The sequence below is a fragment of the Bos taurus genome, chromosome 1 (assembly GCF_002263795.3).
Source record: "Bos taurus isolate L1 Dominette 01449 registration number 42190680 breed Hereford chromosome 1, ARS-UCD2.0, whole genome shotgun sequence".
In the NCBI taxonomy this organism is placed as follows: domain Eukaryota; kingdom Metazoa; phylum Chordata; class Mammalia; order Artiodactyla; family Bovidae; genus Bos; species Bos taurus.
Window position 1 is genome coordinate 154,906,228 of NC_037328.1, and position 72,089 is coordinate 154,978,316.

The window sequence follows — 72,089 nt, forward strand, 5'->3', positions numbered from 1 at the left end:
AAAATCTTGACTAAGGGAGAATGAAAAAATTTCCCCAATTCAGTTTTATCCATTTTCTATTTGCAAGGCTAGTTCGAAGTCCAAGCACTGAGACAAAACACTGAGCTTTGTCAAAGGCAGTTGGAAGCTGGCACAGACGGTGGAGGGCTCAGCCCAGAGATCCTGGTGGCAGTCTCCTACCTGGAGAAGCAGGGAGGCAGACCAGCCCTCACCAAGCATGTGAGCCCACCTCCTCTCCTCCAGGGTCCTTCAGTCAGGATGACTTTGCTGATGCGAGCTTGGGGTTCAAAGGTGCATGACAAAGGTTTATGCGTTGGAGGCTGAAACACACTCTCCTTGTCAGAGTTGGCACAGCCAATTCTGTTCCAGAGATAGTTAAAAATAATGCCAGGTGCGGCATAAATAAAAGTTTCTAACAGACACTGTGCCGTTAGACTTGCTTTTGTAAATGAAAGTCTTTCTTTGTTCCCTACATCTTGCTGAAACCACTTTTATGTTGGCCGATGAAAGGAGAAAGCGCCCCGGCTCAAACCTCCCGAAAGAACACGTTGTGTGAATGCGGAGTCTGGTATCCAGGGCCCAGTGCTTTATATCCCTTCTTTCCGCTTGAAATGCAGTTTGCGTTCTTGTTGTTTTTCAAAGATGGATGGATGTTGTAGAAACTCTTTTTCTTACCAGATGATGCCAAATTACATGATGGTTTTGATTCCACCCCAATGTGGTAGGTTCATAAAAACCATTAGGCACAGTCACTGCATTTATTTAGTCTGCTTGAGTGATCTGAAAAAAGTAATCAAAAGCATGTTAAAGATATGATTTCAGAAGTCACAAATTAAAATTTGGGCGAAGTGCTTCAGCACAATTTGTAAGGATTGACTCAGATACTGAAATTCCTCTTCATACCTTCTGGATAAATGTCAATTCTTTTCCAACGTCAAAATGAGCAAAACATGCCTTTAAAATCTCTCATTATCTCCTCCTTAAACTGCCAAAGACCTCCAGAAATGCTATACAAGGGAATAGTAAGTACTGTTATTTCTTTAGCAAGATTCTTTTTTGACCCTTGACTTTATTTGTCCAGGATATCCAAGTGGAAACAACTGTTTTGTTGATGGGTTTGTTGGGCAAGACCTGGCTCCTACCTCTAGAATATCTGGTTTGTAGAACGTGGCCAGTTAGCTGCCTTAGAAAAGAACATGAAGATAGATTGAGAAGCTACTAGGAGGGAAGCAAAGGGTTAAGTGTACATGTTGTTTCCATCCACGCGCACCTGGGCCCTTCTCCCACGGATGTGCTCAGGCCTGGCATTTGTCTGTTTTCTGGATTTCTTTGGATCTACATGATGATAAATAGCTGGAAAGAAAGTAGAGAATTTGGCCAGCCATCCAGGTGTTTTGACTGGATGTTCCAGAATTTCAACAAATGTTTATGGAGTGGCTCTTACAAATAAGGCTGCATGCTAAAGGCACTGGGAGACACCAAGGTGAGCAAGATAATTTTTTTATTCTTAAGAAATCCAGAACAGAGTCAGGTTTTGTGCAGAATCCAATAGAGCTCAGCTCATCCCAGGAATGTTTAGTGAATCTGATGGGTGCGAGTGGAGGAAAGTTATGGTTTGATAGGCGATATGCCTATAGGTCATGCCCATGAATCAGACAGGGTAGCTTGTTTAGCCAATTTCTTTAAAGAACAGGACCTTTGCACAGGGAAAGAGGATGATAAATTCCAGCACGTGTCTGTAACTTTGCAGACTGCCCCATTTCTAGTGCTGGGCAGGACTGGAGTTTGTTCTAATGGAGCAGCGTTTGGAGTGTGTATCATAGATTGTATTATGTTTGGGGACCTATGTAATTAATCATCCCTTGCCAGGGCTAGGGGAAACTATTCTTTTGGGGAAACTGTTAATGATTATGTTGGGATAACAGGAGTAAACTGGGATGTCCTGAGCAAATGAGCTGTGTGATCACTCTAGTTACGGCTGAGATAACCGTAGAGCGAAGCTTTCTCAGGATACCCGGGAGGAGTGGGGAAGCATTCCTGATGTCACGAGCATGCCATCTCCAGACCCACGGTCACCGCACTGAAACGATGCTGAGGTGGGCCTTCAGGGGTCGTGTCCGCAGCGTTTGCTGCTGTGCTTTGTTTGGAACGTGACCCTCCTTAAGTACCTTTCCAGTAACTCTAATGGCCAATTTGCTCAAAAGCACACACCCAAGCCTTCCCAGGTGGCGCTAGTGGTAAAAACTCGCCTGCCAATGCAGGAGGCATAAGAGATGTGGGTTTCAACCCTGGGTTGGGAAGATCCCCTGGAGTAGGAAATGGCAACCTACTCCAGTATTTTGTCTGGAAAATTCCATGGACAGGGGAGCCTGGTGGGCTGCAGTCCATGGGGTCACACAGAGTTGGACACAACTGAACACAAATAACCACAGCAAGATACCCAGCTGAAGATTAAGTCTGACAGTGATTTGAATCATCTACTGTTAATTCAGAGTTATTAGACTAATGTACCTTCAAAGTTAAATGCAATGGATCATATATTCTGTTTACTACAAAAGGACCCCTGGGATAAAGTTTTGAAATATTTCAAGTTGTAACATAAAAAGACAGCTAAGGTAGTACCTCTTTCATTGTTTTTTTTTTTTTTAAAGTCAGATTTAAGCTATTTTATTAACAATATAATAGCATAGCCATTTTACTTGGTTTGCAAATTTTGCAATGAAAGTGTTTTAGGAATCAGAGTGATTTCTTTCTTCAGCTTTTTATTTCTCTCATGAATTATATTGAACTTAGCAAAACATGCTGTTTGGCACATAGTAAGAACCCAGTAACTTAATAAACAAATAAATGAATTTGTTAAAAGAAAGTAAAAATCAGTCATCTCATTTACTTTCCAACTTATTTATGGACTTCTACAATTCTGTAAGAAATTGTCCCCTAGCAGAAATTTCAATTTTGTGTTTGAGTCATTTTTAAGTCATTGACATATATTGCTATGTTGGTGTGCATTCATGTGTGTGAGAGAGAGACCGTGTATATGAGTGTGTGTGTATAATTAACTCTTTGCTGAAGCCTAAAGCATTGATATTACCAGAGAACAGTGTTTAAAATTCAACACTTTTTATCTTCTCATAGGAATTCTATTTGTGGCTCATAGCTCCAAATCTGTGGGTGAATCTGTCTTACTGTCATCTCTCTGCCTTTCATGGGCAGCGGTTATAACTATATCAATGGTTCTACCTGTAGAGCCTAGCACAGTTCAGACAGAAGTCAACAGCACAGTGATTATTGTTAAATAACAGTGACAATGAAGAAGGACACTCTTCATCTGGGTGTATTTTATAAACAGAAGCTTAAGAAAGGGGGCCTAGAATTTTGGAGTGTATTTTCATCTAAAACATTGAAAGCAATGTAAAAGGCAGATTGCTTAGTCCATGAAAAATTTTATGCTAACTTGATATTTTCTAGGAACTCTCATTTAATAAATCCATCTATCTTTTGCTTTGAATTTAAGATAAAAACAGAGATGCTATACAAAATCTCAGTCAAGTGAGAAAAAAAAAATTCATAGACTGTGTTTGGAAGAAATCGTGAAGAGTAACTGGCAGACTGTGGATAGTGTACGCTGCTAACATTTTATGCTTTAACCCAAACTAAATTAATAGTTCACTTGGGTTTTGGAAAGATTGCTCCTGGACCAGCAGTGTATTTCTGAATGACATAAATATAAGAAAATTAGAAATTAACTTTAAATGGATTTAGGCATCTTACATAAATGAGAGCCACCCTTACACAAATTACTAAATCTATTCAGAGTAATTTATCAAGCAGTTATATGTTGTTTTGCTGTGTTGAAATTTCAGAAAATTTAATAACAACATACTTTCTGGAAATTGCATTAGCATAGACCATTAATAAGCTAGACCTATGGTGTTCTTGTGGGAGTATAACATTGTCATTAGCAATGTATAGTGAAGTGGGAGCTGGTTATCACGTAAGCATATCTATGGTGGTGCAGAAAGACAAAGTTTTCTGAGAGCTCTCAGGATCGTCTGAAATAAGCACTTAGAAAACTGTTCTATGGTATTTGTTCTGTGGTACTTAGCAGTTAACACAAGCCAACAGTGGTGAGATAAGTGGTCCTAAATGAAAAGGATATATAGGGAGCCAATTGTCGAATTTTACATCCAGAAGAGCTCTTATCATTTAACTAGGCCAAACTCCAGAGATACAGGTTCAGAGAGGTCAAGTGATTTGCTCAAAGTCACACAGCTCGTTGGTGGCAGAGCCAGGATGAAAACCCAGGGTCTCCAGACTCTCAGCCAGAATGCTCTGCTCCCTGTATCACATAGAAATTGTAAAAGGCTGGGTTAACACTGCTCATAAACAAGCAGGGGTCTGGCAGCCGATGGATAAATTTGGCTGGTGCAAACAATGAAGCAGAATAGCTAGAAAACTGCAAAAAGTGTGAAAAATGTATTTTATTTTGATTTGGGTTTTTGGAAAAGAGACTTTTAGATGGTCAAATTCAAATTGCTGCTTTGCAAAAGGTTGCTCTACTTTTAGAGAACCATGAAACAATGATTCAGAGAGTGAACTGTGCTCAGAACCTATTGTCAGTGTCCAACCGGTGGCAGAAGTGTTTGCTGCAGCCCTCCTCTTCCGGGCCCCTCAGGATAATTAGGAATCGTATTACTTAAAGTGCAAGGAGAGAGGTCGCTTGGGCCAAAACCCAAGCCATTTTTATTTTACTTGTGGATTTTCCAATTGTTTTAGAAGCATCAAACTTGGAAAACAAAAACAGCTTATCATTAAAAATTCAACCCAGGTGCACTCGGAAGCCACCTCTTCTTGGCCAAGGGAAGGCAGTGTGCGTGGAGATTTCCAGCTGCCTTCCCAGTTAATGAGGGCTTTTCACCCTCTTTGCCCTTTGACCTTGGTGGTGCCTTTGCTGGTCTCTTTTGTGATGCTGTTTTAGAAATACAGTCCTCCTTTCTCCGTGGTGCTCCTGTATTTGCAATTACAGTGGTCTGGCAGAGCATTAAGGAGGCTCGGTCATCAGCTAGCCACCAGCTTAAGGCCTCAACTGCAGCTGTTAACAGTTTTTTTGGAAGCCCAGGGATCCTTTCAAGGGTAGGAGGGCCTCCAACATGGCAGCCATAGCCGCAAGAAATTCAAAAAGATAAGTAACTCGGTTTGGAGTGTTCTCCAAGGGCAGGTGTGAAAATAGACGCCTTCTTTTCTTCCCACAGCTCCCGTGTCGCTTTCCACACTTCTTCCTTTGTTATTATTACTGCATGGATTTCAGCATTACTCTATCTGCCACATTTCGTGACACTGCAGAAACACGGTTCAGAAAAGCTGAACTTCTAATTGTGGCGAGAAAGAAGTTAGCTTAATTATGCTCGGGGAGCAGAAAAGATGGGCTTTGTTTCCCTCCCTAAGTCCTTCCTTCCTAATCACAATTTAGCACCCTCTCCCCAGCATTGCTATGTATGAACTTCATGCTGCTAGACAAATAAATTCTTTGGAAAAACGCACATTTTTATTTGGAAATAATGCCATCTCTTTGTTAGATTTGCAGCAATCCTATTTTGCCTCTACTGTTTTTAAGTCGAAAATGAAAAATTATATAGAAGATGTTTGTGCGTCATATTGTGCTGAATGGTATGTAGGTCAGCATGCTGCAGCGCCACAGATAAGGGACCGGGAACAAGTGTTCTATGTACTTACAAGCAAATATCAGTCATAATAGAGGAAGACAGATCTACAAGAGCGTTTTGGCTTCGGAAATGTTTCTTGTCATTAGCATTTAAAAAAAGCTATGAGATTCAGGCCTATCAGTGCCGATTCACAGCAAACCCTGGCTCTTCCAGGTTGTTATCTGTCCCGCACAGAGGTACAGCTGGTTAGCAAATGGATTTGCAGATTTTTTTTTTTTTTTTGCAGGGATGAGTAAAAAGGCAAAGAATCAGGTACTTACAACCCATTCAGAATGTAACAATTTTGTTTGTGTTATAAACCAAACCTTCTGTTTTTTGCAAACTGCATTATTTTTAGAAACAGAACCAAGAAAAAAAAAACCTAGCTGATTTAAAAAAAAATCTTTATTCATATTCCAATATCCCTAAGGGTTCTAATATCCATGAAGCAATACCAGCAAAGAGAGCAATAAGAACAGCAGACTCCGATGATTCGGTTTACAATGTGGCTTTATTGTGTTAGCAGTCACGTCGAAAGGCAATATCTAATATTTTTTAATTTTTTATTTCTTTCTCTCTACCCTGGATGTAAAGGGGGAGAAGATGCTGGGTAAAGGTGTGTGTGTGTGAAGGAGAGAGAGAGAGAGAGATACAGAGAGAGGGTGACTATTAATATTATTGAGTCCTCATTTGGAAGGATAAGGATAATGCATTTTAACATTTATGTAAACTGATATCAATGATCAGAAAGGACATCATAATGCAAAAAATAACAGTACTTTTTTCTGAAAAGATGTTTTATGGAAGATACAGTTGATGTATTTCTGTCTCCTGGGTCTGGTGATATTCAAGTCCTTGGTTTTTATTGAATGGGTGCTTGGGGAGTTTCTCAATGAAGATTTGGTTCAAGGACCACATTTCAGGGCATGTATGCATCTAGATGTCTGCTGAGTATTTTCTGTAAAGATGCTGAGTTGTGATGGGTGTTGGATTTGGCATGCCAAAAAGCGTCACGCCCAGATCAAGCCCAGTGGGTGAATGGCCACGAAAGATGAGGTGTGCAATCAGGAAATGTATGAGGCTACTGATGTCCGAGGTACCGCTCAGGCAGAGACTGCTTCCGTTAGATCCCTTTGGTGCTCTCTCCTATAATGGGGAGTGCTGGAATCCTGAGCAGTGAGTCAGGATAAGCCAAATCCTTTGTCATCATCTGAGACTTAGATCGAAGATTGGAATAAAGCAGGGGTGGGTGGCAGAGATGATGAACAAGTAAACAGAAATTAAGAAATGGATTGGATGTTCTGGAAACATTTGACAAATGAAGCGCTGTTGAAGTACAACACGAAGTACTTTTGATTACAGTGCTTTATTAGGAAATAGACAATCAGCCACTTCACTTTTAAATCAAGTTTTCTTGAGTTGGTTTATTCCTCTGTCGGGCAAGGCAGATATCCAATACGTTTGTCTTCAGTTAAGTCACTGTACCCTCTCTGGTTGTTCCCTTTGGTGGAGTAGGACTGGTCTGCTTTCCCCATTTTATTTTATTATCCTGGGTGCTCCTTTCAGGGAGGTCCAGGCATAGAAATGTGTTTCTGTGTAATTCATTTCTTTGCAACCATGTGTATTTTTATTTTATGCGTTTTAAACACATTATCTGAGAAGAGGTCCATGGGCTTTCTTAGGAGTCTGTGGCCCAAGACAGGTTAAAGAAACAGACTTGAAACAGAGTTCCGTTCCGTCCGTTCAGTTGCTCAGTCATGTCCAACTCTTTGCGACCCCATGAATCACAGCATGCCAGGCTTCCCTGTCCATCACCAACTCCCGGTGATCACCCAGACTCACATGCATTGAGTCGGTGATGCCATCCAGCCATCTCATCCTCTGTCATCCCCTTCTCCTCCTGCCCCCAGTCCCTCCCAGCATCAGGGTTTTTTTTCCAATGAGTCACCTCTTCACATGAGGTGGCCAAAGTATTGGAGTTTCAGCCTCAGCATCAGTCCTTCCAGTGAACACCCAGGACTGGTCTCCTTTGGGATGGACTGGTTGGATCTCCTTGCAGTCCAAGGGACTCTCAAGAGTCTTCTCCAACATCACAGTTCAAAAGCATCAATTCTTCCGCACTCAGCCTTCTTCACAGTCCAACTTTCACATCCATACATGACCACTGGAAAAACCATAACCTTGACTAGACAGACCTTTGCTGGCAAGGTAATGTCTCTGCTTTTTAATATGCTATCTAGGTTGATCATAACTTTCCTTCCAAGGAGTAAGCGTCTTTCAATTTCATGGCTGCAATCACCATCTGCAGTGATTTTGGAGCCCCCCCCAAAATAAAGTCTGACACTGTTTCCACTGTTTCCCCATCTATTTCCCATGAAGTGATGGGACCAGATGCCATGATCTTAGTTTTCTGAATGTTGAGCTTTAAGCCAACTTTTTCACTCTCCTCTTTCACTTTCATCAATGGGCTTTTGAAACAGAGTAGACCACTGAAAAAAAACACCCAAATCAGAAACATGTGACAGGTACTTATACAGAGTAAGTACCTGAATCAAGTGTCAGGTGCTAATTTCTTGATGCTTTTCTCACGTCCTCTGAAGATCAGGAAGATCTCAAAAGCTGAGGGACTGCATGGAGGCAAGTGTATCAGCAGGGATGTACTTTGGAAATAAAGAAGTGAAATGCTTACCCTTCGCGTCCATGCATCACCTTTCAGAAAGACTTCCTTCTCTCCCTCTCTTCCTCCCCTCTTTTCTTCCCTTCCTCTGTTCTTTCCTTTGAACAATCCTGACTTCCATTAAAATTCCCATAGACTTCAAGAGAACGAAGACTCTTTTGTGGTCTTCACAGAATGTGACACTGGGTAGGAGGGAAATACACATTTGGTGGATGAAAGAGTGAATGAATGAACCTATTTGTATGAAAGGAAATGATCCTTTTTGCTGGAGATGACCTGGGTGGCCAGGCAAAGGCTTAAAAGAGACAATGAGGTGTCAATCAAAGCTGGAGATGAAATGTTAGAGAAAAACATTCAGCCTACAAGATAACACAGATATGAGAGCTTTCTATCAGAGACTGATCTGATGCATGAACAGCATCCCTACATAGAAGGCTCAGGCAGGAAGAACAGTCTCCCTGGACATTCCCCAGGCCCACGATCTGGGTCATAATGGGGACTCTCTGTGGTGGGTCAGTCAGTACCCTTATAGCCACTAATCTCCTCTTTAAAAACATTAAAAAATATTCCATGCAGAAAAAAATAATGGTAAGATAAACATCCACTGCCAGGAGTGGGACATTGTAAATGCCATTTCACCTGTTCTAAGTCCACACTTTGCCTTCCCCATCGGAAGCAATGCAATCACTGTTCTAATTCTGGTTTATCATTCCTTTGCCTTCTTGCAATAGCTCTGTTACAACGATGTTTATCAAGGATATAGTCTTTAGATTTTTTTAAGAAAAGGTCTCATGTTACCTATTTTATGTATTTTTTATGTGATTTGATTTTTCTACTAAACTATGTACTGAAATTCACCCATGTTGATATGTGGAGCAGTAGTTGACCACATTTTCAGTGTTGTATAGTAATCTATTTGAGTTACCTCAGTTTATTCACATAGGTGCCTGTTGATAGCACCTTGATATGTTTCTGTCTCTTGGTATCACAATTCACGGTGCCATAAGCACTCTTGGGGCCAAACATTAGGAAAATAAAGAAATACATTTGATTTATTAAGATACTATATATATATATAAGATAGATATATATATATCTATATATATATGTTTGAGATTCTTTTTTTTAATTTATTTATTTCTTCATTTATTTTTGCTTAATCTTTTATTATAGAAAATTTCAAACACGCACAGGAGTAGAAAAGGATGGACAAAGCAGTATAATGAGCCTCTACATATCATGCAACACCAACAGCTATTCTTCACAGGCCTGCTCTGTGCTCCTTCTCTCTTAATCTGTTTTTAAATCAAGCTGTGTAGGTAGATAGGTATCAGGCTCTGTAGATGGCTAGATAACCATATGTTGAGATATACTATTGGCCCTTCCACAGCTTTCGCCATATGACCACTAGGCATGATTGTAACTCAGGGACACCTTGATGAATACTTAAAATGACCTCCAGAAAAAAATTGCTTTTATACGTCTTACAAATTCTTGTTGAGAAAGTAACCCACACCTTATCACTCCACCCCTCCCCAAAGCTCAATACTAGGACAATCTGCACTTTTTAAAAACTACTTCTTTGGGATTATTTTATCAATACTAAAAAAGCACAATTATTTTATCAATACTATGAACAATACTAAGTTCTTTGGTGGATACTTTAAATATTGGTTGCAATTGTAAGTGATGCTTCCTTTTTATTAGTTTAAAATTCACTTCAATTTATTTATTTTTTAATTGAAGGATAATTGCTTTACAGAACTTTGTTGTTTTCTGTCAAACTTCAACATGAATCAGCCATAGGTATACATATGTCCCCTCTCTCTTGAACCTCCCTCCCATCTCCCTCCCCACCCACCCCTCTAGCTTGATACAGAGCCCCTGTTTGAGTTTCCTGAGACCTACAGCAAATTCCTATTGACTATCTACTTTACATATGGTAATGTAAATTTCCATGTTACTCTTACCATACGTCTCACCCTCTCCTCCCCTCTCTCCATGTCCGTAAGTCTATTTCTCAAATTGTTGCCCTGTAAATAAATTCTTCAGTACCATTTTTCTAGATTCCATTCATCTGCATTAGAATACGGTATTTATCTTTCTCTTTCTGACTTACTTCACTATAGGTTCACATAGGTTCTAGCTTCATCCACTTCATTAGAACTGATTCAAATGTATTCTCTTTATGGCTGAGTAATATGTACCACAACTTCCCTATCCATTCATCTATCAATGGGCATCTAGGTTGCTTTCATGTTCTAGCTACTATAAATAGTGCTGCAATGAACAGTGGGATACGTGCGTCATTTTCAATTTTGGTTTCCTCAGGGTATATGCCTACGAGTGGGATTGCTGGGTCAATATGGTGGTTTTATTCCTCGTTTTTTTAGCATGAGTGTGGCAGCTGCGATGGCGCACGAGCGTGGCCAAGAGGAGCTATCCCACATCCAAGGTAAAGAGTGGTGGCTGTGCTTTGCTGAAGCGGCCATGAAGAGATACCCGACGTCCAAGGTAAGAGAAACCCAAGTAAGACGGTAGGCACTGAGAGAGGGGATGAGAGGGCAGACAGACTGAAACCACAATCACAGACAGTAGCCAGTCTGATCACATGGACCACAGTCTTGTCTAAGTCAATGAAGCTAAGCCATGCCATGTGGGGCCACCCAAGATGGACGGGTCATGGTGGAGAGGTCTGACAGAATGTCGTCCACTGGAGAAGGGAATGGCAAACCACTTCAGTATTCTTGCCTCGAGAACCCCATGAACAGTATGAAAAGGTGAAAGACAGGACATTTAAAGATGAACTCCCCAGGTCAGTAGGTGCCCAAAATGCTACTGGAGATCAGTGGAGAAATAACTCCAGAAAGAATGAAGGGATGGAGCCAAAGCAAAAACAACATCCAGTTGTGGATGGGACTGGTGATAGAAGCAAGATTCGATGCTGTAAAGAGCAATATTGCATAGGAACCTGGAATGTTAGGTCCATGAATCAAGGCAAATTGGAAGTTGTCAAACAGGAGTTGACAAGAGTGAACATTGACATTCTAGGAATCAGCGAACTAAGATGGACTGGAATGGGTGAGTTTAACTCAGATGACCATTATATCTACTACTGTGGGCAGGAATCCCTTAGAAGAAATGGAGTAGCCATCACAGTCAACAAAAGAGTCCGAAATGCAGTACTTGGATGCAATCTCAAAAACAACAGAAAGATCTCTGTTTGTTTCCAAGGCAAACCATTCAATATCATGGTGAGTGAGTGAGTCAGTGAGTGAGTGAAGTCGCTCAGTCGTGTCCGACTCTTTGTGACCCCATGGACTGTAGCCTACCAGGCTCCTTGGTCCATGGAATTCTCCATGCAAGAATACTGAAGTGGGTTGCGATTTCCTTCTCCAGGGGATCTTCCTGACCCAGGGATCGAACCCAGGTCTCCTGCATTGTAGGCAGATGCTTTACCATCTGAGCTACCAGGGAAGCCCCAATATCACGGTAATCCAAGTCCATGCCCTGATCAGTAAAGCTGAAGAAGCTTAACAGTTCTATGAAGACCTACAAGACCTTCTAGAACTAACACCCCCAAAAGATGTCCTTTTCATTATAGGGGACTGGAATGCAAAAGTAGGAAGTCAAGAAACACCTGGAATAACAAGCAAATTTGGCCTTGGAGTACAGAATGAAGCAGGGCAAAGGCTAACAGAGTTCTGCCAAGAGTATGCACTGGTCATAGCAAACACCCTCTTCCAACAACACAGCAAGACTCTACACATGGACATCACCAGATGGTTAACACTGAAATCAGATTGATTATATCCTTTGCAGCCAAAGATGGAGAAGCTCTATACAGTCAGCAAAAACAAGACCGGGAGCTGACTGTGGCTCAGACCATGAACTCCTTATTGCCAAATTCAGACTTAAATTGAAGAAAGACAGGAAAATCACTAGACCATTCAGGTATGACCTAAATCAAATCCCTTATGACTATACAGTGGAAGTGAGAAATAGATTTAAGGGACTAGATCTGATAGACAGAGTGCCTGATGAACTATGGACAGAGGTTTGTGACATTGTACAGGAGACAGGGATCAAGACCATCCCCAAGAAAAGGAATCTCCATACCATCTTCCATAGTGGTTGTATCAATTTACATTCCCACCAAGAGTGTAAGAGCGTTCCCTTTCCTCCACACCCTCTCCAGCACTTATTATTTGTAGACGTTTTGATGATAGCCATGCTAACCAGTGTGAGGTGATATCTCATTGTGGTTCTGATTTGCGTTTCTCAAATAATGAGGATGTTGAGCATCTTTGCATGTGTTTGTTAGTCATCTGTATGTCTTCTTTGGAGAAATGTCTGTTTAGGTCTTTTTCCAAGTTTTTGGTTGGGTTGTTTGTTTTTCTGGTATTGAGTTGTATGAGCTGTTTGTATATTTTGGAAATTAATCCTTTGTCAGTTGTTTCATTTGCTATTATTTTCTCCCATTCTGAGGGTTGCCTTTTCACCTTCCTTATAGTCTCCTTTGCTGTGCAAAAGCTTTTAAGGTTAATCAGGTCCCACTTGTTTACTTTTGTTTTTATTTCCATTACTCTAGGAGTGGATCACACAAGATCTTGCTTTGATTTACATCATCAAGTGTTCTGCCTATGTTTTCCTCTAAGAGTTTTATAGTTTCTAGTCTTACATTTAGGTCTTTAATCCGTTTTGAGTTTATCTCTGTGTATGGTGTTAGTAAAAGGAGTATGTCAAGTCTGTATATTGTCACCCTGCTTATTTAACTTCTATGCAGAGTACATCATGAGAAACGCTGGGCTGGAAGAAGCACAAACTGGAATCAAGATTGACGGGAGAAATATCAATAACCTCAGATATGCAGATGACACCACCCTTATGGCGGAAAGTGAAGAGGAACTAAAAAGCCTCTTGATGAAAGTGAAAGAGGAGAGTGAAAAAGTTGGCTTAAAGCTCAACATTCAGAAAACGAAGATCATGGCATCCGGTCCCATCACTTCATGGGAAATAGATGGGGAAACAGTGGAAACAGTGTCAGACTTTATTTTTCTGGGCTCCAAAATCACTGCAGATGGTAATTGCAGCCATGAAATTAAAAGATGCTTACTCCTTGGAAGAAAAGTTATGACCAACCTAGATAGCATATTGAAAAGCAGAGACATTAATTTGCCAACAAAGGTATGTCTAGTCAAGGCCATAATTTTTCCAGTGGTCATGTATGGATGTGAGAGTTGGACTGTGAAGAAAGCTGAGCGCAAAGACTTGATGCTTTTGAACTGTGGTGTTGGAGAAGACTCTTGAGAATCCCTTCGACTGCAAGAAGATCCAACCAGTCCATTCTGAAGGAGATCAGCCCTGGGATTTCTTTGGAAGGAATAATGCTAAAGCTGAAACTCCATTACTTTGGCCACCTCATGTGAAGAGTTGACTCACTAGAAAAGACTCTGATGCTGGGAGTGATTGGGGGCAGGAGGAGAAGGAGACTCCAGAGGATGAGATGGCTGGATGGCATCACTGACTCGATGGACGTGAGTCTGAGTGAACTCCGGGTGTTGGTGATGGACAGGGAGGCCTGGTATGCTGCAATTCATGGGGTCGCAAAGAGTCGGACATGACTGAGCAACTGAACTGAACTGAACTAATGGTGTTAGGAAGTGTTCTAATTTCGTTCTTTTACATGTAGTGGTTCAGTTTTCCCAGTACCATTTATTCGAGAGGCTGTCTTTCCCCCATTGTATGTTCTTGCCTCCTTTGTCAAAAATAAGGACACATGGGTCTATATTTCCTCTTTTGAGACAGTACCATACTTTCTTGATGACTGTAGCATAATCTAAATTCAGGAAGGTTGATTCCTCCAGCTCCATTTTTCTTTCTCAAGATTGCTTTGGCTATTCCGGGTCTTTTGTGTTTCCATATGAATGTGAAATTTTTTGTTCTAGTTCTGTGAAAGGAGAAGGAAATGGCAACCTACTCCAGTATTCTTGCCTGGAAAATTCCATGGATGGAGAAGCCTGGTAGGCTACAGTCCATGGGGTCATGAAGAGTCAGACACGACTGAGTGGCTTCACTTTCACGCATTGGAGAAGGAATGGCAACCCATTCCAGTATTATTGCCTGGAGAATCCCAGGGACAGAGAGCCTAGTGGGCTGCCATCTATGGGGCTGCACAGAGGCGGACACACATAGAATCAGACACAGCAGCAGTTTTGTGAATAATGCCATTGGTAATCTGTTAGGTATCGCACTGAATCTGTAGATTGCATTTGGTAGTATAGTCATTTTCACAATATTGATTCTTCCTACCCAGGAACATGGAATATCTCTTTATCTGTTTACGTCATTTTTGATTTCTTTCATCAGTGTCTTATAATTTTCTGTGTACAGTTCTTTTGTTTCCTTAGGTAAGTTTATTCCTAGATGTTTAATTCTTTTTGTTTCAATGGTGAATGGGATTGATTCTTTAATTTCTCTTTCTGAGATTTCATTGTTAGTATATAGACATGCAAGTTATTTCTGTGTATTGATATTGTACCCTGTGACTTTGTTAAATTCACTGATTAGCTCTAGTAATTTTCTGATACCATCTTTAGGGTTTTCTATGTACAGTATCCAGAGAAGGCAATGGCACCCCACTCCAGTACTCTTGCCTGGAAAATCCCATGGACGGAGGAGCCTGGTGGGCTGCAGTCCATGGGGTCGCTAAGAGTCGGACACGACTGAGCAACTTCAGTTTACTTTTCACTTTCATGCATTGGAGAAGGAAATGGCAACCCACTCCAGTGTTCTTGCCTGGAGAATCCCAGGGACAGGGGAGCCTGGAGGGCTTCTGTCTATGGGGTCGCACAGAGTCAGACACGACTGAAGCGACTTAGCAGCAGCAGCAGCAGCAGCAGCATGTACAGTATCATGTCATCTGCAAACAGTGAGAGATTTACTTCTTCTTTTCCTATCTGGATTTCTTTTATTTCCTTTTCTTCTCTGATAGCTGTAGCTAGGACTTCCAGAACTATGTTGAATAATAGTGCTGAAAGTGGACACCCTTGTCTTGTTCCTGATCTTAAGGGGATGCTTTCAGTTTTTCACCATTGAGAATAATGCTTGCTATAGGCTTATCATATATGGCCTTTACTATGTTGAGGTAGGTTCCTTCTATGCTCATTTTTTTGAAGAGTTTTAACCATAAATGGGTGCTGAATTTTGTCAAAGGCTTTTTCTGCATCTACTGAATTTATCATATGGTTTTATCTTTCAATTTGTTGATATGGTGTATGACATTGATTGATTTGTGTATATTGAAGAATCCTTGCATCCTTGGAATAAATCCAGCTTGATCATGGTGTATGAGTCTTTTGATGTGTTGCTGAATTCTGTTTACTAAGATTTTGTTGAGGATTTTTGCATCTATTTTCATCAGTGATATTGGCCTGAAGTTTTCTTTCTTTGTGTATTCCTTGTCAGGTTTGGATCAGGTGATGGTGGCCTCGTAGAATGAGTTTGGAAGTGTTCCTTCCTCTGCAATTTTATGAAAGAGTTTTAGAAGGATAGGGATTAGCTCCTCTCTAAATGTTTGATAGAATTCTCCTGTGAAGCCATCTTGTCCTGGGCTTTTGTTTTTTCTGGAGATTTTTAAAGACGGAGAAGCTCTATACTGTCTATACTGTCAGACCACGAGCTGACTGTGGCTCAGATTATGAACTCTTTATTGCAAAAATCAGACTTAAATTGAAGAAAGTAGGGAAAGCCACTAGAGCATTCAGGTATGACCTAAATCAAATCCTTTACAATTATACAGTGGAAGTGAGAAATAGATTTAAGGGACTAGATCTGATAGAGCGCCTGATGAAATATGGATTGAAGTTTGTGACTTTGTACAGGAGACAGGGATCAAGACCATCCCCAAGAAAAAGAAATGCAAAAACTCAAAACGGCTGTCTGAGCAGGCCTTAAAAATAGCTGTGGAAAGAAGAGAAGAAAAGCAAAGGAGAAAAGGAAAGATATACCCATCTGAATGCAGAGTTCCAAAGAATAGCAAGGAGAGATAAGAAAGCCTTCCTCAGTGATCAGTGCAAAGAAATAGAGGAAAACAATAGAATGGGAAAGACTAGGGGTCCTCAAAAAAATTAGAGATACCAAGGGAACATTTCGTGCAGAGATGAAGTCAATAAAGGACAGAAGTGGTATGGACCTAACAGAAGCAGAAGATAATAAGAAGAGGTGGCAAGAATACACAGAACTGTAAAAAAAAAAAGATCTTCACAACCCAGATAATCATGATGGTATGATCACTCACCTAGAGCCAGACATCCTGGAATGTGAAGTCAAGTGGGCCTTAGGAAGCATCAGTACGAACAAAGCTAATGGAGGTGATGGAATTCCAGTTGAACTATTTCAAATCCTGAAAGATGATGCTGTGAAAGTGTTGGACTCCATCTGCCAGCAAATATGGAAAACTCAGCAGTGGCCACAGGACTGGAAAAGGTCAGTTTTCATTCTAATCCCAAAGAAAAGCAATGCCAAAGAATGTTCAAACTACTGCACAATTGCACTCATCTCACACGCTAGTAAAGTAATGCTCAAAATTCTCCAAGTCAGGCTTCAACAATACTCGAACCGTGAACTTCCAGATGTTCAAGCTGGTTTTAGAAAAGGCAGAGGAACCAGAGATCAAATTGCCAACATCTGTTGGATCATCAAAAAAAGGAAGAGAGTTCCAGAAAAACATCTATTTCTGCTTTATTGAGGATGCCAAAGCCTTTGATTGTGTGGATCACAATAAACTGTGGAAAATTCTGAAAGAGATGGGAATATCAGACCACTTGATCTGCCTCTTCAGAAATCTATATGCAGGTCAGAAAGCAAAAGTTAGAACTGGACATGGAACAACAGAATGGTTCCAAATTGGTAAAGGACTACATCAGGACTGTATATTGTCACCCTGCTTATTTAACTTATATGCAGAGTTCAGTTCAATTCAGTCAGTCAGTCATGTAGGACTCTTTGCGATCCCATGAATTGCAGCACGCCAGGCCTCCCTTTCCATCACCAACTCCCAGAGTCCACCCAAACCCATGTCCATTGAGTCAGTGATGCCATCCAACCATCTCATCCTCTGTCATCCCCTTCTCCTCCTGCCCTCAATCTTTCCTGGCATCAGGGTCTTTTCAAATGAGTCAGCTCTTTGCATCAGGTGGCCCAATTATTGGGTTTCAGGTTCAGCATCAGTCCTTCCAATGAACACCCAGAACTTATCTCCTTTAGGATGGACTGGTTGGATCTCCTTGCAGAGTACATCATGAGAAATGCTGGAATGGATGAAGCACATGCTTGAATCAAGAGAAATATCAATAACCTCAGATATGCAGATGACACCACTCTTGTGGCAGAAAGTAAAGAGGAACTAAAAAGCCTCTTGATGAAAGTGAAAGAGGAGAGTGAAAAAGTTGGCTTAAAGCTCAACATTCAGTAAACTAAGATCATGGCATCCAGTCCCCTCACTTCATGGCAAGTAAATGTGGAAACAGTGGAAACAGTGGCTGAGTTTATTTTTCTGGGCTCCAAAATCACTGCAGATGGTGATTGCAGCCATGAAATTAAAAGTTGCTTACTCCTTGGAAGAAATGTTATGACCAACCTAGATAGCATATTAAAAAGCAGAGACAATACTTTGCCAAGAAATGTCCATCTAGTCAAAACTATGGTTTTTCCAGTAGTCATGTATGGATTCGAGAGTTGGAACTATAAAAAAAGCTGAGCATCAAAGAATTGATGCTTTTGAACTGTGGTGTTGGAGAAGATTCTTGAGAGTCCCTTGGACTGAAAGCAGATCCAACCAGTCCATCCTAAAGGAGATAAGTCCTGAATGTTTATTGGAAAGACTGATATTGATGCTGAAACTCCAATACTTTGGCCACCTGATGCAAAGAGCTGACTCATTTGAAAAGACCCTGATTCTGGGAAAGATTGAAGCGGGAGTAGAAGGGGACGACAAGGGGGTGAGATGGTTGGATGGCATCACCACCTCAATGGACATGAGTTTGGGTAAACTCCAGGAGTTGGTGATGGACAGGGAGGCCTGGCATGGGGTCACAAAGAGTTGGACACAACTGAATGAACTGAACTGAACTGAACTGACTGATGTTCCTATTGCCATTTTCTTAATTGTTTGGGGTTGATTTTGTAAATCTTTTTCTCCTTTTCTATTTCTTGACTATATAATTCCCTTTAACATTTTTTGTAAAGATGGTTTGGTGATACTGAATTCTCTTAACTTTTGTTTGTCTGAAAAGTGTTTTATTTCAACTTTAATTTTAAATGAGATCCTTGTCAGGTAGAGTAATCTTCATCGTAGATTTTCCCCTTTCAATACTTTATATATATCCTGCCATTCCCTTCTGGCCTACAGAGTTTATACTGAAAGATCAGCTGGTAAATGTATGGAGTTTCCCATGTATGTTCTTTGTTGTTTTTCCCTTGCTGCTTTTAATATTCTTTTTTTTTGTTTGTTTGTTTAGTCTTTGTTAGTTTGATTAGTATGTGTCTTGGTCTGATTCTCCTTGGATTTGTCCTGTATGGGACTCTTTGTACCTCTTGGACTTGATTGACTATTTCCTTTTCCATGTTGGGGAAATTTTCAATTATAATCTCTTCAAAAATTTTCTCATAACCCTTTCTTTTTTCTTCTTCTTCTGGGACTCCTATAGCTCAAATGTTGGTGTGTTTGACATTGTCCCAGAGGTCTCTGAGACTATCTTCAGTTCTTTTCATTCTTTTTACTTTATTCTGCTCTTTAGAAGTTATTTCCACCATTTTATCTTCCAGCTTACTGATTTGTTCTTCTGCTTCAGATATTCTGCTGTTGATTCCTTCTAGAGTATTTTTAATTCCAGTAATTGTGTTGCTTGTCTCTGTATGTTTATTCTTTAATTCTTCTAAGTCTTTGTTAATTGATTCTTACATTTTCTCCATTCTGTTTTCAAGGTTTTTGATCATCTTTACTATCATTATTCTGAATTCTTCTTCAGGTAGTTTGCCTATTTCCTCTTCATTTATTGGACTTCTGTGTTTCTAGTTGGTTCCTTCATTTGTGTAGTATTTCTCTGCCTTTTTTTTTTTTTTTTTAAATTTATTGTGTTTGGGGTCTCCTTTTCCCAGGCCTCAAGGTTGAATTCTGTCTTCCTTTTGGTTTCTTCCCTCCTAAGGTTGGTGCAGTGGTTTGTGTAAGCTTCATATAGGGTGAGATTTGTGCTGAGTTTTTTGTTTGTTAGTTTGTTTTTTTTTTTCTCTGATGGGCAATGCTGATTGAGGTGGTAATCCTGTCTGCTGATGATTAGGTTTGTATTTTTGTTTTGTTTTTTGTTTAGATGAGGCATCCTGCACAGGGTGCTACTGATGGTTGGGTGATGCCGAGTCTTGTATTCAGTGGTTTCCTTTGGGTAAGTTCTAACTGTTTGATACTCCTTAGGGTTAGTGCTCTGGTAGTCTAAGGTCTTGGAGTTAGTGCTCCCACTCCAAAGGCTCGGGGCTTGATATCCAGTTCAGTGGTTTTTGTAAGACATCAGAAACTTGTATTCTAGGGTACTTGTTAGATTCCTTTCCTTGAAGTTCTCTGAAGATTCAATGCATTTGCAATAAGCCTTTCTAAAAACATATGAGTGAAACCATACCTGTCTCCTTTCAGAGAGAATGGGCCTCCTTTCTGGGTGCTGGTGTCCTCTGCCAGTGTTCAGAAGTTGTTTTGTGGAAGTTGCTCAACATTCAAATGATCTTTTGATGAGTTTGTGGGGGAGAAAGTGGTCTCCCTATAGGTCCTATTCCTCCCCCATCTTCAAGTTTGAGATTCTTTTTCCAAAAGATATTTATATTTTGAGTGTGTCGGACCTTAGTTGCTGTGTTTTTTCACTGAGGTGCATAGATGCTCTAGTTGCGGCTCTTAGGTGCGTTAGTTGCAGTGTGCTGGGTTAGTTGCTCCATGGCACATGTGATCTCTGTTCCCTGACTAGGGCGCGAACCTGAATCTCCTGCATTGCAAGGAAAATTCTTAATCACTGGACCACCAGCGGAGTCCCAAGATATATTCTTATTGCAGAAAAATAACAATGAGAGTGATCAATAAAATACTTTCAAACATATCAGGAATTAAACAAGGAACAATGTAAAATTTCTGACTTTGAAAGAGAGTTTGTACATGTATTTTAAATGGATGATGGCAATTATTATGATTTATCAAATTATTATGGTTTTTATTATGTAAGTGTATCTTTGGATACATTTACAAGTGATATAAAATTTTCAATATTTCTAATATGTCAGAAACTACATCTTCTGGGACTTTTCAAATTGATTAGAAAAGTTTATAGTAACTTAAAACTGCAAGAAAGGACTCAATCAAAAAAAAAATTTTTTTTTCTTTTTTACCTTAGAAGAGCAAATACTTATAAAGACCTCTTAGAAATGGATGGCTGGGTTGGGGTTTATGTTCATGTTCAGCTTTTCAAGATAAAGTCCATTGTCTCCCCAGATGGTTGTTCTGATTTGTATTTCCATCGGCGAATGAAGTTTTGTTGGTTTGTTACTCCCCATTCTTGTCAGCAACATTTGATGTACTCAGACTTTTGAATTTTTGCCTATGTGTGTGTAGGTAAAATGGTATCTGACAGGGATTCTGGCATGTGGTTCCCTTATTACATTGGAGCGTTTCCTCATATGTTCCTTTGGCCAATTGTGTCTCCTCTTCTATGACATGGGCTTCCCTGGTAAAGAATATGCCTGCAATGCAGGAGACCTGAGCTCAATCCTGGAGTTTGGAAGATCCCCTGGAGAAGGAAATGGCTACCCATGCCAGTATTCTTTCCTGGGGAATTCCATGGATAGAGAAACATAGTGAGCTACAGTCCATGGATCACAAAGAGTTGAACATGACTGTGCAACCAACACACACTTTTATGACATATCTGCTTATACCTATCCCAGAGAACTTTCTCCTCACTGTTCCCTATAGTCCCCCAATTTCCCATCCTCCTTCTTACTGCTGCTACTGCTGCTAAGTCGCTTCAGTTGTGTCCGACTCTGTGCGACCCCAGAGATAGCAGCCCACCAGGCTCCCCTGTCCCTGGGATTCTCCAGGCAAGAACACTGGAGTGGGTTGCCAGTTCCTTCTCCAATGCATGAAAGTGAAAAGTGAAAGTGAAGTCGCTCAGTCATGTCCAACTCCTAGCGACCCCATGGACTACAGCCTACCAGGCTCCTCTGTCCATGGGATTTTCCAGGCAGGAGTACTGGAGTGGGGTGCCATTGCCTTCTCCTTCTTTCTAGGTGGGGTCTAATAGCAATAGTTCTGGCCAACGTGCCATGAGAGGAGCACTGAAGTGTTGGTGCATGTCTCCCGAGCTGTCCTCTCCGGAGGCAGTGATCACAGGGATGCATATGAATGAAAACCATTTGCATGACTGACTCACTAAAAGGAGGACAGCAGTCCCGGAGAATCACTTGACCTTCAGCAGATCATCTGTGAGCAGGAAATAAACTTCTGCAGGGTTTATTCCATAGAGATTTTTTGGCTTATTTGTTGTTTCAACCTATATAACATATTCTGACTAATATGATTTGTTTGGTTTAACATTTGTACTCTTTGGTCATTGATAAGAATTCTTTATGTGTTCTCAATACTGATGCTTTTCTATGTCATAGATAATACAACTATCCCCTTCCAGCTTGTGGGTTATATTTTTATTCTCCTTATGGTACCAATTGATGAACAGGAATCCTTCTTTTTAAAGAAGATAGAATCAAACTTACTAATTTTTTACCTTATCATTTGTGATTTTTATGTTAAAAAAATCCTACCCAACTCTAAATTCATTTAGAAGGCATATTTTTCCTCAAAAGCTTTTTGTTTTTTACTTTTAACTTTTATTCATCTTTGAATTTTTTTTTTGTCTAAATCAAAAGTATGGATCTTATTTTATTTCATTTTCCTTTATGGATGTGTGCTCAGTTGCTTCAGTCATGTCCAACTTTTTGTCACCCTATGGCATGTAGCCTGCTAGGCTTCTCTGTCCATGGGATTCTCCAGGCAAGAATACTAGAGTGGGTTGCCATGTCCTCCTCCAGGGGATCTTCCCAACCTAGGGATTGAACCAACATCTTATGCATCTCCTGATTTGCAGGCGTATTCTTTACCACTGAGCCACTGAGGAAGGCTTCATTTATGAATAACCAAAATTTATTATGTATTTCTTCTTTGATATGCAGTGCCACCTCTTCATAATCAATTTACCATTTACACTGGGGTTTGATTAGGGCTTCCCTGGTGGCTCAGACAGTGAAGTGTCTGTCTACAATGTGGGAGACCTGAGTTCGATCCTTGGGTCGGGACGTTCCCTGGAGAAGGAAATGACAACCCACTCCAGTACTCTTGCCTAGAAAATCCCATGGACAGAGGAGCCTGGTGTCCATGGGGTCACAGAGTCGGACACGACTGAGCGACTTCAGTTTCTTTCTTTCTTTGATTAAGGCTCTCTAACTGCTCATTTGGCTTAGTATGTCTATCTCTGTGCCTAAACTCTATTAAATTGTTGCTGTTGTTGTTCAGTCACTAAGTCGTGTCTGACCCTTTGGGACCCCACAGACTGCAGTGTGCCAGGCTCCTCTGTCCTCCACTATCTCCTGGAGTTTGCTCAAATTCTTGTTCATTGAGTTGGTGATGCTATCTGACCATCTCATCCTCTGCACTCCCTTCTTTTGCCTTCAATCTTTCCCAGCATCAGGGTCTTTTCTAATGAGTTGGCTCTTTGCACCATGTGGCCAAAGTATTGGAGCTTCAGCTTCAGCATCAGTCCTTCTAATGAATATTCAGGGTTGATTTTCTTTAAGATGGACTGGTTGATCTCCTTGCAGTCCAAGGGACTCTCAGCACCACAAGACAAGAGCACCAATTCTTCTGCACTCAGCCTTCTTTATGGTCCAACTCTCACTTCCATACATGGCTACTGGAAAAACCATAGTTTGACTAGACAGACCTTTGTCAGCAAAGTGATGCCTCTGCTTTTCAGTATGCTGTCCAGGTTTGTCACATCCTTCCTTCCAAGCAGAAGCATCTTTTAATTTCATGACTGCAGTCATGGTCTGCAGTAATTTTGTAACCCAAGAGAATAAAATCTGTCACTGCTTCTACTTTTCCCCCTTCTTTTTTGTGTGAAGTGATGGGACCAGATGCCAAGATCTTCATTTTTTGAATGTTGAGTTTCAAGCCAGCTTTTTCACTCTTCTCTTTCACCCTCTTCAAGAGGCTCTTCCGTTCCTCTTCACTTCCTGATGTGAGGCTGGTGAGATTGTTGAAATCTCTCATGGCATCTTGATTCCAGCTTGTAATTTATCCAGCCTGGCATGTAGCATGATGCCCTCTGCATATATGTTAAATTAAGCAGGTGACAATATAAAGCCTTGTTGTACTCCTTTCCCAATTTTGAACCAGTCATTGTTCCATGTCTGGTTCTAACTGTTGCTTCTTGTCCCACATACAGATTTCTCAGGAGGCAGGTAAGGTGGTCTGGTATGCCCATCTCTTGAAGAATTTTCCAGTTTCTTGTGATCCACACAGTCAAAGGCTTTAGCATAGTCAGTGAAGCAGGAGTAGATATTTTTCCAGAATTTCCTTGCTTTCTCTATGATCCAATGAATGCTGGCAATTTGATCTCAGGTTCCTCTTCCTTTTCTCATTACTTCATTTTTTTTTTTTTAACTAATGTGTATTACAAGGGTAGAAGATGGACCCCCTGAAGAAAGCTGTGGCCAAAGGGAAAAGCAAGCACTGTCAGACAGGCAGCCTGAGCTGCAGTGGGAGGAATGACCCTCGTCTCTCTCCCTGCCCCCCATCCCCCTGCGGGCGCTATTCATGGAGAAGCAGTTCTTTGCAGTCATACCTGGGTGACAGGGCAGTGCAGCAAAGGACAGAGAATTGGGGATGGACAGAGATTAACCAGCCCAGTGCTCTTGATGATTATTACCTCATTCTATTATTTCACTAAGTAGTACAAGAATGGTTATTTTCTGATTCTCTCCTTCCTTCTGTATTCATTACCCGAAATTTTTCTGTAAAGTATACTTTCCTTTTATGTATTTTTTTGTTTGATTACTCTGGAAATATGTGTATGAAAATGCAGAATAAATGTTTCACTCTTTCAGTGGATTTATTGATGTTCAGAGTAATTAGTCAATGTCTTACCAACTTTCAATGGTGATATGAAATTTTATCAATATCAATATTATCTATAGAGTTTTATATGTTTGATATGTTTTAGCAATGTTTGTGTTATTATTCTTTATAATGCTCCAGTTGTCACATCTTAGCCCAGTGGGAATTCTTTTAAGTTGGTTCCTGTGTCCTTTTGAGATGATTCCTTTATTCTTTTACAACTTTCTTCCTTTTTGGCACAAAAACTATTCTAAGCTTATCTTGTACATATCCAACCCCAGAGCTATCAGAAGTAATTTCTCCAAAAAGCCTTTATTCCTTCTTTAGCAAATAAGGCCTTTTTAAAAGCCTTAATTTTGAGGACTGTGTTGGGTCACCATCGCTTCCAAGGGCTTTAAAGTGGACAGAACTAGGAAACGTGAAATTTTGTAAGAGAGAGAATATTATGAGGATTTTTCCAACTCAAACTTCAGTTTATAAAGTTTCAACTTGACTTTGATTGTTTACTTTTTCTTTTACTCCCCAAATTTTGGTTCATAAGGGCACAACTATTTGCATTATCTTATAATATTAATGCTTTCAAAATAATAATACTAATTCTTCCAGTGCAAGAACTTGGGATATCTTTTCATTTCTTTTTATTATTTTCAAATTCTTTCACTGATATTCTATAGTTTTATGAGTAACAAATATTGGGTTGGTCACAAGGTTAATATGGATTTTTCCGTAAGATGACTCAGCCCTCAGTTGTCTTTAATTTCATTCAAAATAATTTTATTAGATGGTATTGTGACAACTGTTATATCAGCATGCATTTTTAAAAAGCTTACCAAATTGGTGAATTTTTGTATAGCCACTTTAATATTGAACATGAAAGAAAAAAGCATTATTGGGATATTATGCTTTATTACTTTAAGAAAGGTAAAAATGCAACTAAAACACAAAAATAGATTTGTACAGCATGTGGAGAAGATGCTATGACTGACCAAATGTGTCAAAGTGGCTGCCAAGTTTCCTGCTGCAGACTTCTCACTGGACAGTGCTCCACAGTCAGGTAGGCCAGTTGAAGTTGACAGCAATCAAACTGAGACATTCATTGAGAACAATCAACATTATATCATGTAGGAGATAGCTCAAATACTCAAAATATCCAAATCAAATGTTGAAAATCAATTGTATCAGCTGGTTATGTTAATCACTTTTATGTTTGGGGTCCACATAAATGGAAAATACCTTCTTGACTGTATTTTTACACATGATTCTCTACTTAAACATAAGGAAAGTGTTCATTTTAAAAATAAATTGTGACAAGTGATGAAAAGTGGATACCGTACAATAATGTGGAATGGAAGACATTTCGGGGAAGTGAAATGAACCACCACTACCAACCAGGCCAAAGGCCAGTCTCATCCAAAGAAGGGGATGTTGTGTTTGTGGTGGGATTGGAAGGGAGTCCTCTATTACAAGTTCCTTCTGGAAAATCAAATGATTAATTCCAAAAGTACTGCTCCCAGTTAGACCAACTGAAAGCAGTACTCGATGAAAAGTGTCTGAAATTAGTCAACAGAAAATACTTAATCTTCTGTCAGGATAAAGCAGGACTGCACATTTCTTTGATAACCAGGCAAAAACTGTTATTGGTTAGCTGAGTTCTCATTAACCCACCATATTCACCAGACATTGTACCTGCAGAGTTCCATTTATTTTGGTCTTCAAAAAATTCTCTTAGTGGAAAAAAAAAAAAACCTTTCAGTTCCCTGGAAGACTGTAAAAGGCACCTGAAACAGTTCTTTGCTCAAAGAAGATAAAAAGTTTTGGGAAGATGGAATTATGAAGCTGCCTGAAAAATGGCAGAAGGTAGTGGAACAAAAAGGTGAATATGTTCAGTAAAGTTCTTGGTGAAAATTAAAAATATGTCTTTTATTTTTGCTTAACAAACTGAAGGAAATTTTTGGCGAACCCAATAGTATCAAGTCCTCAAAATAATGACAGTTTCACTTCTTTTCTCCCAATTTGGCTGACTTTTATTTCTTTTTCTTATCTGATTTCTGTGACTAGGATGTCCAAGACTATATAAAGTAGAAAGAGTGAGAGTGGGTATCCTCCTCCTGTTTCTGATTTTAAAAGAAAAGACTTCGTCTTTTCACCATTGAGTATGATGTTACCTGTGGGTTTGTCGTAAAGGGTCTTTATTATGTTGAGATATGTCCCCTTTATACCAACTTTGATGAGAGCTTTTATCATGAATGCATGTTGACTTTTGTCAAATGCTTTTTCTGCACATGTTGAGATGACAATGTGATTTTTATCCTTTCCTTTAATAAATTTTTTATTTCTTGTATTTGGGCTGCGCTGGACCTTCATCGTGGTGTGCGGGTTTTCTCTACCTGTGGTGAGCAGAGGCTGGTCTCTGGAGTGGGGCACTGGCTCCTCACTGTGGGGTCCTCTCTCATTGTGGCCTGTGGGCTCTGGGTGCACGGGCTTCAGTAGCTGTGGCACACAGGGGCTTACTGCCCCCTGGCATGTGGAATCTTCCTGGGCCAGGGATGGAACCTGTGTCCTCTGCACTGGCAGGAAGATTCTTGACACTGCAACACTAGGGGAGTCCCTATCCTTTCTTTTGTTAATGTGGTTTATCATATTGGTTGATTTGTGAATAGTGAACTATTCTTGCATTCCTGAGATAAATCTCACTTGATCACGGTGTATGATCCTTTTTATATATCATTCGATTCGGTTTGTGTGTGTGTGTGTGTGTCTTTATCATCAGAGATACTGGCCCGTAATTTTCTTTTTTGAGGGGTCCTTGGCTTTGGTGTCATAGAACGGTGGCCTCATAGAATAAAATTGGGAGTGTTTCAGCTTCTTCAGCTTTTTGGACTGGTTTGATGATAGGTATTAGCTCTTTGTTTATTTGGTGTGATTCTCCTGTGAAGCTGTCTGGTCTTGAAAATTTGCTTGCTGGGAGTTTTTTTTTTTTTTTACTAAAAACTCAATTTCACTGCTAGTGTCCATCCCACCCAAAGCAATCTATAGCTTTAATGCAATTGCTAGTAAAATAACCACGACATTTTTCACAGAACTAGAACAAATAATCCTAAAATTTATCAGGGCAGCGCAGAAGACCCTGAATTGCCAAAGCAATCTTGAGAAGAAAAGAATAAAACTGACTCCCTGACTTCAGACAATACTGCAAAGCTATAGGATGTGAGAGTTGGACTGTGAAGAAAGCTGAGCACTGAAGAATTGATGCTTTTGAACTGTGGTGTTGGAGAAGACTCTTGAGAGTCCCTTGGATTGCAAGGAGATCCAACCAGTCCATTCTAAAGGAAGATCAGTCCTGGGTGTTCTTTGGAAGGAATGATGCTAAAGCTGAAACTCCAATACTTTGGCCACCTCATGTGAAGAGTTGACTCATTGGAAAAGACTCTGAAGCTGGCAGGGATTGGGGGCAGGAGGAGAAGGGGAGCAAAGAGGATGAGATGGTTGGATGGCATCACCGATTCGATGGACGTGAGTTTGAGTGAACTCCGGGAGTTGGTGATGGACAGGGAGGCCTGGCGTGCTGTGATTCATGGGGTCGCAAAGAGTCGGACACAACTGAGTGACTGAACTGAACTGATAGTAATCAAAAATAGCTTGGTGCTGGCATAAAAACAGACTCACAAATCAACAGAACATAAAAGAGAACCCAGAAATAAATGAACACACCTATGATCAATTAATCTATGACAAAGGAGGCGAGAATATCAATGGAGAAAAAGCAATCTCTTTAATAAGTTGTTCTGGGGAAACGGAATACCTACATGTAAAAGAATGAGATTAGGGCATTTTCTCACATTTCCTTATTTTTAAACAAAATATTTTTGTTTAAATTCATTCCCTCCTTATTTTTAAATAAAAATAAGCCTAACATGGATTAAAGACACAAATGTAAGGCCTAAAGCCATAAAACTCCTAAAAGAGAACCTCAGTTTCGTTTCCCCCACATTCTCACCCACATTTGTTATTTGTAGCCATCTTGATGATGGGCATTCTGACAAGTGGTGTCTCATTAGACACCGTTGGTAGGAGTGTAAATTGGTGCAACCACTATGGAAAACAGTAAGAAGTTTCCTCAAAAAATCTGAAAAGAGAACTACCATGTAATCCAGAAATTCTACTCCTGGGTATATATTTGGAATAAGTAAAAACATTAATTCTAGGAGGAGGAGCTAAGATGGCAGAGGAATAGGACGGGGAGAACACTTTCTTGCCCACAAATTCATCAAAAGAACATATAAACGCCAAGTAAATTCCACAAAACAACTTCTGAATGCCGGCAGAGGACATCAGGCACTCAGAAAAGCAACCCATTGTCTTCGAAAGGAGGTAGGAAAAAATATAAAAGACAAAAAAAGAGACAAAAGAGGGAGGAATGGAGCTCCGTCCCGGGAAGGGAGTCTTAAAAAGAGAGAAGTTTCCAAAAACCAGGAAACATTCTCACTGCTGAGTCTGTGCCAAGCCTTGGAAGCACAGAGGGCAACATAACAGGGAGGAAAAATAAATAAACAATTAAACCCCACAGATTATGAGCCCTATGGTAACTCCCCCAGCGGAGAAGCAGCGCAGACGCCTGCATCCGCCATTAGCAAGAGGGGCTGGGCAGGGAGGTGCGGCAGGGGCTGCATCGCTTAGAGTAAGGATCTGGCCTGAATACCCTGAGTGCTACCTGAGTGAAGTAATTTGGGCTAGCAAACCAGACTGTGGGATATCTACCATGCGAAAAGCCAGCCCTAACCTAAGACACCGCCAGGCCCGTGCACGGAACAAAGGACTATACAGAGATAGCTGGCTGCAGACCATCGCCCTCTGGTGACAGGCAGCCAGAGCCGGAAGGGGGCAATCGCAGCCCGAGAGAGACATTATCTACAAAATTGTAATATCTATAAAGCTGTAAGCAGGCTTCTTTGCTAACTAAAATTTCTTGGAGTTCTGGACAGTCAACACCCACCTGAGAAGGTGCACCCACTGTACACCCAGATAACCGAGTGGCAGGGAGGCGATAAGTCGCAGCAACCGCGCTCGCCAAACACCTCATCATTGAAAGACTAGTATATGTCTTGTCTTTCTCGTCTGAGCTGCTCGGACCTGGGAAGGGCACAAAACGCAGGCCCAACCGAGTTTGCGCCTCTGAGGACTACCTGAGTGCCTGAACCTGAGCGACTTAGACCTGGGAGGTGCAGGCAGCCCAGGGCCGGCCTCGGATGGTTCCCGGTGGAGCAACCTAGAACCCGAGCAGTGTGGGCAGGGAGGCTACACGCGCCTTGAGCGGGGGCGGGCCCAGTGTGGCTGAGGCACTGCGAGCTCACGCCAGTGTTATTTGTTTGCAGCGTCCCTCCCGCCCCACAGCACAACTGAACAAGTGAGCCTTAAAAAAAAAAAAAAAAGGTGTCCACCACCGCCCCCTTTGTATCAGGGCGGAAATCAGACACTGAAGAGACCAGCAAACAGAAGAAGCTATAACAGAGGCAACCGCCTTGGAAGCGACAGGCAATAGATTAAAACCCCTTGGTTAGTACCGACTACATAGGAAGGGGCCTATAGATCTTGAGAAATATAAGCCGGAACAAGGAACTAGCCGAAAATGAACTGAACCCACAATACCCACAACAACATCAGAGAAAGTCCTATATATATTTTTACAATTTTTATGATCATTCTTTCTTTTTTTTTTAAATTAAAAAATTTTAAGTCCTCTATTATTCCTTTAATTTTCACTTTTATAACCTACTATTACTTTGCAAAAAAAAAGACCCTTTTTTTTTTAAAAAAAAAGCAAACATCATATATATATATTTTATAACTTTGTGACCTTGTGTTTTTTTTTTTCTTCTTTCCTTTAACATTGTATTTTTGAAATTCCAAACTCTGCTCTAGATTTTTAATTTTAGCTTTTTGGTATTTGTTATCAATTGTGTACCTATATTTTTAAATAACTTTTGTGACTTTTTTTTCCCCCTCTCTTTCTTTCTCTTCATCTTTTCTTTAACACTGTATTCCTGAAATTCCAAACTCTACTCTAGATTTTTAATTTATGCTTTTTGGTATTTGTTACCAATTTTGTACCTATATCTTCTTTATAATTTTTGTGACTTTGTTTTTGTTTTTTTTCTCTTTCTTTTTCTTCTTCTTTTCTTTAACATTGTATTTTTTAAATTCCAAACTCTACTCTAGATTTTTTAACTTTTGCTTTTTGGTATTTGTTATCAACTTTGTACCTATATTTTCTTTATAATTTTTGTGACTTTTTTTTTCTTTTTCTCTCTTTCTTTTCCTTCTTTTTTCTTTAACATTGTATTTTTGAAATTCCAAACTCTACTCTAGATTTTTAATTTTTGCTTTTAGGTATTTGTTATCAATTTTGTACCTTTAAGAACCCAATCTTCAGTACCCATTTTTTACTAGGGAGCGAGATTACTGGCTTGACTGCTCTCTCCCCCTTCGGACTCTCCTTTTTTTCCACCAGGTCGCCTGTGTCTCCTCCCTAACCCTTCTCTACTCTACCCAACTCTGTGAATTTCTGTGCTCCAGACGGTGGAGAACACTCAGGGAACTGATTACTGGCTGGATCTGTCTCTCTCCTTTTCATTCCCTCCTTTTATCCTCCTGGCCACCTCTGTCTCCTTCCTCCCTCTTCTCTTCTCTGTATAACTCTGTGAACATCTCTGAGCGGTCCAGTTGTGGAGTGCACATAAGGAAGTGATTACTGGTTAGCCCACTCTCTCCTCTATTGATTCCACCTCATCTCATTCGGGTCACCTCTAACTCCCTCCTCCCTCTTCTCTTCTCCATGTAATGCTGTGAACCTCTCTGGGTGACCCTCACGGTGGAGAAACTTTTCATCTTTAACCTAGATGTTTTATCAATGGTGCTGTATAGAAGGAGAAGTTTTGAGACTACTGTAAAAATAAGACCTGATAACTGGAAGCAGGAGGCTTAAGTCCAAACCCTGACTCCAGGGAACTCCTGACTCCAAGGAACATTAATTGACAGGAGCTCATCAAATGCCTCCATACCTACACTGAAACCAAGCACCACACAAGGGCCAACAAGTTCCAGGGCAAGACATAACAAGCAAATTCTCCAGCAACACAGGAACACAGCCCTGAGCTCCAATATACAGGCTGCCCAAAGTCACCCCCAAACCATAGACATCTCATAACTCATTACTGGACACTTCATTGCACTCCAGAGAGAAGAAATCAAGCTCCACCCACCAGAACACTGACACAAGCTTCCCTAACCAAGAAACCTTGACAAGCCACCTGTACAAACCCACACACAGTTAGGAAATGCCACAATAAAGAGAACTCCAAAAACTGCCAGAATACAGAAAGGACACCCTAAACTCAGCAATTTAAACAAGATGAAGAGACAGAGGAATACCCAGCAGGTAAAAGAACAGGATAAATGCCCACCAAACTAAACAAAAGAGGAAGAGATAGGGAATCTATCTGACAAAGAATTCCAAAATGATAGTGAAATTGATCCAAAATCTTGAAATCAAAATGGAATCACAGATAAATAGCCTGGAGACAAGGATTGAGAAGATGCAAGAAAGGTTTAACAAGGACCTAGAAGAAATAAAAAAGAGTCAATATATAATGAATAATGCAATAAATGAGATCAAAAACACTCTGGAGGCAACAAATAGTAGAATAACAGAGGCAGAAGATAGGATTAGTGAATTAGAAGATAGAATGGTAGAAATAAATGAATCAGAGAGGAAAAAAGAAAAACAAATTAAAAGAAATGAGGACAATCTCAGAGACCTCCAGGACAATATTAAACGCTACAACATTCGAATCATAGGGGTCCCAGAAGAAGACAAAAAGAAAGACCATGAGAAAATACTTGAGGAGATAATAGTTGAAAACTTCCCTAAAATGGGGAAGGAAATAATCACTCAAGTCCAAGAAACCCAGAGAGTCCCAAACAGGATAAACCCAAGATGAAACACCCCAAGACACATATTAATCAAATTAACAAAGATCAAACACAAAGAACAAATATTAAAAGCAGCAAGGGAAAAACAACAAATAACACACAAGGGAATTCCCATAAGGATAACAGCTGATCTTTCAATAGAAACTCTCCAAGCCAGGAGGGTTGGCAAGACATACTTAAAATGATGAAAGAAAAGAACCTACAGCCCAGATTATTGTACCCAGCAAGGATCTCATTCAAATATGAAGGAGAAATCAAAAGCTTTTCAGACAAGCAAAAGCTGAAAGAATTCAGCACCACCAAACCAGCTCTCCAACAAATACTAAAGGATATTCTCTAGACAGGAAACACAAAAAGGGTGTATAAATTCGAACCCAAAACAATAAAGTAAATGGCAACGGGATCATACTTATCAATAATTACCTTAAACGTAAATGGGTTGAATGCCCCAACCAAAAGACAAAAACTGGCTGAATGGATACAAAAACAATACCCCTACATATGTTGTCTACAAAAGACCCACCTCAAAACAGGGGACACATACAGACTGAAAGTGAAGGGCAGGAAAAAGATTTTCCATGCAAATAGGGACCAAAAGAAAGCAGGAGTAGCAATACTCATATCAGATAAAATAGACTTTAAAACAAAGGCTGTGAAAAGAGACAAAGAAGGTCACTACATAATGGTTAAAGGATCAATCCAGGAAGAAGATATAACAATTATAAATATATATGCACCCAACATAGGAGTACCTCAATATGTAAGACAAATACTAACAAGTATGAAAGGAGACATTAACAATAACACAATAATAGTGGGAGACTTTAATACCCCACTCACACCTATGGATAGATCAACTAAACAGAAAATTAACAAGGAAACACAAACTTTAAATGATACAATAGACCAGATAGACCTAATTGATATCTATAGGACATTTCATCCCAAAACAATGAATTTCACCTTTTTCTCAAGCGTACACGGAACCTTCTCCAGGATAGATCACATCCTGGGCCATAAATCTAGCCTTGGTAAATTCAGAAAAATTGAAATCATTCCAAGCATCTTTTCTGACCACAATGCAGTAAGATTAGATCTCAATTACAGGAGAAAAACTATTAAAAATTCCAACATATGGAGGCTGAACAACACACTGCTGAATAACCAACAAATCACAAAAGAAATCAAAAAAGAAATCAAAATTTGCATAGAAATGAATGAAAATGAAAACACAACAACCCCAAACCTGTGGGACACTGTAAAAGCAGTCCTAAGGGGAAAGTTCATAGCAATACAGGCATACCTCAAGAAACAAGAAAAAAGTCAAGTAAATAATCTAACTCTACACCTAAAGCAACTAGAAAAGGAAGAAATGAAGAACCCCAGGGTTAGTAGAAGGAAAGAAATCTTAAATATTAGGGCAGAAATAAATGCAAAAGAAACAAAAGGGACCATAGCAAAAATCAACAAAGCCAAAAGCTGGTTCTTTGAAAGGATAAATAAAATTGACAAACCATTAGCCAGACTCATCAAGAAACAAAGGGAAAAAAATCAAATCAATAAAATTAGAAATGAAAATGGAGAGATCACAACAGACAGCACAGAAATACAAAGGATCATAAGAGACTACTATCAGCAATTATATGCCAATAAAATGGACAACGTGGAAGAAATGGACAAATTCTTAGAAAAGTACAACTTTCCAAAACTGGACCAGGAAGAAATAGAAAATCTTAACAGACCCATCACAAGCACGGAAATTGAAACTGTAATCAGAAATCTTCCAGAAAACAAAAGCCCAGGTCCAGACGGCTTCACAGCTGAATTCTACCAAAAATTTAGAGAAGAGCTAACACCTATCCTACTCAAACTCTTCCAGAAAATTGCAGAGGAAGGTAAACTTCCAAACTCATTCTATGAGGCCACCATCACCCTAATACCAAAACCTGACAAAGATGCCACAAAAAAAGAAAACTACAGGCCAATATCACTGATGAACATAGAAGCAAAAATCCTTAACAAAATTCTAGCAATTAGAATCCAACAACACATTAAAAAGATCATACACCATGACCAAGTGAGCTTTATCCCAGGGATGCAAGGATTCTTCAATATCAAGGATTCTTCAATATCTGCAAATCAATCAATGTAATACACCACCTTAACAAATTGAAAAATAAAAACCATATGATTATCTCAATAGATGCAGAGAAAGCCTTTGACAAAATTCAGCATCCATTTATGATAAAAACTCTCCAGAAAGCAGAAATAGAAGGAACATACCTCAACATAATAAAAGCTATATATGACAAACCCACAGCAAACATTATCCTCAATGGTGAAAAATTGAAAGCATTTCCTCTAAAGTCAGGAACAAGACAAGGGTGCCCACTTTCACCATTACTATTCAACATAGTTTTGGAAGTTTTGGCCACAGCAATCAGAGCAGAAAAAGAAATAAAAGGAATCCAAATTGGAAAAGAAGAAGTAAAACTCTCACTGTTTGCAGATGACATGATCCTCTACATAGAAAACCCTAAAGACTCCACCAGAAAATTACTAGAACTAATCAATGACTATAGTAAAGTTGCACGATATAAAATCAACACACAGAAATCCCTTGCATTCCTATACACTAATAATGAGAAAACAGAAAGAGAAATTAAGGAAACAATTCCATTCACCACTGCAACGAAAAGAATAAAATACTCAGAATATATCTACCTAAAGAAACTAAATACCTATATATAGAAAACTATAAAACACTGGAAATTAAAATGAAATTAAAAGACACTTACTCCTTGGAAGGAAAGTTATGACCAACCTAGATAGCATATTCAAAAGCAGAGACATTACTTTGCCAACAAAGTTTCGTCTAGTCAAGGCTATGGTTTTTCCTGTGGTCACGTATGGATGTGAGAGTTGGACTGTGAAGAAGGCTGAGTGCCGAAGAGTTGATGCTTTTGAACTGTGGTGTTGGAGAAGACTCTTGAGAGTCCCTTGGACTGCAAGGAGATCCAACCAGTCCATTCTGAAGGAGATCAGCCCTGGGATTTCTTTGGAAGGAATGATGTTAAAGCTGAAACTCCAATACTTTGGCCACCTCATGCGAAGAGTTGACTCATTGGAAAAGACTCTGATGCTGGGAGGGATTGGGGGCAGGAGGAGAAGGGGATGACAGAGGATGAGATGGCTGGATGGCATCATTGACTCGATGGATGTGAGTCTGGGTGAACTCCGGGAGTTGGTGATGGACAGGGAGGCCTGGTGTGCTGCGATTCATGGGGTCACAAAGAGTCGGACACGACTGAGTGAATGATCTGATCTGATAAAACACTGGTGAAAGAAATCAAAGAGAACACTAATAGATGGAGAAATATACCATGTTCATGGATTGGAAGAATCAATATAGTGAAAATGAGTATACTACCCAAAGCAATTTATAGATTCAATGCAATCCCTATAAAGCTACCAATGGTATTCTTCACAGAGCTAGAACAAATAATTTCACAATTTGTATGGAAATACAAAAAACCTCGAATAGCCAAAGCTATCTTGAGAAAGAAGAATTGAACTGGAGGAATCAACCTGTCTGACTTCAGGCTCTACTACAAAGCCACAGTCATCAAGACAGTATGGTACTGGCACAAAGACAGAAATATAGATCAATGGAACAAAATAGAAAGCCCAGAGATAAATCCATGCACATATGGACACCTTATCTTTGACAAAGGAGGCAAGAATATACAATGGAGAGAAGACAATCTCTTTAACAAGTGGTGCTGGGAAAACTGGTTAACCACTTGTAAAAGAATGAAACTAGAACACTTTCTAACACCATACACAAAAATAAACTCAAAATGGATTAAAGATCTAAACGTAAGACCAGAAACTATAAAACTCCTAGAGGAGAACATAGACAAAACACTCTCCGACATATATCACAGCAGGATCCTCTATGACCCACCTCCCAGAATATTGGAAATAAAAGCAAAAATAAACAAATGGGACCTAATTAAACTTAAAAGCTTCTGCACAACAAAGGAAACTATAAGCAAGGTGAAAAGACAGCCTTGAGAATGGGAGAAAATAATAGCAAATGAAGCAACAGACAAACAACTAAACTCAAAAATATACAAGCAACTCCTACAGCTCAACTCCAGAAAAATAAATGACCCAATCAAAAAATGGGCCAAAGAACTAAATAGACATTTCTCCAAAGAAGACATACAGATGGCTAACAAACACATGAAAAGATGCTCAACATCACTCATTATCAGAAAAATGCAAATCAAAACCACTATGAGGTACCATTTCATGCCAGTCAGAATGGCTGCGATCCAAAAGTCTACAAGCAATAAATGCTGGAGAGGGTGTGGAGAAAAGGGAACCCTCTTACACTGTTGGTGGGAATGCAAACTAGTACAGCCACTATGGAGAACAGTGTGGAAATTCCTTAAAAAACTGGAACTAGAACTGCCTTATGATCCAGCAATCCCACTGCTGGGCATATACACTGAGGAAACCAGAATTGAAAGAGACACCTGTACCCCAATGTTCATCTCATCACTGTTTATAATAGCCAGGACATGGAAGCAACCTAGATGTCCGTCAGCAGATGAATGGATAAGCAAGCTGTGGTACATATACACAGTGGAGTATTACTCAGCCATTAAAAATAATACATTTGAATCAGTTCTAATGAGGTGGATGAAACTGGAGCCTATTATACAGAGTGAAGTAAGCCAGAAAGAAAAACACCAATACAGTATACTAACGCATATATATGGAATTTAGAAAGATGGTAACAATAACCCTGTGTATGAGACAGCAAAAGAGACACTGATTATAGAACAGTCTTTTGGACTCTGTGGGAGAGGGAGAGGGTGGGATGATTTGGGATAATGGCATTGAAATATGTATAATATCATATATGAAACGAGTCGCCAGTCCAGGTTCGATGCACGATACTGGATGCTTGGGGCTGGTGCACTGGGATGACCTAGAGGGATGGTATGGGGAGGGAGGAGGGAGGAGGGTTCAGGATGGGGAACACATGTATACCTGTGGCAGGTTCATTTTGATATATGGGAAAACCAATACAATATTGTAAAGTTAAATAAAATAAAATTAAAAAAAATTAATTCTAAAAGATACATGCATCCCCTGTTTACAATAGCTAGGACATGGAAGCAACCTAGATGTCCATCAGCAGATGAATGGATAAAGAAGTCATGGCACATATACACAATGGAATATTACTCAGCTATAAAAAAGAATTCATTTGAGTCAGTTCAATGAGCTGGATGAAACTGGAGCCTATTATACAGAGTGAAGTAAGTCAGAAAGAGAAAAACCAATACAGTACATTAACTTATATATATATCAAATTTATAAAGATGATAATGATGATCGTATATGCAAGAAAGCAAGAGACCCAGAGGTAAAGAACAGACTTTTGTACTATGTGGGAGAAGGTGAAGGTGGGATGATTTGAGAGACTAGCTTTGAATCCTGTATATTGCCATATGTAAAGTAGAGGACCAGTGCAAATTAGATGCATGAAGCAGGGCACCCAAAGCTCGTGCTCTGGGACCACTCAGAGGGATGGGGTGGGGAGGGAGTTGGGAGGGGGTTTCAGGATGGGGGACACATGTGCACCCATGGCTGATTCATGTCCATGTATGGCAAGAGCCACCACAATATTATAAAGTAATTAGCCTCCAATTAAAATAAATAATAATAAAAAGATACATACATGCCAGTGTTCACAGCAGCATTATTTACATTAGCCAAGACATGGGAGCAACCCAGCTGCCCATCAACTGACGAATGGGTAGAGAAGACGCAGTGTGTATTAATACACACAGTGGAATACTACTTAGCCATGAAAAGAATGAAGTTCTACCATTTGCAATAATGCAGATGGTCCTAGAGAGTATTATGCTTGTGAAGTAAGTCAGAGAAAGACAAATACTGTATGGAATCACTTTTATGTGAAATCTAAAAAAATCAAGCTAACATATATAACAAAATAGGAACAGACTCACACATACAGAGAGCAAACGTGTGGCTTCCAGTGGGGAGAGGGAAAAGACGGGGGGCGAGATAGGGGTCGGGGGCTGAGAGACACAAAGTGCACTGTGTGCAGTGAGTCAACAACAGAGGTCACCGCACAGCTCGGGGAAATACTCAGCCAGTATTGTGTAACATGTAAACGGTATAATCTATAAAAAATTGGATCACTGTGCTGTGCACTTGGAAATGACACAGTTGTAAGTCAATTGTGCTTCAGTAAAAATAGCAATACTAGCACTTTGATTAGCAAGAAGAGTACTGAAAGAAAATTGATTTCTTTTGACTCTTTTTGTTTTTAGGATATATCTGCTAGGGAGGTATACACTCGAGATAGAATGTTTTGGAGTCAATTGAAGTCGTTTTCTGTAAGTTATTATGCTGCCAATTGGGTATCTGCATGCGTGTGAGCTTGGTCGTGTCTGACTCTTTGTGACCCTGTGGACTGTAGCCTGCAGGCTCCTTGTCCATGGGGTTTCCCAGGCAAGAATACTGGAGTGGGTTGCCATTTCCTTCTCCAGGGAATCTTCCCAACCCAGGGATCAAAGCTGCATCTCCTGCGTCTCCTGCATTGCAGGCAGATTCTTTACCTTTCAGCCACCGGGGAAATCTTAGATTCATTTCTTTCAGTCTATTTTCAGTTTTGAAGCACTAATGATTCCATTTTGATTTAATTTTATTTTAAAATTTATATAGTTCCAAAATCAAAGCTATATTAACAAGATATGTTCGCTGAGGTCTGACCTCTACCACATCCCTTCCTCCATCCTCTTCCCTATATCCCTCAGAGGTAACCTTTTAAAAAAGTTTCCAATTTGCTTTTTTATTGTTTCTTTTCAAAGATAAAAATAGCTACATAAAATTTTTATTTCCCCCCCTTCTGTATAGTAATGTGTTTATAGTTAGCATACAGTGATAATAAAAGTTTAAAAGGACTATAACAAACTATAAATTATTTTTTGCATGTTGCTTTTCTTGTTCACCAATATATATCTGGAGATAATTCTACATCAACATTCAGAGTTTTGCTTTTTAACAACTTATTCATTGCTATAAATGCATTATCTCACATTGTGTGGGTGTACCACAGTTTATACAAGCAGTCCCCAATAGTGGACTTTTGGGTTATTTCCAGTCTTTGGTATTGAAAATAACACCCCAATGAATAGCTTGTGTTTAGTTGCTCAGTCGTGTCTGACTCTTTGCGACCCCATGGACTGTAGTCTGCCAGTCTGTCCATGGGGTTCTCCAGGCAAGAACACTGGAGTGGGTTGCCGTGCCTTCCTCCAGGGGGTCTTCCCAACCCAGGGGTCGATCCCAGGTCTCTTGCATTGCAGGCAGATTCTTTACCATCTGAGCCATCAAGGAAGCCCAGGAATATTGGTGTGGTTAGCCTAACCCTTCTCCAGGGGAACTTCCTGACCCGGGAATCAAACTGGGATCTTCTGCATTGCAGGCAGATTCTTTACCAGCTCAGATACCAGGGAAGCCCAATGAATAGGTTATTACCTACATTATTTTATTTGTATTTTGCCATGCATCTTTAAAACAGAGTCTTAGAAGTAGCATTGCTGGATCAAGTATTCCTATGAAATTTTGCTAAATAATGATAAATTTGTCTCCGTGGGTGATATTATTTTTACATCCCATGACGAGTATAGGAGACTGCTTGTTTTCCCATAGACTTCTTAGCAGATTGTGCTATTATGATCTGGACTTTTTTCTGATCTGATAGGTAGTTCTGATCTGATGGACCTTCAGTGTAGTTTTAATTTTTCACTTTTTTTATGAGCAAGGTTGAGCATCGTTTCATTTCTGTGAGCAGTCTGTTTATATATATATATATATATATATATATATATATATATACATACTTTTTTTCTACTGGATTATTGGTTTTAACTTTTAGGAGCTCTTTGTACATTAGGGAATTTGCCCTATGTCTGTGATATGTTACAAATTCTTTTTTCCAGTTTGACATTAGTATTTTGTCTTTACTTTGGTGTTTTTGTTTGTTTGTTTGTTTGTTTTGCTTTTGCCATGCAGCTTTTCTATTTTACATGGACAAATAAGAAAGTTTTCCTGATTTTCCAGGAAAAGAATACTGGAATGGGTTGCTATTTCCTACTCCAGGGGACCTTTCTGACCCAGGAGTCGAACCTGCATCTCCTGCGTGGCAGGCAGATTCTATACCACTGAGCTACCTGGGAATCCTTCTTCTAGTACATTCTGCCAGTAAATAGTATCTTAAATTTTTTCTTATTACAAAAAAAAAAATTGAGCATACAAATACATACAGAAAAGTTTTATACTCAGTTTATTCATCAACCAACTTTAACAACTGTCATTACATGGCCTGTCTTATTTCATCTATATTTCCATCAGCTCTTTTACCCCATATTACTATTATTTCTTCCCTATTATTTTGAAGTAAATCTTAGATATTATTATTATTTCATCGCTAAATATTTCAGCATGCAAATGGTCTTTTAAAAATTTCATGTTTGTTGCTGGCTTATGTAATATAATTCATTTTGTTTATTATTTAATTTTATTGACATAATTTTTGTATATTAAACAAATATCTTATTTAAATTTTGCTTTAAGAATAATTTGTAGATTTATTAGTATTTTCTTTTTTCTTCTGGTTTAATGTTTTATTATCTCTTATTCCACTGTTTCTAGTTTGAAAGTTACCATGCTTGATCAATGCGTCCATTGACGCATGACATTGACACCATCTCTTTCTCAGTTTCCCTTTCCCTTGACACTTCCAAGTCGCAGAACTTGTATTTTTGCATCTTTTTAAAAATTTCATTTTAATTAATTTTCATTTTTAAACTTTAATTTTTAATTGAAGTATAGTTGCTGTACCTATTTTACATGTTACAAGTGTACAATATAGTGAGTGATTCATAATTTTTAAAGGTTATAATCCATTTATAGTTATTGTAAAAAATTAGTTATATTAACAATGTTGTACAATAGATGCTTGTAGCTTATTTTATACCTAACAGTCTGTGCCTCCAAATCCCTATCCTTATATTACCTCTGCCCCTTCCCTCTCATCACCGGTAACCACTAGTTTGTTCTCTGTATCTATAACTGCTTCTTTTTTGTTAAATTCATTGATTTTTTTGTACTTTTTACATTTCATACATAGTGGTATCATGCAGGATTTGTTTTTGTCTGACTTGTCAGAGTTTTCTATGTAAAAAATCATATTGTATGTTAAGTACTATAGCTTTTCTTCTTACTTTCTAAACTGTGGTAGTGTAATAGTTTAGTTGCTAAGTCACGTCCAACTTTTGCAACCTCATAGGTGTTCTCATGGAGCCTTAGTCCGCCAGGCTCCTCTGTCCATGGGATTTTCCAGGCAAGAATACAGGAATGGGTTCCCATTCCTTCTCCAGGGAATTGTCCCAACCCAGGGATCGAACTCACATCTCCTGCATCGCAGGTGGATTCTTTAGTGCTGAGCCACCAGGGACACCCTTTTCTAAACTTCTGTTCTTTAATAAATTGAAAGATATGATCTTGTTTTCTTTTTCATTTAAAGACAGTTCAGTTCAGTCACTCAGTGGTGTCCGACCCTTTGTGACCCCATGGACTGCAGCATACCAAGCTTCCCTGTCCATCACCAACTCCCGGAGCTTGCTCAAACTCATGTCCATCGAGTGGGTGATGCCATCCATCTAATTTAAAGACAATGATCCCAATATTTTATAAGCTTCATGACTGTAGAATCTGTAGACTCCTTTTTCTGTTTAAGGAAGTTACCTCTGTTTTCTAATTTGCCATTAATTTTTGTCAAGAATGGTTGTTTTTTTTTTGGCACACATTGAGACTATCATTTGGTTTTACGGATTTAAAAAAAATTGGTGAATTATAAAACTTTATATAATTAAACTAGATTTGCATTCCTGGGGTAAATTCATCTGGATTCAGGTGCATTTCATTCAAAAAATTATAAAACTGAATTTAATTTGTTAATATTTTGTTCATAATTTCGCACCCGTATGAATAAGTGAGATTGACTTATATTTTCCTTGCATAAATTAAATTTAAATATTATGCAAGTTTCATAAAATGAGTTAGTAGTTGTTTCCTCTTTGTATTTTCTATATAAATTAAAAATATTTTGTTCCCTGAAGATTAAGATCGTTCACCTATAAAGCTATCTCAGCCTGGCAGTATTTTGAGGGAATATTTTTATAGACACAGATACAATGTTTGAAAAGATTTACAGTCCTATAGGTGTTCTCTATCTCTTCTTGAATCAGTTTTATTAAGTTGTATACTTTTAGTGGAATTTGTCCATTTCATTTAAGTTTTAAATTATTAACCTAATGTTCATGGTGTTCTGATTATGTTTTTATTTTCTATGTCTAAATTTCTGTAACTCCATTTTTATTTACAACATTGCTTATTTGCGTTCTTCTTTCTTAACTAATATATTTTTCTGGCACTGTTTATTATTATGTCCATTTAATATTAATGAATTATTAATGAGTATAGCATTTAAAACTTTTTCTTCCTTCTGTTTTATTGATATTGATTCTCTTTACTTTTCTAACTTTTACTTTGGACATTTTGTTCACTAAATGTCATCCTTTCTGTAACAAACTTTTAAAAAATACTATGTATCCCATTTATTTTGGCTTGTAGTATTTAAACATTTGCTTTGATTGCTGAGTAATTTAGATGAATACTTTAAATGTCAAGACATAGATTTTTAAAAGTTAGCCATTTGTTATTTTTTGAACTAAATTGCATTGTGGTGGGGGAATATGAAATGTAGGATAATATCTTTTGAAATTAATTAATACTTTGTACCCTGATAATGGATCATCTGTTGTGAATGCTCCATATGTGTTTGAGACAATGTTACTCTCTGGTTGTTTGGAACAGGGATCTTTATAGGTCCATTAAAACAAAGGTCTGTCTAGACAAGGCTATGGTTTCCCCAGTGGTCATGCATGAATGTGAGAGTTGGACTGTGAAGAAAGCTGAGCGCCGAAGAATTGATGCTTTTGAACTGTGGTGTTAGAGAAGACTCTCGCAAGCCCCTTGGACTGCAAGGCGATCCAACCAGTCCATCCTAAAGGAGACCAGTCCTGGGTGTTCATTGGAAGGACTGATGCTGAGGCTGACATTCCAATACTTTGGCCACCTCATGCGAAGAGCTGACTCATTGGAAAAGACCCTGATTCTGGGAGGGATTGAGGGCAGGAGGAGAAGGGGACGACAGAGGATGAGATGGCTGGATGGCATCACCAACTTGATGCACATGAGTTTGGGTGAACTTTGGGTGTTGGTGATGGACAGGGAGGCCTGGCATGCTGCAATTCATGGGATCGCAAAGAGTCAGACAAGACTGAGTGACTGAACTGAAGACAAGATTGCTGATTTTGCTGTCCAAATCTATATCCTTACTGATTTTGAGCTTTTAATTACTAAGATAAATTTTTTCACTTTCCCACTAGAATGGTTAATTTATTAACTTCCTTGTAATTTTATGTAATTCAGACCATTTTATTTGATGCAATAAACTTTAGGATTGTTTTCCCTCTCTTAGATACATCTACGCTGCTGCTGCTAAGTCATTTCAGTCGTGTCCGACTCTGTGTGACCCCATAGACGGCAGCCCACCAGGCTCCTCTGTCCCTGGGATTCTCCAGGCAGGAGTACTGGAGTGGGTTGCCATTTCCTTCTCCTAGATACATCTATATCTGTGACTCTATCTATATTTGTATCCATATATTTGCATCTATGTTTGTATATCTATCATCTCAGTTTTGCAGCTGATATATAGGCTCATTTGAAGGCAGGGTTTTAACAAGTTTTAGAGAGACTATTATTTCTATTGCAATTATTCTAATATCCAGACTTAAGAATGGACCAGTTTTTCTGATGACTCCTTTTGTGACAGGCAGGTGAGTCTTTTTTTCTTGTTCATTCTCCCTTGAGAATGTGGCCTCTCTGAGAGCACCATCACTGTGCAGGGACCTGACTTCCGGCCCTCTACAGTCTGTGTGCTCAAGGCCCGTCTTCCATTTGGTGACTGGCTGTTACTTCTCACATCTCTAGGTTCGTGTGTGGACTTGTACCTTCAATAAACTTGACTCCCAAGTTTCCTTAGCATTTTGGTTTTTATTACCTGTTAAAATATTTTTTACCCTAGTGGTTTTTCCTTATTTTCTTGTGAGCTCAACAGTGTATTCAAAAGCATGTTTGCTCTAAACTATCCAGCAGAAGTTGTTTTGTAGTGGACTGTTTCCCCCCAGTTTATCTATTTACCGATTGCCAGAAGAATAAGCCTCCCACCTTTATCATTCTTCTTAACCCTTCTTCTTCCTCAATCCGTTCTCCACTAAGTAACCAGAATAAAATTTTTATAATGTTAATCAGATTAAGTTATATATAGACTAAATTTCAAACGCTTTACCATGGCATACAACACCTACGTAGCCTGGCCTCTGATCGCTTTTCAGATTTGTCTTCTGCCTCTCCATCTTATAGACTTTGACCAGCTATATTGCCCTTCTTTTCACTACTTGCTTAGCTAATATTGTCCTTGTCGGAGATCTTTTCTCGACGTGTCCCTTTGGCCAAAAGCGCTTTCTGCAAAAGTCTCTGTGGTTTGGTCCCTTCTTTTTATTCAGATTTCAACCTAAAGGGCATTTCTTCAGAGAAGACTTCTTTGATCATCCCATTTAAAGATGCCTCTCCATAACCCTCATTTTAGCCTGGTTGTTTTTCATGTCTTTATTGTCATTTGAAATTATCTTGTTTACTTGTTAATTTTCTCCTTCCCTTCACTAGAATATAAGCTCCATGAAGACAGGGACGTTATTCACTGATATTTGCCCAATGCCTAGAGAAGTTTGTGTGTGTGCTAAGTCACTTCAGGCATGTCCAACACTTTATGGCCCCATGGACTGTAGCCCACCAAGCTCCTCTGTCCATGGGATTCCAAGCAAGAATACTGGAGTCGGTTGCCACGCCCTTCTTCAAGGGACCTCCTGACGCAGGGATTGAACCGCGTATCTTACGTCTCCTGCATTGGCAGGTGGGTTTTTTATCAGTAGCACCACCTGGGAAGCCCCTAGCTAAGTTTGGGTACCCAATAAATTCAACATATTAAATAAACGTTTATCAAATAAAATTCATTTAAAATATTTGTTCAATACCTGCTATGAGTCAGACACTGTTTTAGGTGCTTAGGATACAAAAATGAAATGAAAAAATGAAGATTCCTGCCTTGGAGCGCTTATATTCTAAAGAGGTAGATTGACATTAAACAATAAACAAGCCACACAAGTCAATTATAGAGGCTATTGGAAAGTCATGTCTGCAACGGGAAAAAAGAGAAGTAAAGCAGAATAGCGGGAGACGTAGTTTGCAATTTCAAATAAGACAGGTTAGGCCTTAATGAAATGAGAGACCTAACGGTGGAATTCCAGGGAAAAGGCATTCCCGGCAGCAGAAGCAGCAGGTGCTGGGATCCAAAGGAGAACGCGGTGGGAGTGGGCTGAGACGGCGGGAGAGATGCGTCTGGGGAGGTAACCGGAAGCCAGATTCCTCGTGGGCCTCGTGGGTTTCGGTTTCTCCTCTGCATGAAATGGGAGCCACTGGAGGGTTCTGAGCTGAGGAATGACACGACCTGACCTGCGTTCCAGAAGGATCGCTCCTGCTGCTGTGGTGAGAACAGATACGGGACAAGGCGAGAAGCAGACTCCGAAAGAGCCGGTTAGATTCATCCAGGTGGAGGGGGCGAAGAGCGGTTTCATCCTAGAGCATATTCTTAAAGGTTCAGCCGACAGGATTTGCCTACCGTGTAGTCGTGGGTTGGGAGAGAAAGAGAGGCATCGAGGATGGCGCTGACAATCAGACATAGCCAGTGCCCACCAGTGACAGGAAGGCCCTGGCGACGTAAGCGTTGGGAGGGAAGAACACAAGTTTTGGGGGTGTTGACTTTCGGCTACTAGGGATAATACTGAGTAGGCATTTAAAGCTCGGAACAGAGGTCTTGGGAAGATGATAAACTGGGGAATAAATAGCAGGGAGGTGGTATTTAGAAGTCAGAGAGCACGTGTAGGTAGAAAAGAGGAGGACCCGGACGCTGAGGATCAGACGGAGGGGGAGGACCCAGCCGGGAGATGGGGAGGAAGCCTCCACCAGTGAACCCGAAGGGGAGCAGGAGAAAGAGGCCAGAATGCCGATGCCACACGATTCCTGTAAATGTGCACTTACAGAAATCTCCATAAATGTAGATTAAAAAGGTGATGATCGAATTTGTTTCCTAGTCTATACATTTTGTGATAATAAAATGTATTATCTGTTTAATGACAATCTGTATAATTGTCAGAGAGCTCTGTTTGGAGGAGAGCTCTCTGACAATTTCCCACCCCAGATAATTTGTAAACGGAGATGTGACAGGAGTTCATGTGAACCTTGAAACCCGGTTTCTGAGTCAGCCTCCCTTCGTGTTCTCGCTCTCCCAGGGGGAGCGTCAGTTGTCTCTCTATTTTGCCTTTGCTGGGTCTCTCCTTACCATGGCACTGGCTGTGACTTCAGGCCTTCCTATCCCCCACCTGAGATCTTTTTGTTATCTTTGTTGCCATATAAAGATTTCCTAGAGAAAGAACATATAGGAAGTTGATGAAACGGCTCTACTCTCATCGGCAACTCAGCTTGGGTTTGGACTTTATTAGATTTCAGGATAGGTTCTAGCTACCCTGTATCCACTCTGATGGCTCGGTGGCAAAGAATCCAACTGCAATAGAGAAGCTGCAGGAGACATGGGTTCGATCCCTGGGTCAGAAAGATCCCCTGGAGGAGGAAATGGCAACCCACCCTAGCATTCTTGTCTGGGAAATCCCATGGACAGAGAAGCCTGGCAGGCTGCAGTCCCTGGGGTCACAAAGAACTGGACACAACTGAGCCCATACACACTCTGTAGTTCCTTTTGTGTGTCTGGATCTGGGCTGGGTGGCATCTTTCTAGGTTCTCTATGGAATGTAATCAAACAGACCTCATCATTTTTGCAACTCCCTGGCATTCTCCCACTCTCCCTCCCCTACAAAACCCCCCAAACCTGGCACATCGTGGGTATTCAGTAAATATTTGTTCAGTTGCGTTGGAAGATTCAGCCTCTAACATGGCAGACACAGTGCTTTCAAAACAACAGAAGATTTTATTTTAAAAATTATCCATTTTTGGAAGCGGGTTGTGGCTTTAAAATTACACATACATATACATATAAACATTATGGTAAAGCTTACCTAAATTACCACCTCAAAAAATTTGAAGTAGTTTATCCCTGTTGGTTTTTCTTCCCACTCAAGTCATCATCTGTTCACAGAGCACCATTAGCAGCTGAAAAGACATGGCAGGGAATTGAACAAATTGAACATTCATAGCAGACAGATTTTCTCCTTCTGTGTGTGTGGATTGGACATGACTGTGAACAGTTGGAGGTCAGACCATCACTAATATGAATAAAACTTTTGATGTTAATTTACCATTAAAAAATATATTAATTTTTGGCAGAGGTGCGAATATCTTTGTCTTGCCTAAAGCTTTATTTCCTGCGATACACAGAAAGCTAAAAGCCACACTGGGCCAATTTAAAAAGCAAGTAAACTTTTTCTTTATTAAAGCCCCATTTTGTTTCTTAGTGAAAGTACCTAGATGAATTTCATTTTCACTCTCTACAAAGGCCCTTGCAAAAGACTGGAATGATCCGTTGAAAAAAAGAGGGATCCTATAAATAAGATACAAGTGTCCTGGTTCTGTTGCACTCAATGGGTAGAAACCCTGCCCTGGTTCCTTCAGGGGTCATTTTGCTTGTGTCCACTCAGCGTGGATCAAAAGTCTTGTCAAGGAGCGCGAGGATGCATGAAATTACAAGTGGCAATGCTTTGTATGTTAGTAGACCACACTTCTAAAAAGAATCATCTTTCCTTCAACTGTTGTAAAACAGACGTCTCTACTATGAAGTGGTAAGTTACAGCTAATGTCAGGATTAGAGTTAAGGTTCTGAGGCTGTTGGAATACGAAAGAAGAGAAAAATACTCAGTTAATAGTCTCTTCACAGCCTAGCAACTGGCTACTGAATAGTCTTAACATCTTTTCTATCACCAGGTACCCATACTACACTCAGAGACTATGTTTTGTTCCTAAGTGGAAAGACATATTAATTAATATTTTGGAAGTGCTTGCTTTTTGTGGTATATGCATTTATGAAGAAAGAAAATAAAAGAAGGAATTTTATTTTATTATTGCAACAAAACACAATTATTTTGACATGTTGACATCTGACATGAAATGACATTGATATTTCAGCTCTGAATAAACCTCCTTTCTGCTGGCATTGCTGGAAGTGTTTAAACCAACTGCCCTGGTTCCTCTTCTGTTCTTTGTTTCAGTTGATAGCCGGTAATTTTGCAGACTGGTGTTGGCTTTTCATATGATGTTACTATTAAAATAAAATAAGGTAAAATAAAACCTCTTTAGACATTTGGGAGACAGTCCTGAGATAAGCATTAAATTAAATTAGCATTTACTGTTGATTTTCTTGATCTTTTTTTTTTCCTTGATAGTAGAGTAACAGTTTCAGATGAATTAGGGCTCTGGAAACTCCTCAAGAAAAAAATCTTGAAGTACCTTTCCTCAAGGATGCCGTTGAAGTGAATTTAGGTATCATTAAACAATTTTTAAAAATCCTATACAAGGACTGTGCAGTAATATTTGGCAGGATTCCCGAGGTTGTGGTCACTGTGGCCCCAGTGAGATGCTTGTGTCTTTTTTCCGCAGTAAGTACATAGGACCAAAGCTCAAGTGTTTGTTATTGCACCCCTGGGTGTTAGACACAAGCTCCTTTGAGCTCAGGTTCCTCTTCTTTGAACCCCAGCCTTCTGTTTACATAGCCAGAACCCCATAAATGATACTAAGTCACCATTCAAATATTAATTTTTGACAGATCTATAACGCTTGTCTTGTCCAAAGCTTTATATTTCATGATCCACATGGACATAAATTCCTTATAGTGATAAATTTCAATTTGAAAAGCAAGTAATCTTTTCTGAAATATTGTCATCAAGGGCCCAGCCCTGGGCCAGATGTTGTGGAAAGCAAAAGAAAACTGGAAGCCATGACTTCTCCCCTCCAAGGAGACCACCATTGCATGACTCGTACTTAAGTGAGAACTGCTAAGAGATGAGGCAATGTGATCAGATACTGAGCTCCAAGGTAGTGCCCGGAAATGGAGGAAGATCTGCAGAAAAAGAAAGGTCTCTGAAAAAGGCTTGTAACTTCCTTAGACTGAGCTTTGAAAAGAATGTCTGAGGAGGAAGTCAGTGAGGAGAGGAATAAGACAAGCAAAAGCAGGTCATGGGAAGGGAACAGTAAGATGAGGGTCTTGAGTGGTGTGTGCTATGTGGCTCACAGCTGGGAGCAGGGGAAATACCATGGGTACCTGGGGAAGCTTTGTTTTTTTTTTTCCCTCAAGAATTGTGTAAGAATGGCATTTCAGGATGTTGAAGGGTCTGTCCCTCTGTTTCACTGATCAATCATTCAGATGTTCCACCAGAGAAACATTGATCTGTAAGAGGTCATATAAGCAGAGTTAAGAAGATTTTAACATGTGACCTTAGTATGTGTCTACTAATCAAGACTTTGAAAAGGAAGATGAGAGCCCATCTGTAAATAAAATGTCTTTGATTTTCACATTGAAAGTCTTGCATAAGATAATCTCAGATTTACTCGTCTTCTCTGAGACCTGGAATGAAGTGACAAAATCAAGATATTCCCCAGGATGACAAGAGATTTTGCATTTTCTTACCAAAAGTATGCCATGTTTGAGCTCTTCTGGTTGGCAAGTCTGAGCATTCCTTTGAGTGAGACAAAGAAGGCTCTGTCTCCATGCCCCCACTGTATTTTGTTGATCCATTCTCTTCCTTTATCTAATGTGAATGGACAAAGGGCTCCTACCCACCCTCCCCACCTGTTTTTATTTTTTCCTGATTTGTGGTATTTTAAGAAATCATAGAGTGTAGTTTATTTCACTTCTTCTGGCCTTTTAATGTTCCAGTTTCCTTACAGTTTTCCAGGTTGAATAACTGCAGAAAAACCGTCTCACAAATAGAGTACTGGATCCTTGAAAGCCTCCTACTAAAATCCAGGGTCTGAATGGCTTGCTCAGCTAGTAACCAAGATGGCGCCTCAGGCGGTTCCCCACCCCCCAGGTTCTGCCTCCTCCCTGCCGCTGGGTGCACACTTCTGGAAACCGGATAAAGGCAAATAATAATACAGAGGTCAACAATGCAAGCTTAGTCACGTGTGTGAAACTGGGTGTCAGCTCAGCTTTGACGTGAGGCTACAGGCTACAGGAGCAGAGCAGAAGCGGGGCTGGCCACATGAACCTCGTAAAAAAGAAACGGACTGTGGGTAGGAATGGCTTTTTTTTTTTTGGTAAAAGGAAAATGGGAGAAATGGTTCTGAGTGTTGGATCTGGCCTCCCCTTTTTGCAGGAATTCTGTTGTCCCTTCAGAAAATATAAAAGCTGTGTTCCAAGGCACACTGGCACCCGCTTGGCACTGTAGCCCCCTCTTGGCATCGCCTCGTCCTGTTGCTGGCAGGATGGAGCCTGGACCTCTGCAGCCTCGTCCTCTGCTGTTTTCTGCACAGGAGCCAAGCACTGTGGCCACTCGCGAGGCAGGGTTGGCAGTGGAAGGGCCCAGATGCCAAGCTCTGGACTGGGCTTCTGCTGGGCTTGAGGCTGGCCCCTTCCCCGGCGTCTGCCCTGGCTTTGCGGCAGCCTGCGTCCCCGTCTGCAGCGCTGGGCTGGGGATTAGGCTTCTGTTGGCTCCCGCGGATGTGCGGTCACTGCTTCCCTTTTGAATTATCCTTGATTATGAGGAATGTGTCTTTAGGACACATTCCTCCCCAGGCACCTGCCTCAGCCCATGTGCCTCCACCACTAAAAAGGGGGTTTTCTTTCAGAAAGCTCATAGAATGGGAATGTTCTTCTTTGGGTAGGAAGATGTAAAACAAAATACAAAGACTTGTATTTCAGACACAAACCCTGGTTCTCCTCTAAGTGATAAGACAGGGGCTGAATGAAGCTGAACAAAGAGAAAACAAAAACAAAACAAAATAACCGTCCTCCCCAGGAAGATGAGGAACTGCAGAAAGCGTCTTTCCTTTTTAGCTTCTTTGACATTTTGTCCTCACGCAAAGCCACGGACTTTGACTAAGGACAGTTTCAGTTCCTTATCCAGAGACTTCTTAGTTGACCAAGGGGGAGACTGGGTTCTCCAGCTTAGAGGAGGTCGTGGATTTCTGGAATGTTTCAGCAAATGCATGTTGGGTTGAGTTCCCCGTGGGTGAGGAATATTGGATTCCATTCTGCTGGTTAAGGGGCAGGGGAAGAGGAGGTCAGGCAATAAGTCTGACTGTCCTTGACGGAACAAGGAATGAAAAGCAACTTAAGAAGTTCACCAACTACAAATTTCTGTGGTGGTTCAGGGGCTAAGAATCCATGCTTCCAGTGCAGGGGGCCTGGGTTTGATCCCTGGTCAGAGAACTAGATCCCACCAGTTGCAACTAAAGAGCCTGTGTGCTGCTGCTAAGGCCTGGTGCAGCCAAATAAATCAGTATTAAAAAAAAAAAGTTCACCAACCAGAAGAGATGCTAAATATACACAGACACAGCTCAGAAGCACTCCCCTCTGGGATAACTTTGTTCATTGAGATTTGTTCATATTCTCGAATCTTTAGATATTTGCTCTCCCTGTTCATCAGAATTACAGCTACAGTTCAAACGGAAGGGTGAATTATAGCTAAACAGAAGGTGCTTCGCTTTCCACAGCACAGTGTCTACATGACCTTTTTCCTAAAAGCAACTTTGAGCAACTCTGGACCCAAGTCCCAAGGCTGTAATCCCAGCCAGCTGGAATGGTTGTCCACCGTTCAATTTCTGCAGCTGGAAAAGTGGTGTGTCCCAGTGGCGATCTGTCCAGCTTCACAACTCTGCAGTCAGACAGACCTGAATTCTAGTCTTTTCTGCTTCATGACTTGAGTAAATTCCTGAAGCTCTATAAACCAGCCTCAGTTTACTCCTCTGTAAAATGGGAGGATCACAGTGCCTACCTCCTGGGGTTCCTGTGAGTGTGAGATAGTGTGAAATTCCTGGTACTGGTACAACGTAGGGCCAGGGGAAACCCTATGTAGATGCTGGTGGGTGTTCAGATTTCCTGTTGGTTTTGGTGGAAGGACATCATCTGTCCATCTGCTTTCAGTGCTGCAGGCTTCTCTATGTCCTTGGGACCCCCAGGGCTCCATGTAACATGGAGCCAGACGGGGCATGCGCTCACTAAACGTCTGCTCTGTGAAGCAGAGGGCAAGACAGCCTGCAGGTTCATCCCCCAAATGTATTATTTTAGAAAGCCAGTTATAAATTGCTGTTAACAGGATATAGACAGTTCATAAATGACTGTTAAAATAGATGTTTCCCAACATGGCTAACAAAGGAAATTTCAAGCCTTAGAGTCTAGATACTGAGGAAATATTTTACTAAAGGAATACTTTCCGAATTTGGAACCGTGGCCAATCCCACCCCCAAGAAAAGAGATCGTTACTGACTTTAACAGGTGATCTTAGCAGATGTGAAGCACACTGGGAAGGGGCAGTGGTGACGGGGTGAGGTTTCACTGTCATTTGTGGGTCCTAGACGTGGGAGCCCATCCCTAAAGCTAGAGAATGAGGGTTTGGCTCACGTTTTCTGTAAAGGGCCAGATAGTAAACATTTAGGCTTTGCAAGTCTTTCAGAGTTGTACTGTGAAGCAGCCACAGAACATGTAAGCAAATGAATGGGCTGTGTTCCAATAAAACTTTATTTACAAAACCAGATGGTGGCAGGATTTGTTCTATCCATGGGCAATAGTTTGCTGATCTCTAGTATAAGAGGCTGAAAATGTGATAAGTCAATATTCAGAACTTTATTTTGTAATCAACTTTTAGGTAGGTCACATAGTCCCTAAATAAGGCATCTCTCATTTCTTCTTTCTTTCTGGTTAACAGTTCATCCAACTAAGATGCGTGAGACTCTAAAGGGACATGAAGAACAGGATCAGAGACGGTGAGTCTGGGGACCAAACTCAAGGGCCACACGTATGTGAGGAGTGGGCAGTGATAAGATAATGAGTGATAATGAGTCTGGGCTGCATGGGTTTGGAGCTAAAGAAAGACCACATGCCATGTTCCAGCTGACCATTGCCGTACAGAGTTTGGATCAAGTGATCCAGATATTCCAATTTTTCAAAAGAAGCCAGAAGCCTGAGAAAATACCAGATTTTTAAATTTACATTGGCTTGCTAGATTTAAAAGCACTGTGACACCTTACCAAAACACGTGTGTGGCTGAACGGAGTGTGCAGAATGGCAGTCTGTGAGCTCAGCCTTCAGCCCACAGATCACCTCTGGAATATTGTTAGTTGTTTTAAAATGAGGCTGGAAGATTTCTGAATTTTGTAAAAATGGATCAGATTTATGTCCCTTTCCTTAAAGTCTCCCGTCTATTTGAAAACCGTCTACACCAAAGTAGCACCACAAAGCTCTGTCTGACCATGCGTACAAGGTATGCCAAACATATCCAGTGAAATTCTAACTATAGAATGTCATTAGGATTTGAACAGCCTAAAGGAAAGGGCAAAACTTGGCAGCTTGTTCATTACACTGAAGATTTATGGACAACTAACCTAGAAAATGCAGAGAGAAATCAGGCCACTTTGGGTCTGAAATTGTCCAGCTCTGTTTGAATATGCTAAATCCTCTCTTATCTTGTCTCTGCTATGTTGGCAGAGTTAGTTCTATGATTCAGTAGAAACTGTTCTCTTCTGATATTAAAATCTCATTTTGCTCTAAACTCTAATAATTTGAGATCTTTTTTTTTTCTGAGCTGGATATCAACAGAAATTACCTTTTCATCACTTGCAAGTTTAATTCCTTGGATTTAATCAACTCCTTAAAAATAAATTGAACAAATTAGATAAAACTTCTATTGTTTTGATCTGACAATCTAGAACTGAGTTACTGTGAAAATATTTGGGGCGCAAGTTGTAATTTTAATGTCGTTGTGCTAATCCTGTGGGCATTAATCTACTTGGGATTTATCTGTCCTCAGGTATCCGAAAATTCTTTTGTGGAATAAAACGTGCTGGAAGTCTTTGGAGGCTTTTAAACCCAACCTTCCCGGCCCCTTTTCTCTTTTTTAGCAGCCCTTCTCCCAGAAACAGTCTATTGCACCTGAACTTGAAAAGGTTCCACTCCTATTTGTAACTCAGTGACCCTGAGGCCCAAATTGGTATTGAACTTTCTGAAAAAGCGCTCTTGCTTCTTTAATAAGAACTTATTGGTAATTAGCACCCTAGCCTGGGCCTACATTTTGGATTGTCAAAATAAAAATAAAAATCAAGTGGCATCTGTTGATCTGGAAAAAACAAGACTGGCTGTGCACATTTAGCTTTACATTTTAGAAATTCTTCCGTGAATCCTGGTTTCGCATTGAGGTGCAACGGAATGAAATGATCCCATGAAATCTTTGTGTTCCATAAGGTGTCTTGAAGTTTGATTGGATATTAACTAAAAGATCATTTTGTTTCTCTTTTATAGCAGGAGATGCAATGTGTTCATTTTATAACATCTCCGCTGTTTGGAATAAATCACCAAGGACAGATGCTCATCACATTTCAGTTCAATAAAATTCTTTGCAGAGTCTGAACAGATACATGGCTAGTTGCTTTAGGTCTCTGTCCAGGCCGTTATTTATTTGGAAAATCAAATTCACTGAACAAAATAGAGTTACACTATGAACACAGAAATTAATATTTTGTTTGCTGTCTTATGGATTTGTTGTAATTTTTGCTCAGGGATGCACCTATAGGACTTTACCTGCAATTTCATAAATTTCACCTTCATAAATACCATTGACTACCTCCTCATCTTTTCTTCTAAAATAGCACAGTTAGTCTGACTTCCTGCTGTTAGATCTGCTAGTAATACTATTTTAAAGGTTCTCAGCAGGAAAAATTTGCCACTGCTCTTGAAGAAGTGCTAAAATTCCATCTTCAGTCTTTTCTGTGGTGGCAAATGGGTTTTAAATAAGAAAAACGGAAGCGTTGATTTTAAATGAATACGTGTGTGCTGTAACGCTGTCGGTGGGTTTTGGATATCTTTTGTGTGCTGCTGTATGGCACGTCTCTTGAATTAAAAAAGAAAAAAGATCAAGAAGACACCATCTCTTGACTTGCCAATATTACATTTTTTATTTTTGGAAGAGAGAGTTGAGCTTCAAGAATTGTCACTGTACATTTTCTTGACGCAATTTCATATGGCTATAAGTTATTTATTCAAGAGGGATGTGATCAAGGGTTGAGGCTGTCCATGATGGTGAGTAAGGTAAAAAAATGTGCATTTAACCAAACATTCATAACTGCATGTCCCTGCATTTGACAAGGCTTCAGGAATCTCCTGAGAAAACATTGAGAGAGTGTGTGTGTGTGTGTGTGTGAAGAGTAAAGGAAATGCTTAATTGGTGAGCAAAGAGATCAGCGCACGCTTAGAACGATGTGGGGTGATCATCACTCCCAAAGGGCTGCCAGAGCATGCTTGCTCACCTGTCATGGTGATTTTCCTTGAAAACGAGTGAAGGAATCCAGGGTGTATAACAACCATTTGGTAGGGCTGGTGTTCCGACACCATCTGACGGGACAGGAAGAGGGGAAGCCAGGCGCGAGTGGGTCTCTAACTGCCGCCCGTGAATTTTGCTTGCTGTTTGTTTATTAACAGCCACGTCAGTGTTACATTTACTTCCGGGCTTCCTCTCTTTCAAGAATCTGTTTCTCACCCTAGAATTAAAAGAGCATTTTTTTTAAGGGTGTATACTTTTGTTTTGAGGAAGGATTCAGTGGCTGTTGGGCATTTTAGGGTTAGCTGTGCTTTCCCTCCCCCACCCTGAATTAGATTGCCAAACTGCACCAAATCCTGAAGTTTATAGAGAGTAGATGATAGGAAAGAAAAATGATACCCTTTCTTTTATTTAAAGATCGCCTTCATGTTGAACCAGCTTTTTTTTTTTTTTACTGCCATTAAATATTTGTTTTTCTGGGAGCATTTGTGTATATTTTCTTAGTTCTTAACTACCATTTCTGCGCGGTTTTGTATCTGCTAGCCCCAGCATTTACAACCTACGAAAACCTCATAAATCCACTTCATTTTTCTAATAAGACATGAAAGTCCTTAATTGGCCTTAATGAAATGCACTTAAAGGGCAATAAACGTGTTTAAGCCCCTCTTTCAGGGTGAGCCTCACTACTCTCACTCTACTCTGTTTTAGCCTTTCTGGTAATTAATCATTTATTCATATGTGACGAATCAGTAACAAGATCAAGCAACTACTGCACAATTGCATGATAATAAGCTGCTCATATATGTGTCAAGATTTAGCAATCCTTTTTAAAGCCTAATTTAAAGTCATTTTACAACTAACCAGACTGCTTCTCTGAAGCATTTTCTCCCCCAGTATTTTTCTCTCCATATTTTCATTAGGATGCCATCTTTTTATTTTGTTTATAGAGCCCAGTCTGCCTTAAATCCACTTATGGCACCAGCGTGAATTTCAGCAATGCAAACATTTACTATTGTTTTTCAGTCTGCTTGGAATTCTCTCTTTGATCCAAATGGGCGGGGAGTGGGGGAGAAGCAAAAGAAAAGAAAGACCGCATTTATAAATAGAAGACCTGAGAGCCTCTGCCATTTTTAGTGTGTATTTAAATCTTAAATCTGCGGTGATTTATGGAGATGTGTTAATCATTTGCCTGCACCCCAGCACTCTGAGAATTCCAGCAATATCCGTGCCACAAATATGCCAACAGACGGGAGCCTGTTCTGCAAAGGAATTCTTTCCTTCTTTTCTTAAACTGAGTTATATAATCGATACATCCCTCACCACAAAAGAGGAGTCCTTGACTTTTCTGCACAAGCTGACAGGTCGAATATCTGAATGCCTGTGTGTGTGTGTCCCCACAAAGGGGGCTGGATTCTCCTGGCTGTGTGTGTGCAGAGGGTGCTGTCACCCAGAAGCCTGGCTGAAGGTCTGTGAGGAAAGATTTGAACCTGCCCAACTATGGCAGAGTTGCTCTGCACTCAGGAAGTGCATCTTGAATTGATCCTGATGTTATGATTGAACAGGTGGCATCAGCTGTGGTGCAGGCAAGTTTGTTCAGTCCATGGAAACCGAAGTCATTAAAGACAACAGTCAAAAGCCCTTCTCCAGCGTATGTTAACATGTGTAGGTCACTTGAGATTTAATCATTCAGAAGGTTTAAATATTTGCCTATAAATAGCAGGTGACAAGACCAGATATATATTTTTATATTTATGTGGACTTATATGTGTATATTTTAAAGTAAGAAGAGACCCTGACAAACTCAGTAGAAATCGCTCTGTAGGTAAAAACTTGCCATCTGAATTGCTTTGACATCTGAATTTTTACTTTCTTTTATTAATATTAGAATGAAGCTTTAAATATGTGAGTCCCTTCCCCAGATGCACTTAAACATTATTAATTAAAATGTGAGGTTAAAAAAAAGGTGAATCCTAATTGGTGACAAAGCTGCATAGTATAATTTTTTGAAAAAAAAAAAAAAAGTCATTTTATTACCTTTAAGTACAAAAAAAGGCTACTCCAGTATCACTGAACAGTGGGAACTCTGACCAGAGTCACTGTTAAGTCTGGAAAGTGACCATGTGTGACAGCACATTACTTGTCTCTTGGTAGCGAACGTTCCAAAGCATTGCACAATTGCTCTCTTGTATACCTTAAGAATCCATTCAGGTGTAAGTGTACATAGGCCCCTCTAATGTAGAAATTTTGTTTTCTTCTTGTGTAGCCAACAGAATTCAGTGGATTTAATGCATATGTGTTTACTTTGACTCAGCAACACTTTTTATCTCAGGCCCTAAAAAAGTAGATTCTGTTTGAACTTTTTCACAATAATATGTTCCTAAACAGAAGGCACAAAGTTAGTGAGACCTAATCAAGGCATCATTCTACATGAATGGCTGCCCCTGGAGTTGTGCAGTGCACAATTCATGCATCCGTACACGGCTGCTCTGGGTTTCTGCTTTCTCTATATATGCTTGGACTTGATCAAGATATCTCTGATATTGGTTGAAACCTTGTGTAGCCTTCATTTTCAGAAGGTGTGTATTCCTTATCGTGTGTTAATTTTTCTGTCCCAAACTTGATTGCACTAATATTTTCTTTACTTGCACACATGTGCCATAACCCCTTTATCTAGCTCTAACTCACTCTATGGGTGAGATGTGAATTATATCCCATTCTATTTTGTCTTTTATGTTGTTTTGTGAGAAGATAATGTTGCTTGCCTTCAAATTATGATAAAGTTCCTTAAGCCAAATAGCTTTTACAAAAAAAGTCATGATGAAACTTGAGTAAAATAAAAAACAATTTTTTTAAAGACCTGATTACCAAGCTCTACTAATCAGCTGATATAAATAATTTTAGGGAGAAAACGACATACTTTTAGAATATAAAGGCTGAATTTTGTACTGGGCTTGATATTGGAAGACGGAGCACTACAACCCAAGCCCTCTGACTGACGTCTCCCCTGAATTTTGCAGAAATAATTGCAATGTATAAAAAGAATCACAGTGTGTAAAAATAATTGCAATAAGGTGATAATTCAGCAGTAAAAGGAAAATTCCAGATCCAGTTTAATCAGTTAAAGTGTCTCTCTGGTTCTTCTGATTTGTTGTTCATTTACGCTGGGCAGCTGGACATTAGGATTTTGCATGGGCCACAAACAATGAAATAAAACAGCAAGATGTACTGTATTTTACTGAAACATACAATAAAGGGCAGCAGGGGACTAGTCAAAGCCCGATATTCAAAGACTGTAATTTTTTATCACTACTTTATTTCCCAAACCAAAAATGTTTTTTGGGTATAAATATTGGATGACAACAAAACGGCATCACATTTGCTATCACAGAGGCAAGACCTAAAGCTACTTTTTATTAGAATTAAATTAATATTATGTAAGTAGTTTTAGAGTTTCAGCATTTTATTATTATTTATGTTCTAAGTGCTCTGCATAAATAGAATTGTTCCTTGCTTCTTTTTGTTTTTACTACTAATAAAAAGTAATAGGTATCATAATTCAGGGACTGTTTGCATTGCCAGGCCTTTTCTGTTTGGTCTCGGTGGCCTGTGGAAGGAGACAGACCCTAACCCCGAGTGGAAGAAGCTTTAATAACAAACATAGAAAGCACTTCTATGGAGCAGTAAATGTTTAGGCAAGAGTGGTCAAAACAAAGAAGGGCAATTAAGAATTCAGCCTTGTCGAACAGAAAGCCAGTCTAGCCAATGACCACACTGTGTGAGCAGAAATGCATATGTTCATTCAGGTACGCCTGGTAATTGCAGCGTATGCATATGTTTATTAATAAGTATCTTCCCTTAATTACCTGGTGATTTCTCAGGACACTTAAGAGAAGAAAATAGCTTTATTTGTGATGGGCAGGAAGGCAGTTTTTAACAACAACCATGCTTTCTTATATTTCCTAAAAAAAAGGTTTTTCAGGATTATAAGTGACAGAAAATACTTAAGTGAAAAATCAGAAAATTGAAAGCATTCCTTTGTGAGAGTCACAGATTTGTAATGTTCTCGAGAAGATTAGGCAAGAATTCACACTTTAAAATCTGGAAAACTGGTCCAGGGGCCAAGACCACGTTCCTTAAGGGGGCAGACTGATCTAGGGCTATGTTGTAACAAGGCTTTTCTGCCTTAAAACCTGTGGTACGGTGGCTGTCTGAAGCCTATAGCCAGCACACGCAGCCCCTGCAATGCAGGCGACTCTCAGCCTCTCGACTCCTAAGGAAAAGGATGGAAGCTTTTTTGTTGTTCTAGAGAAATCTTTGTTTTACAGTTAAAAGTCTGATGGCTGTACAGTGGGAGCCTACACGACCATTCAAAGGGACATTCAGGGCGGATTTTTAGTGAAGTGGAAAATATTGGTTCTGTGATGAGAAGGGGAACATACAGCCTGAAAAATTATACCCCCAGTGAGGTCTCAGGGAGAGTAAACGCATTACAGGAAAGCTAAATGAAATATACTTGACATGTTGACACAAATTGCTTCTGGGTGGCGGGATTATGGGTGACTCTTGTTTTTCTGTGTGTGTTTCTCTAATTTTCAAACTTTTCTATAATGTGCATATATTATCTTTACAAAATAAGCTAATAGAACCTATAAGAAGATAAAATAATAAACTCAGACTTAAGGATGCATTTTTAATGAATTATACTGTATTAAATTTTTACATACATTGTCAGCAACCCCACGAGAAAGCTAACATCATTTTCACCCACCATCCGAGCGAGGATACCAAAACTTGAGGGAGACCAGGTCACACAGACTTCAGATCCAGATGGATCTATTGTAGTGCTCAGATCTCTGCCCAACACCTTGTGCTGCCTTTGAGAGTCACTGGTCTGCATGCACACTTTAGGGATAAACAAAATCCTGGAAGGCATCATGGGCTCAGCTGTGAGGTGAGCTCCCCCAGTGCTGGAGCCCAGAAATACCTCTTTTCTTTTCACAAGTGCTGTTACTCCTTGTTGATTCTCCTTGTTGCTCTAAGTCACAGGCTTTATTTTCGGTCAAACCAAACCAAAGTAGCAGGGCTTCCCACACTGTCATTCCAATGCCTTCAGTTGCTTGAGCTCAACTTTTGGGGGTGACCTGTTCCCTGTGGGCAGAGTTTTCCCTAAGCTCTTATGCTAACTCTTTAAGATATCTTTGCATCCTAACACATCCCACGCGATGCTACAATAAATATCAAGCCAGAACCCTTCTAATTCAGACCAGCCTTGCCATTCTTTCTGTAAAACTTGAAAAGTCTCAATCTTAATACCTGCGGGAACAGGCCTGGTTTTACTTATGTTACTTATTGTACAAACACTTTTATTCACCTTGACTTTTTCTGGAGTAGCCCCTGAAGACCAGAGATTCTAATACAACATATTGCCTGTTAAAATTTTCTGAGATTTTCATTTTGCTTCAGGAAAAATCAGTTTCTTTCTTTGTTTCTTTCTTTCTTTTTGGTGTCTTAGGGTCATTTGAATGAAGCTCACAGGGCAAATCTGCAATTGGTTCCATCTTGTTCACTGTTTTGTAGGAAGCTTTGAATGCTATACTTCTGACAAGGAAGGCCTGATTTCCCTGGTTGTTGCTACACTGAACTTGGCAGTCCTCAGTGACAATGCAAAGTGATTAATATAAGCGATGACCCACATAGTCAAGAAGGATGGACTACTGGAGAAAAGGTTTATTGGGCTAGATTGGTCTAGGGAAAGATGGCGCCATTGACCGTCATTTGTCCTGGGAGCTTGCATGAGCCTTAGCATTACTTTTGTTGTGCAGAATTTAGATAGCAAGTCTGGCACTTTAAAAACACGGCCCCCAATATTTTGCTGTTTCTCCTTGTGAGAGGGGGTCTGGGTCCCCTCCCGTTGAGCCTACGTAGCCTGTGCGGGCTTCCACCAGTACTGGACTTGAAGACTGAGTGATAACGGTCACACCTTTCATGTGCTTCTCCCATGACATTCCCTCTCTGGATGACCCTTCTTGCAGTCCAGACCTCATGTGATAAGCCCAAGCCCATGCTCTGGACAGTGGTCTCAGTGGAGCCCAGTGTTTGAATCATTGCTGTTCAGGTGTAGACATGTGAGAGAAGCAGCTTTTAGATGATTCCAGCCCACAGCAGTTCCAGTCCACTCAGACAAGCCCTCCGTACTGAGCATAGTCCAATCCCAACAGAGTCAGCGAGCATAATAAAATGGCTGTTTTATGCCATGAGGTTTGGAGTGGTTTGTTGCACTACATGGAGAACCAGGATAGGAAGCTCTAGACATGTTTCTCCTATTCTTAGTTAGTTGTTCAAAGAATGCCTTCCTTTCTCCTCTCAACTAGGAACTAAGAAGCCTTAGTGCTCAGAAGTATGGGAGGCAAAAGGAGAAGGGGACAACAGAGGATGAGATGGTTGGATGGCATCACCAGCTCAATGGACATGGATCTGAGCAAACTCTGGGAGATATTGGAGGACAGACCTGGCATGCTGCAGTCCATGGGGTTGCAAAGAGTTGGACATGAACTGAATACTTAGCCCTGAACACTAAGAGCTTCTCTGGCGATTCAGATGGTAAAGAATCTGCCTGCAGTGTAGGAGACCCAGGTTTGATCCCTGGGTCTGGAAGATCCCCTGGAGAAGGAAATGGCTACCAACTCTGGTATTCTTGCCTGGAGAATTCCATGGATGGAAGAGCCTGGTGGCCTACAGTTCATAGGGTCGCAGAGTCAGACATGACTGAGCGAGTTTCACTTAGTGACTGAACAACAACAACAAAACAAAGACTTAAGGAGAGTCAGAGGCATGACCGTTAAAAAATGAAGATGGTAAAGAGATTCCTAAGCATGGGGTGGGGGCTGAGGAAGGTGTGTGGCCTCCCCACAGATACTGGGACATGTCTCCTGGTTTTCATGGTGTGTGAAAATAATCACAAATATGGGGACTTTTGGAGAAGGCAATGGCAACCCCCTCCAGTACTCCTGCCTGGAAAATCCCATGGATGGAGGAGCTTGGAAGGCTGCAGCCCATGGGATCGCTGAGGGTTGGACACGACTGAGCAACTGCACTTCCACTTTTCACTTTCATGCATTGGAGAAGGAAATGGCAACCCACTCCAGTGTTCCTGCCTGGAGAATCCCAGGGACGGGGGAGCCTGGTGGGCTGCTGTCTATGAGGTCACACAGAGTCAGACATGACTGAAGTGACTTAGCAGTAGCATGGGGACTTTGCAAAGAACTTTTAAATGCATCAAATGCCATTGAATTGTTACAACAATCTTACAAATTAAGATTATTAATACTGTTATCATCATTATTTTGCAGATTAAGAAACTGTTGTTCCAAAGACCTTAGATTGCCCAAAGACACACAGCAACTTGAGGGTAGAAGGGACCAGAGCTCATGTCCCCTCACTGCTCATCCCTGTCCTACCTGGAGCCAGCTGCTGGACAAGAAGGGCCCTGGTGCCCCATTGTGGCAGCTGGTCTTGCTTCATACAACTCAGAACTCCAAGCTCTGTAGGAAGCTGGAGGGGCTGCCTTTGCTGAACAGGTGAAAATAGCTGCCCTACAGGTCTCTCCTCATGGAGGGCGGAGGTGGGTGAAGGAGAGAAATGCTGGCTGAGCTTTTGTTTCTCCAGGAAGAGCACACAAAGACTTCTGAAGATCCTGAGTGCAAACCTCATTCTTTGCTCCACTGTGTTTTATTTCTAGAAGTTTGACTTTCTAGATATCTTCTGTGTCTCTGCTTCACATGCTCAACCTTTCCTCTGGCTTTTGAAACATCTGGAATGCAGTTACACTATCTGAATGAGTGTCCTCATCTACTAATTCTATCATCTGAGTCAGTTTCAATTGACCCAGATGAGTTGCATTTTCTGTTTCTTTCTGTGTTTGGTAATTTTTGATTTGATGCCATCCATTGTGAATATTGTTGCATGCTGGATAGTTTGGTAATTTCTGTATTTCTGAGTTTTGTTCCTAGACCTGGTTAGGGTCCTTTGAGCCAGTTTCATCCTTTGAGTATGGCCCTTAAGCTTTGTTAGTGGGACCAGAGCTGTGCCTCATGTACAGTGCATTTCTGGCTGCTACTGGGCACTGTTTTGTCTAGGCTCTTGACGCACATACACTGGGTAATCCTCGACTGAATACTTGTGAGGGACCCTCTGCAGGCCTGTGGAGCTTTCCCTGGGCAGAGTGCCCCTCCCTCTCTGACGGTCTGTCCTGTAAGTTCTATCAGCCCTGGCATCCCATACTCCCAGCTCGGACTCCTCCACTTGGGCTCTGCCCAGAGTTACCCTTCCTGTGCCACAGTATCCAGACTTTCTGCAGGCAGTAATCTAGGGCAACTGTAGGGCTCACCTCACTTGTTTTTTGTCTCTCAGGCTCATTCAGTTCAGTTCAGTTCAGTAGATCAGTCCTGTCCAACTCTTCCAGACTCCATGGACCACAGCAGACCAGGCCTCCCTGTCCATCACCAACTCCTGGAGTTTACTCAAACTCATGTCCATTGAGTCAGTGATGCCATCCAACCATCTCATCCTCTGTCATCCCCTTCTCCTCCTGCCCTCAATCTTTCCCAGCATTAAGGTCTTTTCAAATGAGTCAGCTCTTTGCATCAGGTGGCCAAAGTATTAGAGTTTCAGCTTCAACATTAGTCCTTCCAGTGAACACCCAGGACTGATTTCCTTTAGGATGGACTGGTTGGGTCTCCTTACAGTCCAAGGGGCTCTCAAAAGTATTCTCTAACACCACAGTTCAAAAGCACCAATTCTTTGGCACTTAGCCTTCGTATGGTCCAACTCTCACATCCATACCTGACTACTGGAAAAACCATAGATTGACTAGATGGACCTTTGTCAGCAAAGTTATGTCTCTGCTTTTTAACACACGGTCTAAGTTTGTCATAGCTTTCCTTCCAGGAGCAAGTGTATTTTAATTTCATAGCTGCAGTCACTGTCTGCAGTGATTTAGGAGCCCAAGAAAATAAAGTCTGTCACTGGTTTTATTTTTTCCCCTTCTATTTTCCATGAAGTGATGGGACCAGATGCCATGATCTTAATTTTTTGAATATTGAGTTTCAAGCCAACTTTTTCACTCTCATCTTTCACCCCCATCAAGAGGCTCTTTGGTTCCTCTCCAATTTCTGCCATATGAGTGGTATCATCCCCATATCTGAGATTGTTGATATTTCTCCCAGAAATCTTGATTCCAGCTTGTGAGTCATTCAGCCTGGCATTTTGCATGATGTACTCTGCATAGAAGTTAAACAGTGTGACAATATACAGCCTTGAGATACTCCTTTCCCAATTTGAACCAGTCAGTTGTTCCATGTCTCATTTTAACTGTTGCTTCTCGACCTGCATACAGGTTTCTCAGGAGACGGGTAAGGTAATCTGGTATTCCCTTCTCTTTAAGAATTTTCCACAGTTTGTTGTAAACCACATGGTCAAAGGCTTTAGCGTAGTCAGTGAAGCAGAAGTAGATCTTTTTCTGGAATTCCCTTGCTTTCTCTATGTTCCAATGAATGGTTGGCAATTTTATCTCTGATTCCTCTGCCTTTTCTAAACCCAGATATATAATCATACATCTGGAAGTTCTTGGTTCATGTACTGCTGAAATCTGGCTTGAGGATTTTGAGCATTATCTTACTATCATGTGAAATGAGCACAATTGTATGGTAGTTTGAACATCCTTTGGCATTGCCCTTCTTTGGGATTGGAATGAAAACTGAACCTTTCCAGTCCTGTGGCCACTGATGAGTTTTCCAAATTTGCTGGCATACTGAGTGCAGCACTTTAACAGCATCCTTTTTGAGGATTTTCAATAGCTCAACTGGAATTCCATCACCTCCACTCGCTTTGTTCATAGTAATTTTCCCCAAGGTTCACTTGACTTCACATTCCAGGATGTTTGGCTCTAAGTGAGTGACCATACTGTTGTGGTTATCCAGATCATTCAGACTTTTTTGTATAGTTCTTCTGTGTATTCTTGCACCTGTTCTTAATCTCTTCTACTTCTATTAGGTCCTTACTATATCTGTCCTTTATTGTGCCCATCCTTGCATGAAATTTTCCCTAGATGTCACCAGTTTTAGGGAAGAGATCTCTAATCTTACCCACTCATTGTTTTCTTCTATTTTGTTGCATTGTTCACTTAAGAAAACTTTCTTTTCTTTCCTTGCTATTCTCTGGAAGTCTGCATTCAGTTGGGTATATCTTTCTTTTTCTGTATTATCTTTCCATTCTCTCCTCAGCTCTTTGTAAAGGCCTCCTCAGACAACCACTTTGCCTTCTTGCATTTCTTTTTATTTGGGATAACTTGGTCACTGCCTCCTATACAGTGTTATGAACCTCCATCCATAGTTCTTCAGGCACTCTGTCTACCAGATCTTATTCCTTGAATCTAGTCATCACCTTCACTGTATAATCTTAAGGAATTTGAGTCATACCTGAATGACCTAGTGGTTTTCTCTACTTTCTTTAATTTAAGTCTGAATTTGGCAGTAAGGAGCTCATGATCTGAGCCACAGTGAGCTCCAGGTCTTGTTTTTGCTGACTGTATAGAGCTTCTCCATCTTTGGCTACAAAGACTATAATCAGTCTGATCTCAGTGATGACCCTGGTGATGTCCATGTGTAGAGCTGCCTGTCTCTTGGCTGTTGGCTGTTACCAGTGTGTTCTCTTTGCCCTGCTTCATTTTGTACTCCAAGGCCAAACTTGTCTGTTACTCCAGGCATCCGTTGACTTCCTACTTTTGCATTCTAATCCCCTATGATGAAAAGGACATCTTTTCTTGGTGTTAGTTCTAGAAGGTCTTCTAGGTTTTCATAGAACCGGTCAACTTCAGCTTCTGCAGCTTAGTGGTTGGGGCATAGACTTGGGTTACTGTGATATTGAATGGTTTGCCTTGGAAATGAACAGAGATCATTCTGCTGGTTTTGAGACTGCAGCCAAGGACTGCATTTCACACTCACTCGTTGATTATGATGGTTACTCCATTTCTTCTAAGGGAACTTGCCCACAATAGTAGATATAAAGGTCATCTGAGTTAGATTCAGCCATTCCTACCCATTTAAACTCACTGATTCCTGAGATATCAGTGTTCACTCTTGCCATCTCCTGCTTGACCACTTCCAGTTTACATTGATTCATGGACCTAATGTTCCAGGTTCCTATGCAATATTGCTCTTTACAGCATCAGGCTTTACTCTGGCCACCAGACACATCCACAACTGAGCATTATTTCTGCTTTGGCCCAGCCTCTCCATTCTTTCTGGAGCTATTTCTACACTGTTCATCAGTAGCATACTGGATCTGGGGGGCTCATCTTCCAGTGTCATATCTTTTTGCCTTTTCATACTGTTCATGGCATTCTCGAGGCAAGAATACTGGAGTGGTTTGCCATTGGCTCTAAGAATACTGGGGTTATTTGCCATTCACTCCCCCAGTGGGCCACGTTTGTCAGAACTCTCCACTATGATCCGTCTGTCTTGGGTGGTCCTGTGTGGCATGGCTCATAGCTTCATGGAGTTATGCAAGCTCCTTTGCCACAAGGCTATAATCCATGAACTGTAATTCATGAACTATAAGTATAAGGCTATAATCGACTCAGCTATAAAGTGGGGAAAAAACAGCCAGTTCTGGCACGTAGTAGCTACTCAGTAAACATGAACTGTTACTGGGGGCCCTGCCGGCTCACCCAGGCCCATTGGGACTGTCCTGCTTCCACCTCATTACCGTCCAGCTTCTACTCTTGCTGGTCTGTACCACGTTCTCACCATATTTTCTATTTTTAAATTCCCAAGAATAGGGATTGGGATTGCTTCGACTTTGTGTGGGCTGAATGCTTTGGGACCAGCCGCTTCCTAAGCTTCTGATTGGCCTGCCTACTCATTGGCCAACCTTCTTATTGGCCATCTTTGGCTTTATTACCCCTCACTGGCCAATCAGCTACAACCGGAGGACAGTGATGTCAGATAGTATGAACACAGCTCTTAAAGGCTGCCTCGTTAGGAGGGACCCCGGGCAGGCTCAGTGCCGGTGTTTAGTCTGTGCATCCTGTAAGGGGCCTGGTCACATTTTAGGAGGGCTTGGCTGTGTGTGCAGTTATTTCTTCTAATGGATTGTGAGTTCTTTGAAGATAGGCACCTGTTTTATGGACTCCTGACAGAATGTTAAAACAGCAGGCACTTAACAATATTATAGGGGTTAATTTAACAGTATTATGGAGGTGCCGTGGAGGCTGACATGTTCTGAGGAAGGTTTGGAGGAGAAGGCAGGCAGGCAGAGAAAGGATTCAAACGACAATGGGAATTTCAAAAGATGGAGAGAAGCAGAATGCTTCACAGGGAGCAGCACTTGCATAAGCAAAATCTGGATGGACCAAAAGACCAACATTTTAGGGAAAGAAGCAAATAAGGTCTTGCCTGTGCAAAGGTTAACTTGAATTTGAGCTACATTTTCCCCTGATACAGTTATGAATTGGCATTTTATTTAGTCTTCCTATGTAAATCCTGGGTCCCTTAATTTTTTACACACACACACACACACAACATAATAAAAATAAAACATTCCATGAAAACATATTCCACTCATGCATTTACTTTGCTAGCTGCTGAGATGTAGAAGTAATAAAACATACAAAGAGTAATAAAAACATACTCAGAGGCAGCTTGCACAGAGGATGGTTTTCTGCAAGCGCTCACAGACCTTATTTTAAGGTTGAAGCCCCCAGGTGTCTTTCCTCGTTTTTCAACCGACGGTTGTGGTTGAGCAAGAGGCGCGGCTGGGCCGGGGAACTGCCCCCAGGCTCACACAAACAGCCACTCGCGGCCGCGGACTTCCTCTTGGCTCTGTCTGGAGGCAGCGGTTAGTGATGGGGAGTTTGGGGGCTGCAGGCTGGGGTCAGACTTGGAATGGTGCTAATTCTGACTCCAGTCTCCTCGTTTTCATGTCTGTTTGACAATTTTAGTTTCTCACTGGGAGATGAATACTGTCCTGAAAGAATTCTGGAGGGGGCAGCCCTTCCAAATGGGACATACCCGGACTTTTCAAGGAATAAGACTCCTGACTGGTGGGAACGCTGCTGTTTCAGTCCTTGGGATATGGTGATTTCCTTCTTCACTGTGCTGTGCTCATCCGCTCAGTCATGTCGACTCTTTGTGACCCCATGGACTGTAGCCCATCAGGTTCCTCTGTCCGTGGGATTCTCCAGGCAAGAATGCTGGAGTGGGTTGCCATGCCCTCCTCCAGGGAATCTTCCCAACCCAGAGATTGAACCCAGGTCTCCCGCATTGCGGGTGGATTCTTTACCATCTGAGCCACCAGGGACGCCCTGGTGGAAGTATCCTTCTCCCCTCAGTTCCGTTCAGTTCAGTCACTCAGTCTTGTCTGACTCTCTGCAACCCCATGGAAAGAATCTCCCTTTTGCTAATCTTTCACCCTAAAATCCTTACTGCATACAACAGCCAGATTGATCCCAACACTTCCAGCTTGTTCTTACCCAGCTCTGTATGGTTCTTTTTACCTCTAGGATCAAATTCTTTCCCCTTTGCTCAAATTTAATTTTGCCTACCCCAATCTGGTCCTACCCTCTTTCCACCTTTGTACATTATTTTCTGGATACAAAAGCTAAAATTCCAGCCAGATGGATGAACTCGCTATTCCCATGTCCTACAGTCCCTCTCTCTAGGTCTTTGCCTACAGAGTTCCGACATCGGGCATGAATTGTCATTTCCTCTCTTGAAGTTCACCAGTTCATTCTCCACCATATAGCCCCACCTCTGGCATCCTCCAAAATGACCATGCTTCCAGAGCATCTTCCTGGACCCTTCACCAGTGAATGTGAATCTTGTCTCTATTATTGGTCATCTTTTGATGTGCCTACGCTTGTTCCCTCAACTGAAACAATACACTCCTAGAGGGCAGGGTAGTTCACCTCCAACACAAAGCTCTGGAGTTTAATGAATTGCTAGCAACTTGGATACTGTTATTTACAAGTCAATTTCATTGCGAGCAGACCTTGAAGATCTAGCGGTTGAACATTCTGATAATATCAGCATTGCATATACTTGAAATGAACAAGCCAGCTTACCAGGAGACATTTCTCCTTGGCGGAGTTTTCCTGTAAAGTCAGCATAGTGTAGGGGGAAGGCCTCTCAGGGAGAGTCAAGAGACTGGGTGCTAATCTCGTTTCTGCTGGAAACTAGCTAAGGTTCCTCTCGGGAGTGAGCTGCTTCCCAGGGACTCAGTTTCGTTAAGATGTGCATTTCGGAGGATAGTATAATCCCAAGGCCGAGGTGGGGGGCACGTTTCTGAGACCGTCGTCCGGGTTTGCTCATCTGCCCCTGTTCTCGTCTACCTCTCTTCTCTCGTTAGGGCAGCCTCCAGCCTTTCTCTCTCTCGCTTGTTTTTCCCCTTTCAGTGTTAGTAAATCTGATAACGATCTCTTTCCTTTTATTCCTTCCTTTGTTCTAACCACACTTTGGCATGTTCTCCTTAGATAAACATTTCTCATGCCGTGAGTGCTGAGTGCTGTACATGCAAGCTCTGGCTTACTCTGCTCTCAGAATATTTTGGTGGAAAAAAAAAAAAAGGAAAAAGAAATGAACTCTCAGCCCTGATACATTTTTCTTGTAATTGAGCATTGCATTTTCACTCAAGAGTGCCAAGTCTTCAAGAAGTATGACCTCGTTCCCTGGTGCGCTCGCGGGACTCCTGGAGGTGGGGTACAGGGGCGCCGGCCTTGTGCAGCCCCGTTTTACAGAGAGAGAAAGCAAGACCAGAGCCCAAGCACTTTGCCTGAGGGGGTCAACGAGTCCCTGGCCAGCAGGAGACCACAACGTGGGGTTCCTGATTTCCAGCCACTTCTCTAGCCGTGGGCAGGGGGACAAGTTTGAACAGAATCTTTCAGAGGCAAATTGATTGCAAAGCAGCCAAGAAAGGGTGCTGCCGTGGGGTTTCGGGAGGTGATGAGTGAGAGCAAGGACTCTGACTGCAGACAGAGGAAGGGAAAGGAATTCGCCCAGAAACTGTGCTAGACAGAAAAGAGAGAGCTCCACTGAGGCAAGACCCGGGGGAGAGGAAATTTTGAACTGTATTTATTGGTGTTTAGTCCTAAACACCAAGTTGTATTTCCTGCCCTTTCAGATCTCTGCCCTGAAACCGTGAAGTGAGGACAGCTCGAGGGCCTTGCACTTGCCGTCCAAGAGCCTGGGAGGGTCTAAGTGATGCTCTCACGTGACTGTATCTTTTGGCAAAATTTGCGAAAGTAAGATCGTCTCTTTTTGTAATGAGTCCCCCAGATTGTACAAGCTCTAGGACTCACAAAATCTGAACCTGCTGCTAGGCCCGACCCCCCACTGACAAAATATCCATAGCTTTGTGCCCCAAGAAACCACTCCTTCCTAAATGGATTTTAGGCTAGGGTTGTGCCTGCCCTGTGATTACTGGGCAGTTGGAATTCTTGGCCTTAGGGAAGGAAGCTAGCCTTTTTGAGCACTTCTTATGTGAACAGTGTTGTCAAAAACTCCATCAAAGTCCAGGCTCACGACATCTCACTTTTTCAAGGTAGGGGAACAGGTTTGTGGAGGTCTGGTAACTTGGTGAAAATTGCACGGCTCCAGCATGGCACAGTCCCACCTAGAACTCATCATTTTGCATAAGCAGGGGAATTGGGAAGGAAGAAAGAGGATTCTGGGACAAAGAGAAAGTCCTTTCCTTTTTGCATG